This window comes from Convolutriloba macropyga, chromosome 6 (genome assembly GCF_964194025.1).
Source record: "Convolutriloba macropyga chromosome 6, txConMacr16.3, whole genome shotgun sequence".
In the NCBI taxonomy this organism is placed as follows: Eukaryota; Metazoa; Xenacoelomorpha; order Acoela; family Convolutidae; genus Convolutriloba; species Convolutriloba macropyga.
Genome location: NC_134473.1, coordinates 35,393,108 through 35,465,196, shown reverse-complemented (window position 1 = coordinate 35,465,196; position 72,089 = coordinate 35,393,108). Strand labels below are relative to the sequence as shown.

The window sequence follows — 72,089 nt, the reverse complement described above, 5'->3', positions numbered from 1 at the left end:
AAAAAAGTCGAAAGGGCGTCTAAAATTGCCGGGGAAACGTCAAAAATAGCCGAAAAAAACGCCTAAAGTAGCCGAAAAAGAAGTCTAAAATGGCCGGGGAACAACAACAACAAACCTTAAAAATTACTTCAAAAACCCTACAACCGTTTTAAAAATCAACACAACACACACACACCACACAAACACACAGACACGGACATGCACGCACACAATCGCACACACACACACAAACACGCACACACACACAAACAGACACACCACGCAAACACACACACACGCACAAACACTTAAACAGACACACACACAAACACGCACACACAGAGACAATTACACACACTTACACAAACACACAGGCACGCACACCACATACACAACTCATCACACACTCACCACACACCACACACACAAACACACACACACACTAACACACATACCCACACACGCACACACACACACACACGCACACACACACCCGTACACAAACACACACAACCGGCAGGTGTTCAAAAACGGTCCAAAAATTGACAGAAAGAGTCTTGCAAACGTCAAAAAAGGTCCTAAAAGCGTCAAAAAAATCGGGGACCTAAACTTGTGTAGATTCAAAAAAAATTTGGCGATCACATCATTGAATTCACTTTTTGAGAGCACTCACAAAGTTAAATGTAAAAAGCACAAATATGAAACTTCAACGAGATCAAGCTCTGAGTACAAATTACCAAAAGTTATCAAACTCTCTAAACACAGACAAGATAAGAGCGGCAAGATGACGGTATCCTTCGCCGTCTCGACTGAAATGAAAAGGCGTATCAACACTGAAGTCCTTTCTTTTAATAAGTTTTGTACTTCTATAGTTCAAGCCCAGTTGTTCGCTCAAAAATGTATTGTTACTGGCTACCAAATCAGAGTTAAGATCTTTCCTTCTCATGTGTCCGCAAATTTTTACTTTGGACGGCCAGACAGCATCGCTGAATTCATTGAATCGATTCAGAATAAAATCAACTGATTCCGTATTGACATCATTGTTGCCAACTATCACGACAATATGAGAAAAATCGACTGCGTAGTTTACCAAGCCACGAAGATGGTGACACCTCCGCCCACCTTGTGAGTCGAACTCAGCTCTGCAAGAAAGAAAAAAAATCTATAAGTTTCCGAATTTTCGAAAAGAAGTATTGGTAAAAAAGAGAAAATTACCCATAAGATTGCAGCACCTGGTCTCCTTTTATATAAGGCATCGAATCCCGTCGATTTGTGTTGCCGATTACCAGATATCTTCTCTGAAGCAAAACAAAAATCTTTAAAAAACTAGACACATTTGGAAAGGCAGAATTTTGGAAAAAATGAGCTCCAGATTTTATGAACTTATTAAATAAGACTCTTCTGAACTTCATCTTTTGAAGGCATAAAGAAAACTTTCCCTTGAAATGTAATTTCAGCTCTAAATATAACAAATTGAAGCAACTGCCATTATAGATTTAGTTACAAGTACAGTGGAAACATGATGAAAGCGGTGAGTATTTAAAAACTATTAATTTGTTATTGAGAAGTAAAATCACGAATGTTCAAACACATCTAGTAGTTTCACAATAAAACAGGATTCAGCAGAGGTTGCACTAGTTTCCTTGGACATTTTTACAAAGAGTACTTTCTTAAGGATTTCAATTGGAATTAGCAGCTCTTCATCGGTCGGTTGAACTTTAAAGAAGATGTTGCGAACAAGTCCAATGTCTTCAACGATCACTAATTTCGTTACAACTGCACAAATTTTCCCAAAAAATGGAGCATTTGGGAACTTAACAAAGTACTGGATTTTTCCAAAATATTCTTCGTTTCCATAAAAAAAAGACACGAAACAATTTCCTTGCTTCGACTTCTTGTATGCCGAGGAATCAAAGTAAACATTTCTATGCCATTGTCTGTTTGAGAAAACTCCTTCAGTGTAAAAGTTTCGACCCTCCAAAAGAGCTTCAGTTTCCACAAAACCATCAGGGCCTGACATTTTGTTTGGATTTCCCGACAGCTTTGAATAAATGGGACACAATCTCGCGTCATTGATCTCCACACTTTGCAACTTGTGACGCTGAAGAAGTCTACGACAAATTATCTCGCATTCCGAATTGGAGCCACTGAAAACTTCTCCGAGTGACCTATTCGAAGCTTCAAAGCCCATAGCAGACTGGCATAAAAGGGGTCCGAACCTAATGACTTGGTCGGGCAAATGTCGAAGATTGTCAACATTGATTGTTTCTTTTCTTTCGTTGTCTCCATGGATAGAAACAATTTCTTGACAAAATTGTTTTAGAAATTTTTCTGCTTCACTGACGCGGTCCGGTAAGGAAGACTCAAAGATGAGCCGAATTCCAAAAACCAAGTTTGATAGATGACTGTAGAGAGAGTCCGATATTCTTCTAAAGAACACTATTGGGCTCAAATAGAATAGCCAATTAAACATTTCGTTGGCTTTGAACTGTGACACTTCATCCAAAGACCTGACTCGTCGCGAAAAAGAAATCATTTCCCGTGGACATCATAATTCTGAGACCAGAGTCTTTTTCTTGAGTCGTTAATGATTGATCGCAAATTCTTAAAACATCTGGAAAAACACCTTGCAGAATGCAATGCATATAGTCCACTGGGGCTGTGAGAGGCAAACCATCAACCAAAATCGCGAAAGCGCTTCTGCCTTTAACGCCCACAACATTTGTAACTTGCTTCAGACGCAACGTTTCTGCCGTGCTAATATAAATATCATTTAATGAGGATTCTCTTATTGCTGGCCAAATGGATAATACGCATGAGTTCGCCCAATTGTTTTTCCTTTTGCCGTACAGTACTGGCATCCATAATAGCCGTTGAACTTGTTCATATTTAGTAGATGGTTTTTTGCTCCGAGATTTGCTATGAGCAGTCGGGTCTTGAACACAAACTTGTAGTATACTTCATCCCTAACTTCCACAATCAGGCCTGAGGAAATTTCATCGTTCACATGAGGAATTACTTCCTGCCAGGATGGATATGAATCCGAAACACTAAGCGCAGCTAGAACTATGCACTTCCGAACCGAACGTAATTTTGGAGGCAGGTCAGCAACTTGAATCCAAATCGGCCAGAGCCCTTTTTTATAAGTGGATTTCTTGATGTTTACACCATCGGTGAATATGAGCAAATTAACAACAACAACATTGTTCTCCCTTCAAACAGAGGGCAAATTGACGAATTGAAATCTTTGTCAGGATTTTTTCTTTGAACATTGGAATAATTCATTATTTCATAAAGATAACGCTTTAGAATTTGGGCTAATTGAAAGCGGAAATTAATGACACAGAAAGTATTTCCAGGTTATTTTTTATGAAACGGGTTGCGCTTTCGAAATTACGTTTAATATTATTAATTTGCGAGTAGCCTGAGGGAAATTTGTTGTCTTCAGGAAGAAGAACTTTCACGAGCTAGAACAAAGAGGTACTGCATTCATCCGACAAACTGAAGTTTGAGCAAAACAGGTTCACCAAATTCGTTGCATCATCAATGCTTGTCTTGCTACCAGTAAAGAGTTTTGCAGACTGAGCTTCTGACTCATTCTCTAGAGGCAAAATTGTTTGAACGGATTGCTCCTCTGTAATCGAGGAGACTGAACAGTTGATTATAACTTGCTGATGTACGGGAGATGAGGTTCTAAATATTTGAAAGTTTTTCGTGTTGGAGTTCTCACAAGAAGAATTATTAACATTTTCAACTGATTGAGAAACAGTTTCATCATCGTCACTCAGATTTTCTTCATCGCTAAACAATTCTCTCGGAGTTGATTCCAAAGAAAAGCGAACATCGGGAGAAGTTGAGCTAATCGGGTTTTCACATCTCGGTGTTGCTTGGTTGTCGAAGAGATCAGTGTAACTCGTATTCAGACCTTTTTCATGTAAACCATCGCAACTCAAGGGACTCCTTGTAAGATCATTAAACTGTTCAACTAGCTCGCGGCACTTTATTCTTCTTCTTTTGGTTGCTCTTACACAAGTCTCGGCATCAGCCAACTCACCCAACGTTTCAGTGCATAAGTCAAAAATTAAAGTTTCTAAAATTAAGTCAAACGCCATTTTCTGTCTCACTTCTTCCTTGGTCCTAACCTCACAAGTTCTACAGAGACAACAGTTGAATTCAAAGAATTCGGCGCCGTATTTCACAAACAGCTCATCCCCTGGTTTTAATTTTCTTTTGACTCTTAATTGCACAACACCCGAATCGCTACTGTAGTCGTATTCACAGTTTGGACTGCAATCGGAAATCACAAATCTAAGGGAGCCAAGCATTAGCAACTGCTCTCCTGTTCGCTCGGATGACATGACAGACAAATTTGTTACGACCCCGTCTGGTATAGGTCTAATAAAACCTACAGGGTTTCTTCTGAAGACAAACGGTGGTTGAACAACAGTTTTTCCAACGTACAGAAGTCGATAGCCGCCAAAAATATTGTGTCGTATCACAAAATCGGGCTCCAAATTTTCGTATGAGATGCAGATGGTTCTGTATGCTTCACACCAAATAGAGTCATTTTCCAATTTTCTATTAAAACTAGCTTCCCTCATGGGTTCAACGCATCTCATTGCCTTCCGATTCGACGTTTCTACAAATTTCTCTGCTGCAAAAAAATCGCATTGTGCCAGAACTGACCAATCAACTTTCCGCATAACATCTGGAAAAAATATTGAGTGACTTCACTTCTCTTTAACTCACGGAAAATCTTTTGCCTTTCTACACCAGCCAGGTCCACCAACCTGACTGAATATTCTGGGCAATTTGCCTTTCTACACCATCAGCAAAGGATATATCAATAAACACAGTCCAGCAACTTGATTAAAAGTGCTTTCAAAAATTCCGAAAACCAGCCAGGTCCACCAACCTGACTGATTATTCTGGGCACAATTTGCCTTTCTACACCATCAGCAAGGGATATATCAATAAACCAAGTCCAGAAACTTGATTTAAAACAGTGCTTTCAAAAATTCCGAAAACCAGCCAGGTCCACCAACCTGACTGATTATTCTGGGCAAAATTTGCCTTTTTACACTATCAGCAAGAAAACATCAATAAACCAAGTCCAGCAACTTGGTTTAAAACAGCGCTTACAAAAATTCCAAAAACCAGCCAGGTCCACCAACCTGACTAAATATTCTGTGCAATTTGCCTTTCTACACCATCAGCAAGTGAAATATCAATAAACCAAGTCCAGCAACTTGATTTAAAACAGTGCTTTCGAAAATTCCGAAAACCAGCCAGGTCTACCAACCTGACTGAATATTCTGGGCAATTTGCCTTTCTACACCATCAGCAAGTGAAATATCAATAAACCAAGTCCAGCAATTTGATTTAAAACAGTGCTTTCAAAAATTCCAAAAACCAGCCAGGTCCACCAACCTGACTGAATATTCTGGGCATTTTGCCTTTCTACACCATCAGCAAGGGATATATCAATAAACCAAGTCCAGCAACTTGATTTAAAAGTGCTTTCAAAAATTTCGATAACCAGCCAGGTTCACCAACCTGACTGATTATTCTGGGCACAATTTGCCTTTCTACATCATCAGCAAAGGATATATCAATAAACCTAGTCCAGCAACTTGATTTAAAACAGTGCTTTCGAAAATTCCGAAAACCAGCCAGGTCCACCAACCTGACTGATTATTCCGGGCACAATTTGCCTTTCTACACCATCAGCAAGGGATATATCAATAAACCAAGTCCAGCAACTTGATTTAAAAAGTGCTTTCAAAAATTCCGAAAACCAGCCAGGTCCACCAACCTGACTGATTATTCCGGGCACAATTTGCCTTTCTACACCATCAGCAAGGGATATATCAATAAACCAAGTCCAGCAACTTGATTTAAAAAGTGCTTTCAAAAATTCCAAAAACCAGCCAGGTCCACCAACCTGACTGAATATTCTGGGCATTTTGCCTTTCTACACCATCAGCAAGGGATATATCAATAAACCAAGTCCAGCAACTTGATTTAAAAGTGCTTTCAAAAATTTCGAAAACCAGCCAGGTTCACCAACCTGACTGATTATTCTGGGCACAATTTGCCTTTCTACATCATCAGCAAAGGATATATCAATAAACCAAGTCCAGCAACTTGATTTAAAACAGTGCTTTCGAAAATTCCGAAAACCAGCCAGGTCCACCAACCTGACTGATTATTCCGGGCACAATTTGCCTTTCTACACCATCAGCAAGGGATATATCAATAAACCAAGTCCAGCAACTTGATTTAAAAAGTGCTTTCAAAAACTCCGAAAACCAGCCAGGTCCACCAACCTGACTGAATATTCTGGGCAAAACTTGCCTTTCTACACTATCAGCAAGAAAAAATCAATAAACCAAGTCCAGCAACTTGATTTAAAACAGCGCTTTCAAAAATTCCAAAAACCAGACAGTTCTAACAACCTGGCTGATTATTCTGGGCAAAATTTGCCTTTCTACACTATCAGCAAGAAAACATCAATAAACCAAGTCCAGCAACTTGATTTAAAACAGCGCTTTCAAAAATTCCAAAAACCGGCCAGGTCCACCAACCTGACTGAATATTCTGGGCAATTTTCCTTTCTACACCATCAGGAAGGGATATATCAATAAACCAAGTCCAGCAACTTGATTTAAAACAGTGCTTTCAGAAATGTCAAAAACCAGCCAGGTCCACCAATCTGACTGAATATTCTGGGCAATTTGCCTTTCTACACCATCAGCAAGTAAAATATCAATAAACCAAGTCCAGTAACTTGATTTAAAACAGTGCTTTCGAAAATTCCGAAAACCAGCCAGGTCCACCAACCTGACTGATTATTCTGGGCAAAATTTACCTTTCTACACTATCAGCAAGAAAACATCAATAAACCAAGTCCAGCAACTTGATTTAAAATAGCGCTTTCAAAAATGCCAAAAACCAGCCAGTTCCACCAACCTGGCTGATTATTCTGGGCAAAATTTGCCTTTCTACACTATCAGCAAGAAAACATCAATAAACCAAGTCCAGCAACTTGATTTAAAACAGCGCTTTCAAAAATTCCAAAAACCAGCCAGGTCCACCAACCTGACTAAATATTCTGGGCAGTATGCCTTTCTACACCATCAGCAAGTGAAATATCAATAAACCAAGTCCAGCAACTTGATTTAAAATAGCGCTTTCAAAAATTCCAAAAACCAGCCAGTTCCACCAACCTGGCTGATTATTCTGGACAAAATTTGCCTTTCTACACTATCAACAAGAAAACATCAATAAACCAAGTCCAGCAACTTGATTTAAAACAACGCTTTCAAAAATTCTAAAAACCAGCCAGGTCCACCAACCTGACTGATTATTCCGGGCACAATTTGCCTTTCTACACCATCAGCAAGGGATATATCAATAAACCAAGTCCAGCAACTTGATTTAAAAAGTGCTTTCAAAAACTCCGAAAACCAGCCAGGTCCACCAACCTGACTGAATATTCTGGGCAAAACTTGCCTTTCTACACTATCAGCAAGAAAAAATCAATAAACCAAGTCCAGCAACTTGATTTAAAACAGCGCTTTCAAAAATTCCAAAAACCAGACAGTTCTAACAACCTGGCTGATTATTCTGGGCAAAATTTGCCTTTCTACACTATCAGCAAGAAAACATCAATAAACCAAGTCCAGCAACTTGATTTAAAACAGCGCTTTCAAAAATTCCAAAAACCGGCCAGGTCCACCAACCTGACTGAATATTCTGGGCAATTTGCCTTTCTACACCATCAGGAAGGGATATATCAATAAACCAAGTCCAGCAACTTGATTTAAAACAGTGCTTTCAGAAATGTCAAAAACCAGCCAGGTCCACCAATCTGACTGAATATTCTGGGCAATTTGCCTTTCTACACCATCAGCAAGTAAAATATCAATAAACCAAGTCCAGTAACTTGATTTAAAACAGTGCTTTCGAAAATTCCGAAAACCAGCCAGGTCCACCAACCTGACTGATTATTCTGGGCAAAATTTACCTTTCTACACTATCAGCAAGAAAACATCAATAAACCAAGTCCAGCAACTTGATTTAAAATAGCGCTTTCAAAAATTCCAAAAACAAGCCAGTTCCACCAACCTGGCTGATTATTCTGGGCAAAATTTGCCTTTCTACACTATCAGCAAGAAAACATCAATAAACCAAGTCCAGCAACTTGATTTAAAACAGCGCTTTCAAAAATTCCAAAAACCAGCCAGGTCCACCAACCTGACTAAATATTCTGGGCAGTATGCCTTTCTACACCATCAGCAAGTGAAATATCAATAAACCAAGTCCAGCAACTTGATTTAAAACAGTGCTTTCAAAAATTCCAAAAACCAGCCAGGTCCACCAACTTGACGGAATATTCTGCGCAATTTGCCTTTCTACACCATCAGCAAGTGAAATATCAATAAACCAAGTCCAGCAATTTGATTTAAAACAGTGCTTTCAAAAATTCCAAAAACCAGCCAGGTCCACCAACCTGACTGAATATTCTGGGCAATTTGCCTTTCTACACCATTAGCAAGGGATATATCAATAAATCAAGTCCAGCAATTTGATTTAAAAGTGCTTTCAAAAATTCCGAAAACCAGCCAGGTCCACCAACCTGACTGAATATTCTGGGCAATTTGCCTTTCTACACCATCAGCAAGGGATATATCAATAAACCAAGTCCAGCAACTTGATTTAAAAGTGCTTTCAAAAATTCGGAAAACCAGCCAGATCCACCAACCTGACTGATTATTCTGGGCACAATTTGCCTTTCTACACCATCAGCAAGGGATATATCAATAAACCAAGTCCAGCAACTTGATTTAAAACAGTGCTTTCAAAAATTCCGAAAACCAGCCACGTCCACCAACCTGACTGATTATCCTGGGCACAATTTGCCTTTCTACATCATCAGCAAGAGATATATCAATAAACCAAGTCCAGCAACTTGATTTAAAACAGCGCTTTCAAAAATTCCAAAAACCAGCCAGGTCCACCAACCTGACTGATTATCCTGGGCACAATTTGCCTTTCTACACCATCAGCAAGGGATATATCAATAAACCAAGTCCAGCAATTTGATTTAAAAGTGCTTTCAAAAATTCCGAAAACCAGCCAGGTCCACCAACCTGACTGAATATTCTGGGCAATTTGCCTTTCTACACCATCAGCAAGGGATATATCAATAAACCAAGTCCAGCAACTTGATTTAAAAGTGCTTTCAAAAATTCGGAAAACCAGCCAGGTCCACCAACCTGACTGATTATTCTGGGCACAATTTGCCTTTCTACACCATCAGCAAGGGATATATCAATAAACCAAGTCCAGCAACTTGATTTAAAACAGTGCTTTCAAAAATTCCAAAAAACAACCAGGTCCACCAACCTGACTGATTATTCTGGGCACAATTTGCCTTTTTACACCATCAGCAAGTGAAATATCAATAAAGCAAGTCCAGCAACTTGATTTAAAACAGCGCTTTCAAAAATTCCAAAAACCAGCCAGGTCCACCAACCTGACTGATTATCCTGGGCACAATTTGCCTTTCTACACCATCAGCAAGGGATATATCAATAAACCAAGTCCAGCAACTTGATTTAAAACAGTGCTTTCAAAAATTGCAAAAACCAGCCAGGTCCACCAACCTGACTGAATATTCTGGGCAACTTGCCTTTCTACACCATCAGCAAGTAAAATGTCAATAAACCAAGTCCAGCAACTTATTTACAACAGTGCTTTCAAAAATTCCGAAAACCAGCCAGGTCCAATAACCTGACTGATTATTCTGGGCAAAATTTGCCTTTCCACACTATCAGCAAGAAAACATCAAAAAACCAAGTCCAGCAACTTGATTTAAAACAGCGCTTTCCAAAATTCCAAAAACCAGCCAGTTCCACCAACCTGGCTGATTATTATGGGCAAAATTTGGCTTTCTACACTATCAGCAAGAAAACATCAATAAACCAAGTCCAGCAACTTGATTTAAGACAGCGCTTTCAAAAATTCCAAAAACCAGCCAGGTCCACCAACCTGACTAAATATTCTGGGCAATTTGCCTTTCTACACCATCAGCAAGTGAAATATCAATAAACCAAGTCCAGCAACTTGATTTAAAACAGTGCTTTCACAAATTCCGAAAACCAGCCAGGTCCACCAACCTGACTGAATATTCTGGGCAATTTGCCTTTCTACACCATCAGCAAGGGATATATCAATAAACCAAATCCAACAACTTGATTTAAAAGTGCTTTCAAAAATTCCGAAAACCAGCCAGGTCCACCAACCTGACTGATTATTCTGGGCACAATTTGCCTTTCTACACCATCAGCAAGGGATATATCAATGAGCCAAGTCCAGCAACTTGATTTAAAACAGTGCTTTCAAAAATTCCAAAAACCAGCCAGGTCCAGCAACCTGACTGATTATTTTGCGCTAAATTTGCCTTTCTACACCATCAACAAGGGATATATCAATAAAACAAGTCCAGCAACTTGATTTAAAACAGTGCTTTCAAAAAATCTGAAAAACAGCCAGGTCCACCAACCTGACTGATTATTCTGGGCAAAATTTGCCTTTCTACACTATCAGCAAGAAAACATCAATAAACCAAGTCCAGCAGCTTGATTTGAAAAAGCGCTTTCAAAACTTCCAAGAACCAGCCAGTTCCACCAACCTGGCTCACTACTCTGGGCAAAATTGGCCTTTCTACACTATCAGCAAGAAAAAATCAATAAACCAAGTCCAGCAACTTGATTTAAAACAACGCTTTCAAAAATTCCGAAAACCAGCCATGTCCACCAACCTGACTGAATATTCTGGGCAATTTGCCTTTCTACACCATCAGCAAGGGATATATCAATAAACCAAGTCCAACAACTTGATTTAAAAGTGCTTTCAAAAATTCCGAAAACCAGCCAGGTCCACCAACCTGACTGATTATTCTGGGCACAATTTGCCTTTCTACACCATCAGCAGGGGATATATCAATAAGCCAAGTCCAGCAACTTGATTTAAAACAGTGCTTTCAAAAATTTTAAAAACCAGCCAGGTCCAGAAACTTGACTGATTATTCTGGGCTAAATTTGCCTTTCTACACCATCAACAAGGGATATATCAATAAACCAAGTCCAGCAACTTGATTTAAAACAGTGCTTTCAAAAATTCCAAAAACCAGCCAGGTCCACCAACCTGACTAAATATTCTGGGCAATATGCCTTTCTACACCATCAGCAAGTGAAATATCAATAAACCAAGTCCAGCAACTTGACTTAAAACAGTGCTTTCAAAAATTCCGAAAACCAGCCAGGTCCACCAACCTGACTGATTATTCTGGGAAAAATTTGCCTTTCTACACTATCAGCAAGAAAACATCAATAAACCAAGTCCAGCAACTTGATTTAAAACAGCGCTTTCAAAAATTCCAAAAACCAGCCAGTTCCACCAACCTGACTGATTATTCTGGGAAAAATTTGCCTTTCTACACTATCAACAAGAAAACATCAATAAACCAAGTCCAGCAACTCGATTTAAAACAACGCTTTCAAAAATTCCAAAAACCAACCAGGTCCACCAACCTGACTAAATATTCTGGGCAATTTGCCTTTCTACACCATTAGCAAGTGAAATACCAATAAAACAAGTCCAGCAACTTGATTTAAAACAGTGCTTTCAAAAAATCCGAAAACCAGCCAGTTCCACCAACTTGGCTCATTATTCTGGGCAAAATTTGCCTTTCTACACTATCAACAAGAAAACATCAATAAACCAAGTCCAGCAACTTGATTTAAAACAACGCTTTCAAAAATTCTAAAAACCAGCCAGGTCCACCAACCTGACTGAATATTCTGGGAAAAATTTGCCTTTCTACACTATCAACAAGAAAACATCAATAAACCAAGTCCAGCAACTCGATTTAAAACAACGCTTTCAAAAATTCCAAAAACCAACCAGGTCCACCAACCTGACTAAATATTCTGGGCAATTTGCCTTTCTACACCATTAGCAAGTGAAATACCAATAAAACAAGTCCAGCAACTTGATTTAAAACAGTGCTTTCAAAAAATCCGAAAACCAGCCAGTTCCACCAACTTGGTTCATTATTCTGGGCAAAATTTGCCTTTCTACACTATCAACAAGAAAACATCAATAAAACAAGTCCAGCAACTTGATTTAAAACAACGCTTTCAAAAATTCTAAAAACCAGCCAGGTCCACCAACCTGACTGAATATTCTGGGCAATTTGCCTTTCTACACCATCAGCAAGGGATATATCAATAAACCAAGTCCAACAACTTGATTTAAAAGTGCTTTCAAAAATTCCGAAAACCAGCCAGGTCCACCAACCTGACTGATTATTCTGGGCACAATTTGCCTTTCTACACCATCAGCAAGGGATATATCAATAAGCCAAGTCCAGCAACTTGATTTAAAACAGTGCTTTCAAAAATTCCAAAAACCAGCCAGGTCCAGCAACCTGACTGATTATTCTGGGCTAAATTTGCCTTTCTACACCATCAACAAGGGATATATCAATAAACCAAGTCCAGCAACTTGATTTAAAACAGTGCTTTCAAAAATTCCAAAAACCAGCCAGGTCCACCAACCTGACTAAATATTCTGGGCAATATGCCTTTCTACACCATCAGCAAGTGAAATATCAATAAACCAAGTCCAGCAACTTGATTTAAAACAGTGCTTTCAAAATTTCCGAAAACCAGCCAGGTCCACCAACCTGACTGATTATTCTGGGCAAAATCTGCCTTTCTACACTATCAGCAAGAAAACATCAATAAACCAAGTCCAGCAACTTGATTTAAAACAGCGCTTTCAAAAATTCTAAAAACCAGCCAGTTCAACCAACCTGGTTGATTATTCTGGGCAAAATTTGCCTTTCTACACTATCAGCAAGAAAACATCAATAAACCAAGTCCAGCAACTCGATTTAAAACAACGCTTTCAAAAATTCCAAAAACCAACCAGGTCCACCAACCTGACTAAATATTCTGGGCAATTTGCCTTTCTACACCATTAGCAAGTGAAATATCAATAAAACAAGTCCAGCAACTTGATTTAAAACAGTGCTTTCAAAAAATCCGAAAACCAGCCAGTTTAAACAACCTGGCTCATTATTCTGGGCAAAATTTGCCTTTCTACACTATCAGCAAGAAAACATCAATAAACCAAGTCCAGCAACTTGATTTAAAACAACGCTTTCAAAAATTCTAAAAACCAGCCAGGTCCACCAACCTGACTGAATATTCTGGGCAATTTGCCTTTCTACACCATCAGCAAGGGATATATCAATAAACCAAGTCCAACAACTTGATTTAAAAGTGCTTTCAAAAATTCCGAAAACCAGCCAGGTCCACCAACCTGACTGATTATTCTGGGCACAATTTGCCTTTCTACACCATCAGCAAGGGATATATCAATAAGCCAAGTCCAGCAACTTGATTTAAAACAGTGCTTTCAAAAATTCCAAAAACCAGCCAGGTCCAGCAAACTGACTGATTATTCTGGGCTAAATTTGCCTTTCTACACCATCAACAAGGGATATATCAATAAACCAAGTCCAGCAACTTGATTTAAAACAGTGCTTTCAAAAATTCCAAAAACCAGCCAGGTCCACCAACCTGACTAAATATTCTGGGCAATATGCCTTTCTACACCATCAGCAAGTGAAATATCAATAAACCAAGTCCAGCAACTTGATTTAAAACAGTGCTTTCCAAAATTCCGAAAACCAGCCAGGTCCACCAGCCTGACTGAATATTCTGGGCAAAATTTGCCTGTCTACACTATCAGCAAGAAAACATCAATAAACCAAGTCCAGCAACTTGATTTAAAACAGTGCTTTCCAAAATTCCGAAAACCAGCCAGGTCCACCAACCTGACTAAATATTCTGGGCAATTTGCCTTTCTACACCATTAGCAAGTGAAATATCAATAAAACAAGTCCAGCAACTTGATTTAAAACATTGCTTTCAAAAAATCCGAAAAAACCGCCAGGTCCACCAACCTGACTGATTATTCTGGGCAAAATTTGCCTTTCTACACTATCAGCAAGAAAACATCAATAAACCAAGTCCAGCAACTTGATTTGAAAAAGCGCTTTCAAAGATTCCAAAAACCAGCCAGTTCCACCAACCTGGTTGATTATTCTGGGCAAAATTTGCCTTTCTACACTATCAGCAAGAAAACATCAATAAATCAAGTCCAGCAAATCGATTTAAAACAACGCTTTCAAAAGTTCCAAAAACCAACCAGGTCCACCAACCTGACTAAATATTCTGGGCATATTGCCTTTCTACACCATTAGCAAGTGAAATATCAATAAAACAAGTCCAGCAACTTGATTTAAAACAGTGCTTTCAAAAATTCCGAAAACCAGCCAGGTCCACCAACCTGACTGATTATTCTGGGCAAAATTTGGCTTTCTGCACTATCAGCAAGAAAACATCAATAAACCAAGTCCAGCAACTTGATTTGAAAAAGCGCTTTCAAAAATTCCAAAAACCAGCCAGTTCCACCAACCTGGCTCATTATTCTGGGCAAAATTTGCCTTTCTACACTATCAGCAAGAAAACATCAATAAACCAAGTCCAGCAACTTGACTTAAAACAACGCTTTCAAAAATTCTAAAAACCAGCCAGGTCCACCAACCTGATTGAATATTCTGGGCAATTTGCCTTTCTACACCATCAGCAAGGGATATATCAATAAACCAAGTCCAGCAACTTGATTTAAAACAATGCTTTCAAAAATTCCAAAAACCAGCCAGGTCCACCAACCTGACTAAATATTCTGGGCAATTTGCCTTTCTACACCATCAGCAAGGGATATATCAACAAACGAAGTCCAGCAACTTGATTTAAAACAGTGCTTTCAAAAATTGCAAAAACCAGCCAGGTCCACCAACCTGACTGAATATTCTGGGCAATTTGCATTTCTACACCATCAGCAAGTAAAATATCAATAAACCAAGTCCAGCAACTTGATTTAAAACACTGCTTTCAAAAATTCCAAAAACCAGCCAGCTCCACCAACCTGACTGATTATTCTGGGCAAAAATTGCCTTTCTACACTATCAGCAATAAAACATCAATAAACCAAGTCCAGCAACTTGAAATAATTTGCTTTAACAACGGCTCAAAGTTGAATACAACAAATTCAACAACTCCTACTCTTCAGCAATTTGAAAAGTGAAAGAGGAACGGCTCAAGTCAAAACAAGATAAAACTAAACTTGGTTGCTCAAGGAGTCTCTTGATTGCAGTATACCACTGGCTCAGTGTTTTCATCTTGTGCAATTTTTTCTTGACTTCTTCGCTCTGTTGACCGGATTTCGTTGCCCAGGTTGTTCAGACTAACTTTAGCGAGTTCATACATCGCCAGCCACTTGTTCTCATACTTCAAATGGAAGAGATCTAAAGGGAAGTCAGTTTCAACTCAAACCAAACTCTTCTTAATTAGTGGTAAAATTCTAGCTTTTCGAGTCAACAGTTAATGAGAAAACTTTCTTAGTAACTTCTATAGTAGAAAGTGGAAACCTTTGAAGAGCTGCTTACGTACGGGTGAGAAGTCAGTGCGAGACTCTTTCCCTTGCTTGTTTTTTCCTTTCGGCGACAGCATATGACACTTGATCTCTTCTTGCTCCCGCAGTTCTTTAGCGGCATTGCGACCAATTAGCTGAAGAGTTGCGCCTCCCACAAGGGCGAGATCATTCCCTTTGCCGGGTCCTTTAGGGATTGGAAGAGTTGGATTTTCTCCTTGGGACACAGGCTTTGCTGTTGGAATGAGGACCCCAAGTTTCGAAATCTCCACAGTCTGAAGACGGAAACTTGAGAGACAAATAGGTTAAAACATTCTTTTTTAGAAAAGACACTAACGAGCTGCCTAATTGCATTAGACGACATTTGGATCTCTCTGTAGTTTCTGTTAGCCAGAGCTTTTAGTTCAGGCCTGAACTCGTTCATACAGTTTGCTATCAGATTAGCAGATTCTCAGATTTTATCAGCAGCTCTTTTGATTGCCTGTGCGGCCTCCAAATCAGCTCTCCTCACCTCGAGCTCAGTTAGATCTTCTGGATTGACAAGACGTGGACGCTTAATCTTTTTGTTTCCTGGAGTGGAACTGTGCTGGGGCTGCTCCAAGACTCTAAGCCGTTTTTCACCCTATAAAACGTTATTTTATTACATATTTTTGTGTCTTGTTCGCAAGAACGATTGAAAAGGATATGAATTTTGAAAGACAAATGATAACCTTATCGCTGGGGCCACTGGCGAAACCACCATTAAGACTATTTTCCAGTGAATCTCGACCAAATCCGCTGCAATCGTGCTGACTGGTAGTAGGCTGTGAGCCCTCTGGCTGATGTATGACCAATTTATTCGAAGAATTCCTATCGACATTTTCGCACTGTATATCACTCAGACACTTTGAGACATCGTGTGGATCCAAAACGGGGCAGTCCTCTCCATCAACAAGATCATCTTCAACATTTTTGTTTAGTGCTCTTGACACAGTGCTCATTGGCTGTATTTCGTTCATCCGTCTTTTCACTCCTTGCGAACTACCTTCACCACTCAGCAGAACTTGATTTACGTTGTCGTAAAGAGTCACATCAGGGTCCACTACTGGTATCAATGGCGAGAAGCTTTTGTCTCCGATCGTTTCAACCATCTGGACCCAAGAATTTTTTGCCAATTGAGACAAAATTCCTTATGACCAACAGCAATCACAGTTGCTTTCCATGGAAAATTGTTCGTTCTCGGGTTTTTTAATTTGAATCTTACATCGAATGATCCATCCTATAAAAAATGGAACGTTAGCCGAAAAAACAATGCTGTTAGACCAAAAAATAACAAATGCGCTACATAATTTTGTTTCGAGTCGCTGTCCTTCATCCATGCAGATGCTGCCATGCAGGCTCCATATCGTGTCGCATGTCAAATCTTCATAGTAGACCAAGAAGTATTTTTTTTTCATTTGATTTCTTGCTACCTTTTTGGCCTCTTCAATACTTTTGCGATTATTTGGACCCAGACCACGAGTTGTTCTCTCCGGTAGTAGTTTCTTTTGAGATTGAGAGACCTAAAGAAAAAAGCTTATCTTACCTAACTACCTACCCAACAAGAATACTACCATACTAATTACCTAATTACAAACCGTTCTAATTTCCTGCCTACCTACCTACTCACCGACCTACCTACCTTCTCACCTACTTAACTACCTTCTTACCTACCTACCTACTTACCTGTGTTTGTATATGTGTGCGCGTGTATATGTGTGTGTATGTGTGTGTGTGCATAACTGTGTGTGTGTGTGTAAGTGTGTTTGTGTGTGTGCGTGGGTGTGTGTCTGTATGTGTGTGTGCGTGTGTGTGTATATCTGTGTGTGTGGTGTGCGTATGTGTGTGTGTAAGTGTGTGTGTGGGTGTGCGTGGGGGTGTATATGTGTGTGTGGGCGTGTGTGTGTGTGTGGGTGTGTGCGCTTGTGTGTGTGTATGTGCGCGTGTGTGTGTGCGGGGTGTGTGCGCTTGTGTGTGTGTATATGCTTGTGTGTTTGTGTGGGTGTGTGTGTGTAAGTGCGCGTGCGTGTATGGGGGGGTGTGTGTGCGCGCGTGTGTGTGTGGGTGTGTGTGTATGTGTAAGTGTGTGTGTGTGTATGTGTGTGTGTAAGTGTGTGCGTATGTGTGTGTATATGTGTGTGGTGTGTTTGTGTGTGTGTGTGGTGTGTGTGTTTGTATGTGTTTATGTGTGTATATATGTGTGTATATGTGTGTGTGTTTTTTGTGTGTGTGTGTAAGTGTGTGTGTGTGTGTGTGTGTGCGTGGGTGTGTGTATGTGTGAGTGCGTGTGTGTGTATGTGTGTGTGTAAGTGTGTGTATATGTGTGCGTGTGTATGTGTGGCTGTGTTTGTGTGTATAAGTGTGTGTGTGGTGTGTGTGTGTGTGTATGTGTGTATATGTGTGTGTGGTGTGTGTGTGTGGTGTGTGTGTGTGGTGTGTGTGGTTTGTAATTGTATGTGTTATGTGTGTATATATGTATGTGTGTTTTGTTTGTGTGTGTGTAAGTGTGTGTGTGTGTGCGTGGGTGTGTATGTGCGCAGGTGTGTGTGTATGTGTGTGTTTGTGTGTGCGTGAGTGTATGTGTGTGTATGTGTAAGTGTGTGTGTGTGTGTGGTGTGTGTGTGTGGTGTGTGTGTGTTTGTATGTGTTTATATGTGTATATATGTGTATATATGTGTGTGTGTTTTGTGTGTAAGTGTGTGTGTGTGCGTGCGTGCGTGTGTGTATGTGTGTAAGTGTTTGTTTGTATACGTGTGCGTGTGTATGTGTGTCTATAAGTGTGTGTGTGTGTGCGTGGGTGTGTGTGTGGGGGTGTGTGTGCGCAGGTGTGTGTTTGTGTGTGCGTGAGTGTATGTGTGTGTAGGTGTAAGTGTGTGTGTGTATGTGTGGCGTGTGTGTGGTGTGTGTGTGTTTGTATGTGTTTATATGTGTATATATGTGTATATATGTGTGTGTGTTTTGTTTGTAATGTGTGTGTATGTGCGTGTGTGTGTGTGGGTGGGTGTTTGTGTGTAAGTGCAGTGCGTGTGTGTGTGGGGGTGTGTGTGCGCAGGTGTGTGTGTATGTGTGTGTTTGTGTGTGCGTGAGTGTATGTGTGTGTATGTGTAAGTGTGTTTGTGTGTATGTGTGGTGTGTGTGTGGTGTGTGTGTGTTTGTATGTGTTTATATGTGTATATATGTGTATATATGTGTGTGTGTTTTGTGTGTAAGTGTGTGTGTGTGCGTGCGTGCGTGTGTGTATGTGTGTAAGTGTTTGTTTGTATACGTGTGCGTGTGTATGTGTGTCTATAAGTGTGTGTGTGTGTGTGTGCGTGGGTGTGTGGTGTGTGTGTGTGGTGTGTGTAAGTGTGTGTGTGGTGTGTGTATATGTGTGTGGTGTGTGTAAGCGTGTATGTGGTGTGTGTGTAATTTGTGTGTGTAAGTGTGTGTGTGTGGGTGCGTGGGTGTGTGTTGTGTGTATGTGTGTGTAAGTGTGTGTGTGTGTGTGTGTGGGTGTGCGTGGGTGTATATATTTGTGGGTGGGCGTGTGTGTGTGTGGGTGTGTGCGCTTGCGTGTGTGTATGTGCGCGCGTGTGTGTGTGGGGGGGGGGTGCGCTTATGTGTGTGTGTATGTGCGTGTGTGTGTGTGTGTGGGTGCGTGTGTAAGTGCTCGTGCGTGTGTGTGTGGGGGTGTGTGTGCGCGGGTGGGTGTGGGTGTGTGTGTATGTGTAAGTGTGTGTGTGCGTGTGTGTGTATGTGTGTGTGTAAGTGTGTGTGTATGTGTGTGTATATGTGTGTGTGGTGTGTGTGTGTGTGGTGTGTGTGTGTTTGTATGTGTTTATGTGTGTATAAATGTGTGTGTGTGTGTGTGTAAGTGTTTGTGCGTGGGTGTGTGTATGTGTGAGTGCGTGTGTGCGTATGTGTGTGTGTAAGTGTGTTTGTGTATATGTGTGCGTGTGTATGTGTGTGTGTATGTGTGTATAAGTGTGTGTGTGTGGTGTGTGTGTGTGGTGTGTTTGTGTGTATGTGTGTATATATGTGTGTGTGTGGTGTGTGTGGTGTGTGTTTGTATGTGTTATGTGTGTACATATGTGTGTGTGTTTTGTGTGTGTGTGTGTGTGGGTGTGTTTGCGTGGGTGTGTATGTGTGTGTGCGTGTGTATGTGTGTGTATAAGTGTTTGTGTGTGTGTGCGTGGGTGTGTGTGTGGTGTGTGTGTGTATGTGTGTACGTGTAAGTGTGTGTGGGTGTGTGTGGGTGTGTATATGTGTGTGTGGGCGTGTGTGTGTGTGCGCGCTTGTGTGTGTGTATGTGCGCGCGTGTGGGGGGTGTGGGTGTGCGCGCTTGTGTGTGTGTGTATATGTACGTGTGTGTGTGCGTGTGTGTATGTTTGTGTGTATGTGTGTGCGGTGTGTGTATGGTGTGTGTGGTGTGTGTGTTTGTATGTGTTTATGTGCGTATATATATGTGTGTGTGTGTTTTGTGTGTGTGTGTAAGTGTGTGTGTGTGTGCGTGTGTGTGTGTGTATATGTGTGCGTGTGTATGAGTGTGTGTATGTGTGTATAAGTGTGTGTGTATGTGTGTGTATATGTGTGTGTGGTGTGTGTGTGTGGTGTGTGTGTGTTTGTATGTGTTTATGTGTGTATAAATGTGTGTGTGTGTAAGTGTTTGTGCGTGGGTGTGTGTATGTGTGAGTGCGTGTGTGTGTATGTGTGTGTGTAAGTGTGTTTGTGTATATGTGTGCGTGTGTATGTGTGTGTATGTGTGTATAAGTGTGTGTGTGTGGTGTGTGTGTGTGTGGTGTGTGTGTGTGTGTATGTGTGTATATATGTGTGTGTGTGGTGTGTGTGGTGTGTGTTTGTATATGTTATGTGTGTACATATGTGTGTGTGTTTTGTGTGTGTGTGTGGGGGGGTGTGTTTGCGTGGGTGTGTATGTGTGTGTGCGTGTGTATGTGTGTGTATAAGTGTTTGTGTGTGTGTGCGTGGGTGTGTGTATGGTGTGTGTGTGTATGTGTGTATGTGTAAGTGTGTGTGGGTGTGTGTGGGTGTGTATATGTGTGTGTGGGCGTGTGTGTGTGTGCGCTCTTGTGTGTGTGTGTATGTGCGCGCGTGTGGGGGGTGTGGGTGTGCGCGCTTGTGTGTGTGTGTATATGTACGTGTGTGTGTGCGTGTGTGTATGTTTGTGTGTGTATGTGTGTGCGGTGTGTGTATGGTGTGTGTGGTGTGTGTGTGTTTGTATGTGTTTATGTGCGTATATATATGTGTGTGTGTGTTTTGTGTGTGTGTGTGTAAGTGTGTGTGTGTGTGCGTGTGTGTGTGTGTATATGTGTGCGTGTGTATGAGTGTGTGTATGTGTGTATAAGTGTGTGTGTGTGTGTGTGTGGTGTGTGTGTGGTGTGTGCGTGGTGTGTGTGTGTATGTGTGTATATGTGTGTGTGGTGTGTGTGGTGTGTGTTTGTATGTGTTATGTGTGTATATATGTGTGTGCGTTTTGTGTTTGTGTGTAAGTGTGTGTGTGTGTGTGTGTGCGTGGGTGTGTATATGTGTGTGTAAGTGTGTGTGTGTATGTATGCGTGTGTATGTGTGTGTATAAGTGTGTGTGTGTGCGTGGGTGTGTGTGGTGTGTGTGTGTATGTGTGTAAGTGTGTGTGTGTGGGTGTGAGTGGGTGTGTATATGTGTGTGTGGGCGTGCGGTTGTCTGCGCTTGTGTGTGTGTATGTGCGCGTGTGTGGGTGTGTGGTGTGTGTGTGTGTGCGTGGGTGTGTTTGCGTGGGTGTGTATGTGTGTGTGTGCGTGTGTATGTGTTAGTATAAGTGTTTGTGTGTGTGTGTGCGTGGGTGTGTGTGTATGTGTGTATGTGTAAGTGTGTGTGGGTGTGCGTGGATGTGTATATGTGTGTGTGGGCGTGTGTGTGTGTGTGGGTGTGTGCGCTTGTGTGTGTGTTTGTATGTGCGCGTGTGTGGGGGGTGTGGGTGTGTGTGTGTGTATGTGCGTGTGTGTATGTGTAAGTGTGTGTGTGCGTGTTTGTGTATGTGTGTGTAAGTGTGTGTGTGTGTGTGTGTGTGTGTTTGTGTGTGTGTATATGTGTGTGTGTGGTGTGTGTGTTTGTATGTGTCTATGTGCGTATATATGTGTATTAATGTGTGTGTGTTTTGTGTGTGTGTGTAAGTGTGTGTGTGTGCGTCTGTGTGTGTATGTGTGTGTATATGTGTGCGTGTGTATGTATGTGTGTATGTGTGTATAAGTGTGTGTGTGTGTGGTGTGTTCGTGGTGTGTGTGTGTGTATGTGTGTATATGTGTGTGTGTGGTGTGTGTGGTGTGTGTTTGTATGTGTTATGTGTGTATATATGTGTTTGTGTTTTGTGTGTGTGTGTAAGTGTGTGTGTGTGTGTGTGTGCGTGGGTGGGTGTGTATGTGTGTGTAAGTGTGTTCGTGTGTATGTATGCGTGTGTATGTGTGTGTATAAGTGTGTGTGTGTGTGCGTGGGTGTGTGTGGTGTGTGTGTATGTGTGTAAGTGTGTGTGTGTGGGTGTGAGTGGGTGTGTATATGTGTGTGTGGGCGTGTGGGTGTGCGCACTTGTGTGTGTGTATGTGCGCGTGTGTGGGTGTGTGGTGTGTGTGTGTGTGCGTGGGTGTGTTTGCGTGGGTGTGTATGTGTGTGTGCGTGTGTATGTGTGTGTATAAGTGTTTGTGTGTGTGTGTGTGTGTGCGTGGGTGTGTGTATGTGTGTATGTGTAAGTGTGTGTGGGTGTGCGTGGGTGTGTATATGTGTGTGTGGGCGTGTGTGTGTGTGGGTGGGTGCGCTTGTGTGTGTGTTTGTATGTGCGCGTGTGTGGGGGGTGTGGGTGTGTGTGTGTATGTGCGTGTGTTTATGTGTAAGTGTGTGTGTGCGTGTTTGTATATGTGTGTGTAAGTGTGTGTGTGTTTGTGTGTGTGTATGTGTGTGTGGTGTGTGTGGTGTGTGTTTGTATGTGTCTATGTGCGTATATATGTGTATTAATGTGTGTTTGTTTTGTGTGTGTGTAAGTGTGTGTGTGTGCGTGTGTGTGTGTATGTGTATGTATATGTGTGCTTGTGTATGTGTGTGTATGTGTGTATAAGTGTGTGTGTGTGTGGTGTGTGTGTGGTGTGTGCGTGGTGTGTGTGTGTATGTGTGTATATGTGTGTGTGTGGTGTGTGTGGTGTGTGTTTGTATGTGTTATGTGTGTATATATGTGTTTGTGTTTTGTGTGTGTGTGTGTAAGTGTGTGTGTGTGCGTGGGTGTGTATGTGTGTGTGTAAGTGTGTTTGTGTGTATGTATGCGTGTGTATGTTTGTGTATAAGTGTGTGTGTGTGCGTGGGTGTGTGTGGTGTGTGTGTGTATGTGTGTAAGTGTGTGTGCGTGGGTGTGTATATGTGTGCGTGGGCGTGTGGGTGTGTGCGCTTGTGTGTGTGTATGTGCGGGTGTTTGGGTGTGTGGTGTGCGTGTGTATGTGTGTGTGTAAGTGTGTGTGTATGTGTGTGTATATGTGTGTGTGGTGTGTGTGTGTGGTGTGTGTGTATGTGTGTGTAAATGTGTGTGTATGTGTGTATATGTGTGTGTGGTGTGTGTGTGGTGTGTGTGTGTGGTGTGTGTGTTTGTATGTGTTTATGTGCGTATATATGTGTATATATATGTGTGTGTGTGTTTTGTGTGTGTGTAAGTGTGTGTGTCTGTGTGTGCGTGGTTGTGTGTGTGCGTGTGTGTGTGTATGTGTGTATATGTGTGCGGATGTATGTGTATAAGTGTGTGTGTGTGTGCGTGATTGTGTGTGTGTGGTGTGTGTGTGTAAGTGTGTGTGTGTGTGTATGTGTGTGTGTGGTGTGTGTGTGTTTGTATGTATTTATGTGTGTATATATGTGTGTGTGTTGTGTGTTTGTGTAAGTGTGTGTGTGTTCGTGGGTGTGTGTGCGTGTGTGCGTGTGTGTGTGTGTGTCTAAGTGTGTGTGTATGTGTGTGTATAAGTGTGTTTGTGTGTGCGTGGGTGTGTGTGTGGTGTGTGTGTGGTGTGTGTATATGTGTGTGTAAGTGTGTGTGTGGGTGTGCGTGGGTGTGTATATGTGTGTGTGGGCGTGTGTGTGTGTGTGGGTGTGTGCGCTTGTGCGTGTGTGTGTATGTGCGCGTGTGTGTGGGTGTGTGTAAGTGCGCGTGCGTGTGTGTGTTGGGGGGTGTGTGCGCGCGTGTGTGTGAGTGTGTGTGTATTTGTGTGTCTGTGCGTGTGTGTATATGTGTGTGTGGTGTGTGTGTGTGGTGTGTGTGTGTGTATGTGTGTATGTGTGTGTATAAGTGTGTGTGTGTGTGGGTGTGTGTGTATGTATGTGCAAGTGTGCGTGTGTATGTGTGTGTGTGTGTATGTGTGTGTATAAGTGTGTGTGTTTTGTGTGTGTTTGTATGTGTGTGTGAGTGTGTGTGTGTGTGGGTGTGTGTATGTGTGTGTGCGTGTGTGTGTGTATTTATTTGTAAGTGTGCGTGTGTATGTGTGTGTGTATGTGTGTGTATAAGTGTGTGTGTGTGGGTGTGTGCGTGTGTGTGTGTGTGTGTGTGAGTGTGTGTGTGTACGTGTATGTTTGTGTATGCGTGAGTGTATGTGTGTGCGTATGTGTATATACGTGTGTGTATTTAATGGGTGTGTGTGTGGTGACCGGGCAATAGTAAAAAGACTTAACTCCTTTTAAGATAAAAATTAAGAAAACACATCGATTGTGTTTAGATCGACTGTTTAGATCGACAGATCGAAACAGAAAAATTCGGACAATAGACTGCAAATTAATCTCTATTCTCGTTGGCTGAAATTAAGTGTTGTTTGCGAACTGGCATAAAATTACCGCATCTGATCATTATCCCCAAAAAAGTACATAGTGGGGAGAAAAAGTACATTAGGGACCTCTGGAGTCCAAAAAAAATTTTCAGAAAACCATACTCATTTGGAGCCAGGTCCAGCAACCTGACTGAAATTTTTTTCACTTTAAAACTCAAGTTTTAAGCTCACAAATTCATTGCCCTCATCCGCTTGTGGCTGTTGGTTGTCGTCAACATCGTTGTTATTCTGGCTTTGATTATGTTGATACAATAAAGCAGCTGACATGTCTTGAGGCACAATTGAAACTTGTCGGAAATTAGACATCGATCATAAAATAGCAATCTGAAAAAAAAACTTTTGAAAAAGCATGTGATGGGTTACAATGTTACATGTGATGGATTGCAACTCGATGCTGTTACCACTCGTCTTCCATCTTCAACCATGTGATGGGTTACAATGTTACATGTGATGGGCTACCACTCGATGCTGTTACCACTCGTCTTCCATATTCTACCACCCCCCCTCCCCTCCCCTCCCATCCCATCCCATCCCATCCCACCCCTCCCTTTCCCTCCCCCCTCTCCTCCCCTCCCCCCTCTTTGCTTAATTTCATCGCCTTAAACTGTCCTGCATTATCTAAGAATTGCCTGCCGAGTGGACATGCGCACGTTTTAACGGACATTGTGATCTGTCTTCATCAGTTTGTTCTGGTGGACGGTTCAACCTTCTGAGGTAATAGTACACCCTTTTTCAACTAAATAGGGTGATTTAAAAAAGTTAGTTTCGGTGGTTGGAGGGGGGGTGGTTGGTTGGGGGGATGGTTGGGCGGGGGGGAGCGTAGCAGAACTCTGGTATCCATAGAGACAGTAATCTCATCATCGGCCTAGTAAACCCCCCCCCCCCCACCCCACCCCCCATGAAGTTAACGTAGATGAGAATCATAAATATGAATATGAACAAATAGAACCAAGTTTCTATTTGTTCATATTCTAGTTTCTAATAGAACCAAGTTTCTCAAAACATAATATTGCAAGCAATTGCTTGCAATAATAGGTTTCGAGAAACTATCCAAGACTCTTCAGTTTTCGATTCGAATTCTTTTTAAAACCCGGGTTGACCCCATTATTAAAAAAAATTTTAAATTTACAACTTCATAATATGAAATATGGCGTCTAGAAAAATGTACTCATAGAATTTCATAGAGCAGTTTTGTTCATTTTTTGCTGTTGAAAGTAGTAAACTCTTCCTTAAACAGACAATATGCCATTGTCTTTGATTTTTGTCGAGGAGTCAAACAACGTTTGAAGCGCATCTTGCGTTTTTAGCTGATATCAAGGGAAAGTTTACATCATCATGAAATGAATAGCCGTATCCCGCTGTTTTGACTTTCAAAATCACCCCATTCTAATTATCAAATTCTGGCACGATCTAAAACGCTTTATAGTTTTACAATTTTACAGGTCAGCTTTATAGGTCTACAATTACTTCATAACACAAAAGAGATCTGGACCTGTAAAAGCGGAGAGACAGTGAAATCAGTTCCTACGCAAAAAAAAACATTGGGGTAAGTCGGAGAACCACAATTTTGGTTAATGTGGCAATTTTTTTCATAAAGAACGCATTTAAAGCCACTGGGTTTTGATAAAGAATCCGACATTTTTTGAAGGAAGCTTTATATTTTTCAGTTGATTTTGAGGAAACGTTCTCCCCATCAAGAACAGTGAGCCTTATCTAACTTTTTGGCTTTTGAAATCACTCCATCTGATGTTTTCAATTTTTGGCACCATCTAAAACACTTTACCTGTGGTTTTCTTCTCAATTGCACCTTCAAGAAAATCTGATTAGAGCACAACACAGACAAATGAGGGAAAAGGAAGAATCGAGAGGCAATTGAATCATTTTTTACATAAGGTTTAGGGTAATTGGGACACCTAAGAGTTCAGTTACAGTAGCAAAACCCTTCATAGAAAAAACTACTTTTCATAGCCATTGGTTTTTGGTAAAACACAGAGCGTTCACCTCATCAAGAATTGAAAAAAAAACATATTCCACTGTTTTGACTTCGGAATTTGCTCAATCTCAGATTACCGATTTTGGCACCACCGAAAAAACTTTAGCTGTGATCCTCATTTCATTATCAACTTCATAAGCATTAATGTAGTAACATAAAAAAGAAAAGGGAGACTCTAAAGACAATGGAATCTGTTTTCACGTCGAACAAAAAATTTTTGACGTAAATCGGACACACACAACTTGGATTATTAAGGCACAATTGTTCATAGAAAAAAAACTGATAGCCATTGGAGTCTGCTAAGGAGTGAAATGATTTCTTAAGCACATCTTTTTCTTTCAGCTGATTTCAAGGAGAAGTTCAACTCATCAAAAAATGGGGAAAATTTATCTCAGTCGGAAAATTTTATCTCATACTAGCACTTTTTTGGAATCCTCTAGAGCGCTTTGTCATTGGCTCTCCACTCACGTTCAAATCATTTTTTGACATTGGCACCTCCAATCCCTAGCACGTCGGTAAATTCATCCAAGGCTTCTTTAAAGACTTCGTTTCACATCTTTTTGTGGGAATTCTGACTCCGCTCAATGGCCAAAAATAGGAGTGAATTTATAGAAATGACGATTTCCCCACGTCTACTGGACCAAAATTAACCAGCATGGCGTTGTGAAACAATTTAGATTGCCTATTTTTACAAGATGGTTTTTTTACTTCAATGCTGATAGATTTTTCTATTTGACTCCAACTGTGCAGAAAAAAATTTCGATCACTCTATTATTAGTGCTGTATGGAGCTAAATGTCCTCATATTTGCTAAAATTAGCCACCTAATTTTTCTGTTTTTCATCTTTTTTAATGATGAAACTCGGAATCTCATATTTAATTTTGTCTTCATTCTAATGCAAAGGTCAAACAGTCTGAATCAAGTGTCAATGTAGAAACTGTTCACCTGGTAACTTGTAACTTACAAAAGCATTGGTGTCTACTTCTTCTTAGATGCAAATTCGCTTCAATTTCAGAAACAGCTGTATGGATTTTTTTTTTAATTTTATTTATTGAAATTGTGCGAGAACAGCGTCCAATCAACAAAAAATTTGGAGTTCATTTTCATTTTTTACAGATTACAACTCAGCTACTCAACCACAAAAAACTTCCTCGGTAATATTATGCCATTAGCTGGCTAGAACAATTCCAACAAATATTTTTAATCAACATTTTTATGACGAAAATTGGAGTTCCTTAATTCAAACTAATTTTGTTTCAAGTGAACTCAAATGTTTTAACAATTGTGTTGATGTAAAAAATATAACCATGACAATTTAAGGCCTTGAAGCATACGTTTTTATCATTGCGTTCATTTAATGATAGGAAACACATGTAAAAATTTTTATAAGCTTTTTCGAACAAAATTGTGTGAGAACGGGGCCCATTCAATGGGTACTTTGGAGTTGATTTTTGTTGTTAACTAGTTCCTTCGCAATTACTCAACCATAATGAATCTATTGACATGACCTTCTTTTAGCCGTGTGAGTTGCATTTTAGTTTAAGCAATCTGGGAACTGCCTATCAGGTGTTTTGGGTGAATGTTTTGTTGACTGTGGTGACTCTCTGTATTCAGAGATCGTATTGTTGTTTTGGCAACGGACTTGGTCTTCTTGAACTTCATCAGTGGGGTTCTTTGATCCATTTGCTTCGTTAAATTTTTTCTCTTCAAGCAAAGCTTTCACCTGGACGCGTGGTGTCTCTACCTGGACGTTTGGAAAATGTGCTCTCGTTATTTGTACGCGTAGAGTTGTAGATAATTTCCAACAAATTGTCCAAACATGCCTTATGTACCAAGTGAGTGTCGTATTTTGTACGAAGGAACGTCTTAGTTTTTAGTCTGATACTGTTCGTCCCTGAAATTCTCACATCTACCTTCTGTATCCCACTCAGCCTCTCGTCTGCTTATTTGCTGGATCAAACTCTCTTTCCTCTTGTTTTTTTTATCATTGATTTCAATCAGTTTGCTGATTGGAGCTGTTCAGTTTTTGTCTGGCGTTTTTCATGCACAGTACCGATTACAAATTTACATGTTTGATTTAATTTTTCAGCAAATTTATATTACACTGTCTAAGAAGGAGCCGCTGTTTTCTGGCGGACAAGAGTATTCAGAGTTACATGCGGTTGAAAAAGCTGCTCTTTTATCTCTATTGTCTGTTAATTCTCTGGCATGCCTCATACAGTATGCAGGGTAATAATAGGGGCACTTCTTACACTCCGGCTATATGTTGTTGTGAGGCTGTTCAGACTTTTTTCGAAAGGAAAATCCTTTGCAATGTCAAAATTCCAAATGGCCAAAAATATTCTCAGAACTGAGTTAGCTTTAATTATTTGCGTTATGATGTGAATGAAGATACGGTGTGCGGTGAATTTTCCCCTTAGATGGGTCGATTTAACTTTTTATGGAGTCAGAGAAAGTCAAAACTGTTTTTTACGTTGAAATTGAATGGGAATCTATTCTTTCTTTCGTTTCTGATACTAATGGTTTAATTACTTGAATGTTAAATCTTTTTTCCGACGTACAACATAAATCGCAAATGAGTTTAGTTCTTGCGTTCTTTCTAGCAGGCGTATTTATCTGGCATCTTTAGCTTTTGCAGGCATCTTGTCCAGGCATCTTTAGTTTTTTTCAACCATTTTCATAAAGGCGAAGTTTTTTATGAGAATATGCAATGGTTTTTTATTTGTTCAGTGTAACTGCGCAATGCAACCTACTCAAGGATATTAAGGAGGTGTGCGCAGTCGTTTTGTTTATAGGTATTATAATAGGTCTAACAATAAATATGAGTAATTAGTCTGATATGGATAAAAGTTACTTCGGATTGAGACCCTTTTACGATTGTTACATGGTTCTTCCTTAGAATGATAGAACTTCAACAAAAACTGGTTGCTTCGAAAAACTTTTGGCACCGGTCAAAATTTTGGTTGTGTCAAAAATGTATATTTAGGATCATAGTCTTCTTTTCAATTTTTAAAACCATTTCTCATTTTTTTTCTGATATTTTATTTCTGCTATCTTCTGTATTCTCTTTTAAATAAATTTTCTATTAACCTTTTTTCTTATTCTTCGATGGACTGTAGCGCCCGTTCTAATTTGTTCTTAAGTACAGCAAACATCTTTGATGTATATGAATATGGAACTCTGGTTTTGAAAAAAGAACAAAGATTGCCCTTGCTTTTACTACAAATTTTTAAATATCTCTAGCTTTTTCCCTCAGAAACTGTGGAATTCGTTGTTCTAAGGTCAGAAGTGTTCAGTGACTGGCTTACAAGATTGGTTACAATTGTGAATTCTTACATTTTGGTTTCTACGGTAAAATAGTCGGGAATTATGTCAGCAAAATTTTAAAATCAAAGCATGCAAAATTCGAACGTCTAATTAAGATTCAACAAAACTAAAATTGAAGCTTGAGTTTCAACACATTTTGAAAAAAGTGGTCAAGTTCGTCGCCCTAGAGAAACCGACAACCTAAAAAATGTTTTAATGAAACGCCAATTAGCTATGGAAACAAAAATTGTGACATAACGTGAAAACCAACTGAGATTTATGGAAATAAATACTGTCGAACATTTTGAAGAACATTAAACATTTTACATTCATTCAAATGATCAAAATAAATAAAATTAGAAAACGTGGAAACTATTTCAATTAAATTAAGACTTACTGACAAGAATGTGAAGCATAATTTTATAATTCGGAACCAATTTTGATCAATATGAACCATTTTGTGATAGAACCGTTGGCAAACCACAACAAGCTTGAAATATATGATTGTATACCTTTACAAAGAACACTTGATATCTTTAAACCACTTTGCTGCAAGGCCAATTAAACAGAAAAATCAAACTGGCCTTCTATAAAAAAAACTTTTTCTGGAAAATTTTTATCTGAACAAAGGAAAGTGTCTGAAAATTAATAACGCAAACAAAAAATTCTTGTATTAATTGATTTAAACTGTAACAATAAATTCAACATAATTCAATAATTCAACATAAATCAATTACTTACATAACAGACTTACATAACTACTTACATAACATCAATCAATTACTTACAACACAATTTATCGTTGTTATGTAACTCAACAGACTTACATAACAACAATAAATTCAGAAAGCTGTGTCTGAGAGGTGAATCCTGTCAATTAGAATGCTCTAAAGAATCACCAAAAGAGCTTTAAAAAAACATAAAAAAGCAAAAGATCTGAAAGATGCTCTTAACTTTACCAAAACAAATGACTTCAGAGTTGTAAACAAAGGAATCAAAAATTTGGTTTAATTCCTCTATTAAAAGTCCTAATAAAATCTGAGAGAAAAGCAGATTTGCAAGTTGCAGTCAAACGCAGCACGTGAACAACAAAAACTCTCGCAAAAATCATTTAGCTCAATAACTGCGCGAGATGCTTTTGAGGTCCTGCAGTTTTCTAATGTTTCACATCTTTCGTGTTCCGTTATGACTAAAGTCAGAACCGCAACATTCTTTTTCAATGGACTTCAAAACTATTCAAAATGTGCGACGAGATCTTCAAAAAGTTTGACGCTCACATGAAATCGAATATCAAAGAACAGTCATCATAATGTAGAAAGAATCAGGCTTGAGCAAGAAAAAAACTTATGTTGCAGAAAATAAGATCACATTGGAAAAAATCTCAACATTTCTTGCTCAAATACTCGTTTTCTTAAAAAAAATGTCCCAATATATTTCACTTAATGAACAGACAAGTTTGTAAAAGGCTTTATAAATTTGATCAAATAAAATTCTGCAATTGTTTCAACTTAATGAAGCGCTTAAAAACTGTAGAACAAAAAATTTGCGGCCTCGCAAAATCTTATTTTTTGCTAAATCGCTGCGTAAAGCTTTGAATCAATTTGAATTACTTTATTCACAGATTAAAAATTCGGAAAATTGGTTCTTTTTACAAGACAAATAAATCGCTTGCAAAGCTGAGTTAATTTTAGTTTGAAATCTCAAGATAAAAATATATTTTGCAACTTTCATTTCACGACACTTTAATTGAAAATGGTTTTAGATCTGAAAAATAAAAATTGCAAATTTTGAGTTTGCAGAACTTTCAGGCGGGCCATATTCTATCTTAATTGTCTGCTTGCATTGCATTTGGTAGAAAACAATTTTTTCAGGAAAACTATTCCACAGAACTAATTGAGATTTTCAGAATAGAATCCATCGAATTAAAATCTTAAAAAGCTTTCTGGCAATTGATTATCAAAGAAAGATGTCAATTTGTAGAGGGAACTTTGTCCTGAAAACAATAAATAAATTTGAGCGATTATTTGATGATCATCAATCGTTTTTTCCACAAAACGCTCTTTTTCCGTATTCCTCTTTAACGCGTTTGATGATCAGCTTATTTTTGTTGATAATAAATTTCTGAGAAAACATTAGCAAGTTTTGTGCAACAAATCTAATTGAACTAAATACTACTTGATAGTTACATTATTTGGCTACTAACTTGAATACGTCGGCTACAATATCTTGTTTCTTTATATCGTTAGATTCAAAAGTTTTTTTTTAAAAATGTACTTTAAAATGGACGTTTAAAGTATTTCAAAATAATTTAATTCGATCGAGGTATGTCTGTTTACATTTTCGGGTGTACAGAAGGCAGTTAAGATAAGCCCCAAGAAGCAATGATATCATGTTGTCACTCCCATTCTTTTAAGGTTTAGTTCCTTAGAATTTCAACCAAAACTTTTTTTCCTACATAGTTCCATACCAATTTTAAGAATCCCATAAATGAGGATAAAACACTTTTATTAACCAAAAAATACCAATGTTGAGGTGTCAGTTGACCGTGGGGTGAATAAATTGATTCAAAACATCGGTAAGCTAACGTCGATTGGTAAAGTCAAATGTATAAATATTACCTCATATCTCATCTGGTAGGCCATAGATATCTCATCTGGTAGGCCAATTAAAACAAAATGAAAAGTTGCGGGACCTCTAAAACAATTCTTGCTTTATTGTATTTCAAAAACAGTAGTTTACTGCCGACATTGAGTTTACCATTCCTTTCAAAAACAAAAACAATATAGAGTAGAAGTACAAGCGTTCTATTTTTTTAAAAAAAAACAATATTAGTGGTACCACTTTTGAACGAGACAATCAAGAGATTCAAATTGTATAAAACCACATACCTTTGGTTGGAAGCCAGCAGCTCTAATCTTTTTAAAGTTATTACCAATTTATAAGAAAAAGAACGCACGTAGCAGCCCAGCCTCCGCAGTACAAACAGTCACCTTTACTCTCTCAATCCAGTTGGCGTTGCCATCGAAAACCGATTTATTGAAAATATCTAAACGTTTAGAAAGATATGTAGCAAGTGTCAAGGCATGAACAGAATAACCTGCATGTCGATATACCAGATGTGATAAAAGTGTTATTTTGATAGTGAAAAAACCGGCAGTGTATCTTACTGTTTTGTGTTCCTTATATGATATCAGTTCTCAAATGTTCTAAATCTTGGCTTGACGACATTGACGACCTCTATTATGTGTATATACTCGGTATAAATCCTGCGCGTTTGTTTTCAGTCGTTTCAAACATGCATGCCGATATACCACATATGCTCAAAGTGTTTTTTTTCAGTTTGGTAGCGAAAAAAGACCGGAAGGGTATTTGGATATTTTATGTTCCCTATATAATATAAGTTCTCAAACGCTCTACATTTTGTCTAGTCGAGGGAACTTTTAGGGTCTCACCAAAAAAACTAATCAAATACACCTTTTTAATATGTATTTTCTCGCTTAATTTCGCTTGGTTTTGAATTTGCTCCCTCGGATGACTTTCAAAAAACCATCCATATTCAATGTCATCAGGCTGCTAATTAACGCAACCACCTGTTGTGTGGAAGAATTGAAAATTAGTGTGGGAAAGCTTGCATCAGGAAAACCTGAAGTGCCCCTGATTTTTAAAATGATCCTAGTACTCGGTTTCGAAAAACTAAACTAAATTGAAATATCCGATGAGGTTTTTGTTGAATAAATAACTAACGTATTTATCTAGCATTGTTGTTGTCTTTCTTAGACTCATTTAAATAATTAATCAGCAGAATGAATCGGTAGTAAAAAAAACAGACACATTTGTTTAATAGTAACGTTTTCCTGCTTGTGGCTCCTGACTGATGATTAGCAAAAAAAAAAATAGGAAATGAGTACTTTTATTGAGCATTATACATTTGTTCAATTCTAAATAAAGGTTATCACTTTAAAACTGGAGAAAGTCATGTTAGTTTTTTGAGTCTTTATTTCAGGTACGCTAGCGCCTTTTGCAAGTCTTCCAGTTCAAAGTTATCTGATATGCGGATCACTTAGTTGGGCTATCTTTTTTAAAAAACCTGAACAAAGGCATTCAAATGCTCTTTAGGTGTTACGTTTGTTTTCGCTGAATAGATAAAATAAAATGTTGCTGATTGAAGATAAACTCCATTTCATATGGAGCTCAATTTGATTGATGGATTTCCTATACTGTCAGGTTATGTTATAATATATGAGTCAAGAATAGATAAAAAATGTAACAACAGAACATTATCTTGTCGTTAGCATTCTCGATGGAGTTAGAAACCAGTTATAGCTGAAAATTGGGATAATCCTGAGATTTTTGAACTACAAACTCGTCTATGAATAGTGCTTTTGGAATCGAATACTGGCTAATCTTTATTTTTAGGCGATCCAAAACGTCGACGTAGGCAAAACCGTAATCATTTCTTCTAATATACGACCATCTGGGTTCTGGAAATCTGAATCCGGGATGAAGTTCTCGGTTACCCGGAGATCCAGATATGAAATGAACCGGGTAAATTGGATCCAGATACAAACTGGGGTCTTTGAACGTTTGAAATGTCTTGTTGTATATGGGAAACATTCTCTCGTAGTCATGCGTATGGCCGTAAATTTGGATATCGACTCCGTATTGGTAAAAGAGATTTTCTAGGTTGTAATATTTGTGTTGGTATCCTGTTCGAATTAAATTGTCATATTTGCAATCACCATAATGAGTGCTGCTGCAGTACATGGGTCTGTGTCCAACTGCTATTATCCACGGCTGCTGTTCTCTATTTGATTTCTCATTGGCCACTTTCAGGTCCTCAATCAACCAATTGTACTGCGTCTGAAACAAGCAAACTGCAGGCTCAATTATCTACATTTGCTTATCATGGTACCACCATCACTTCCACCTTCAAAGAGCCCACGTATCAATCTTCCGTGGAGACCAAGTGGAAAAATCATAAGCTCAACTTTTCAAATTTGATCCTCTTCTATATTATTTTTACACCACCTTGCAGATATTTTTAATAAAGACAATGATCAAATCTTCAAAATTGGGAGACAGTTTTTATTTGCTTCAAAATATGACATCGACATGAGACATGCGCGAGAACGTTTTTTAAATATTAGATCTCGGCAGTGTCAGTTTCTATACCAAATTTTCCTACATACAGAGCCAGATCTTAAAACTCTAGTAATTTTAAAAAAAATCCAAGTACATGATTTAAGCAGGGTTACCTTATTCTTTGAAACTCACTCCGAAATTTTGGTTTATATCTCGAAACGCTACGCGATCTCAGTTAATGCCACTTTTTCCCAGTGACTTCAACAGAGTCACTTAACCTACACTTAAATAGTTATCTCGTCATAGATAGTCCGTCCTACCATTTTCGAAAATAAAATCAAGATACATTTACACGTCATAACACTTTTACATTTTAACGCTCTCAGGTTCCAAAAATTCTACTCTTCTAAAAAAATTTACGAATCTACAAAAAACAAAACTGTAACAAAAACTAGCAAACGCTGATTCATAAAGTTTTACAGTTTTGCTTTAGTGAAAACTAGTGGACATAAAAAAGTAACACTATACAAAAAAATGAAAATATATGTATAAAAGCAAAACTACGCAAAATTGTTTAAAAAACCATCTTTGAGTGCAAAAGTGAGTGTATCTTTGCGCGCGTGTGTGTAAGAAAAAGCTAATAATAATAAAATAAAAAATAATAAAATTTATTGACAACCAGTGGATAGAAAATTTTGACATTAACTAAACTTTAGAAACTAAAATCTAATCAAATTAAATCAAATTTGATTTAAAGTTGAGTTTTCATATTTTGTTAAGAATTTCACCGCACCGATGACTTGTCATAACCCCTGTATAACAAAATAAATATTTTTCAACCCCTCAAAAAAAGATGAGATAATCTTTTAAAAATTGATTGAATAAAAAGCTACCTTCCGAACCGTACTTCTGATCTTGATTAGAGTCCCAAATCCAAAATCTTCAGACAAGAACGCTCAAACAAAAAAAACAAATCTGCACATCAGCTTTGTCAATATGAACCTTTTTCAATAAAGTTCATCAAGAAAAGGAATCTTATTAAATTATTTGCAGTAATTTAACACGGTCAGAAATTTTACGTCACTTGATTCAAACAAAAATATGGTAACGTAGCAAACCCTAACAATATTTGAACATCCTCCAGCGAACAGAAAACTCGCTTAATTAGATAATCAGGGCAAAATTTCAGGCCAAACGATAGTTGAATTGTTTTGTTGCTAGTTTTTGATTGGATGAGTTGGATCAGTAATTGAATTTTCAAAGAGAGAACAGTTTTTTTCAATTATTTCCAAAAATAAGATTAAAACAATTTAATGCTAACTTTATCATTTGTACTCTCGTATGTTCTTTTTCAGTTTTTTAAGGCAAAATTAAGATATATAAACGTGATCAATTTCTTAGTGGCAAAATCTTTAGTTTCATTGAGACAAATAATGAGACTGCATTTCAAAGCATGCGTTAAAACAGGAACATGGAATGATTCATATCTTGTAAACTAATAATTTTCAAAAACAGTTTTCCTGTAAAAAGTGACAGAGATAGTGTTGTAAAATATTTTCCGAAATTTAAAAATTCAGTTTTGTCGGAAACTACTATAACCATCATGATTTTGAGCTGATCTCCATGCAGTTGTCTAAAAATCAGTTCCTTTTGGTAAAATATAAATCCGTCCTTGAATACCAAAATGAACGTTTTTTCATTTTATAAGAAACAAAAACAAACGATATAAACTAAATTATCAATTTTTTCAAATCACTATTTTTCAAAGCAAATGCTGTTGAAAGACAATTGATAAAAACTAAATAAAAGAACAGTGTTAAATTTTTTTATTTTTCAAAGTTGGACGACATGATTTTTATAAATATATTTTTTCATCTGTCTAGAATTTAAGGAGATTTTGAAATTTAGCTGGGTGGGAACAAATGGGTTTGACTTAGCAACCTTAGTTTTTTTCCGTGCGGTTCAGTGCCCTATATTTGTTCTCTTGTACTATACAGCTCGTCTGCTTTGTCATTGTTTTCAGCCAAAGGTTTGCATTATTCTTTGATATTAAACCAAAAGTTTTTAAAACGCTTCCGGAAACTTTATGCCATTTATTTAATGGGTATGTTGTGTTGTTTTTCACGCCGTTTTGTTGCTCCTTATTTTCTCTGTTGTTTAGTTTTGCATTCTGTTATGGCCCGAGAATTGGTTTCATCGACATGAGACATGCGCGAGAACGTTTTTTAAATATCAGATTTCAGCAGTGCCAGTTTCTATACCAAATTTTCCTAAATACAGAGCCAGACCTTAAAACTCGTAATTTTAAAAAATCCAAGTACATGTTTTAAGCAGAGTTAATTTGTTCTTTGAAACTCACTCCGAAATTTCGGTTTATATCTCGAAACGCTACGCGATCTCAGTTAATGCCACTTTTTCTAAGTGACTTCAACAGAGTCACTTAACCTACACTTAAATAGTTATCTCGTCATAGATAGTACATCCTGCCATTTTCAAAAATAAAATCAAGATACATTTACACGTCATAACACTTTTACATTTAAACACTCTCAGGTTCCAAAAATTCTACTCTTCTAAAAAAATTTACGAATCTCCAAAATACAAAAGTGTAACAAAAACTAGCAAACGCTGATTCATGAAGTTTTACAGTTTTGCTTTAGTGAAAACTAGTGGACATAAACAATTAATACTATAGAAAATTTTGACATTAACTAAACTTTAGAAACTAAAATCTAATCAAATTGAATCAAATTTGATTTAGAGTTGAGTTTTCATATTTTGTTAAGAATTTCACGCACCGATGACGTGTCATAACCCCTGTATAACAAAATAAATATTTTTCAACCCCTCAAAAAAAGATGAGATAATCTTTTAAAAAATTGATTGAATAAAAAGTTACCTTCCGAACCGTACTTCTGATCTTCATTAGAGTCCCAAATCCAAAATCTTCAAACAGGAATGCTCAAACAAAAAAAACCAAATCTGCACACAAGCTTTGTCGATATGAACCTTTTTCAATAAAGTTCCTCAAGAAAAGGAATCTTATTAAATTATTTGCAGTAATTTAACACGGTCAGAAATTTTACGTCACTTGATTCAAACAAAAATATGGTAACGTAGCAAACCCTAACAATATTTGAACATCCTCCAGCGAACAGAAAACTCGCTTAATTAGATAATCAGGGCAAAATTTCAGGCCAAACGATAGTTGAATTGTTTTGTTGCTAGTTTTTGATTGGATGAGTTGGATCCAGTAATTGAATTTTCAAAGAGAGAACAGTTTTTTTCAATTATTTCCAAAAATAAGATTAAAACAATTTAATGCTAACTTTATCATTTGTACTCCCGTATGTTCTTTTTCAGTTTTTTAAGGCAATATTAAGATATATAAACGTGATCAATTTCTTAGTGGCAAAATCTTTAGTTTCATTGAGACAAATAATGAGACTGCATTTCAAAGCATTCGTTAAAACAGGAACATGGAATGATTCATATCTTGTAAACTAATAATTTTCAAAAACAGTTTTCCTGTAAAAAGTGACAGAGATAGTGTTGTAAAATATTTTCCGAAATTTAAAAATTCAGTTTTGTCGGAAACTACTATAACCATCATGATTTTGAGCTGATCTCCATGCAGTTGTCTAAAAATCAGTTCCTTTTGGTAAAATATAAATCCGTCCTTGAATACCAAAATGAACGTTTTTTCATTTTATAAGAAACAAAAACAAACGATATAAACTAAATTATCAATTTTTTCAAATCACTATTTTTCAAAGCAAATGCTGTTGAAAGACAATTGATAAAAACTAAATAAAAGAACAGTGTTAAATTTTTTTATTTTTCAAAGTTGGACGACATGATTTTTATAAATATATTTTTTCATCTGTCTAGAATTTAAGGAGATTTTGAAATTTAGCTGGGTGGGAACAAATGGGTTTGACTTAGCAACCTTAGTTTTTTTCCGTGCGGTTCAGTGCCCTATATTTGTTCTCTTGTACTATACAGCTCGTCTGCTTTGTCATTGTTTTCAGCCAAAGGTTTGCATTATTCTTTGATATTAAACCAAAAGTTTTTAAAACGCTTCCCGAAATTTTACGCCATTTATTTAATGGGTATGTTGTGTTGTTTTTCACGCCGTTTTGTTGCTCTTTATTTTCTCTGTTGTTTAGTTTTGCTTTCTGTTATGGCCCGAGAGTTGGTTTCAACCAATCATCTACCCATCTTCAACGAGGAAAAAAAGAAAAAGTTTTGATAAAACCAAAAGATTGAAGATGGAAGGACTCCTTTTCTGATGTTTTAGATTAATATATATCTGATGTTCGTTCTATTTTTTTGTCGATGCCCTGAATATGTTTAAATCGAAATATAGTGACGTTTGGATACTTTTACTTTATGCTTTCGGGAACTTAGATGTGGATTTCACTTAAATGTGATTGCAAAAATGGAGACAAATATCTATCTTGTAAGATTCTAGCAGAAGAAACGTCCATGTTTTGAGTTTATGGCAGAAAAAACGTTATCTTGAAAAACTCCGGTGAAATCCGCCAGAACGTTGCAAGACAACCATTCGATTTCGACTGGGGTAAATCTGTTTGATGGCTGCTATAAAAAATGTCCTGCAGTAAAAAAAAAGTCAAAGATATCAGTCTGTTAAGCTATAAATTACACCCCCATTCTAGAAAAACGAAATCCGATGGGTGGTGATTGGTAAGTAAGATGCGTCTGCAGTTGAAAATTGGGTGCCTCTACCGAAGGGGTATTAAAAATATTCTGTTTTTCTGGGTGGAAATGGTGGAACATGGGAAGATCCGTCGGCAGATAACAGTGAAATTAAAAATGAAATTCAAAATATTAATTTTAGAGTTAGTAAAAGACATTGGGATCTATTTGGTTCACAGCTCTCGAATATCGTGGAGGTTACCAATTGGTTACTGACTTTGATAGAAATGCGCTGAAATTTTATTGTTTCTACGTTTTCTCAAAAGCGCTGAAATTTTTTTTACGCATGCGCTGAATTTGCACTAAAACTTTGTAGGAAATGCGCTGAAACAAGAGCTGAAACTTAGAATTTTCAGCTCCTTTTAAAAAAATTCAGCGCATTTCTTACAAAATAATGCGCTGAAACGGCGCTGACATCTCGACCCGGGAAGTAAAGTTATATGAACATAAACATTGTGAAAGAGTTCAAATAAACTTGCCTGCAGTTGAGCAGTGCCGTATTCATCCGAATAATAAAATTCAGTGTTGAACATAACCAGATGAATAGGACCAATGTTGTAACTGTGGAAAAATACATTGGGGGGAGGGGAAGTGAACCGATTGCGATACTCAGAAAAGTTGTGACGGGTCTCGTGGTTTCCAGGAATAACACTGTATGGATACCGGGCCGCGATTGGCTGAATTAAGTTCATGAACCAATCCCCTCTAGCGCCCATAACCTCGTGCATGTCATAGGCGAAGTCCCCAATGTGCCAGACAACATTGAATCTTCCCTAATTGAGATATGGACTTGCCCGCGGAACCCGGTTATTCATAATAGTATATCAGATCAGCACTGAGTAACATTATTTCAATTTTTTGTTTGCGCTATGAACTTATTCTATCCTGTCAAGGTAGAGTGATTCAACTTATTATCATGCTACTTGTTTTTTTTTTTGTTATGATGTCAAATAATAATTTCGGAGACTGAAAATTATTTGAGTTCTCCGTTCAATTCTTGGGTTTTTGTGAGTAGGCTCTCTTCAAATTCTGAGCATAACATTTTCCAGATTAAACCATCACGATCAGTAGAAGAGAGTTTTTTTGTAAAGTCGCTGCAAAGAGAACAACTTAGAAAAATTTTATGAAAAGATGATTTTCTATCTACGAGCAAAACAAACCATATTGGAACGGTGTTAAATAGTGATAAAAATGGTAATAATCCGGCATGAAAAAACACAGTTCCAGCGCCGCCCTCTGAAAATTAATTTAAAATGCTTTGGAGTTAAATTTCCGTCTCACTAAGAGGGGGCTCTTTTGCGCATGTCTGTCCAATGATTACAGCTCACGTTCTGTCCGTTTTGTGCTCCATTTTACCATTACACGTACAAATCATACACGTTAGTTTTAATAATCGCATTTATCCTATTTGTTCATAAAGTCCAGGTCTCAAAAGAAGCTGCCCTTTTGGCTGTCTTGGATTAGTTTGTCGAGAGCCACGTGGTTTTCAACACCCATGTCCCCATAGACGGCAATCGAGGGTTTGAAGTTCTCGTTGGGCGGAAATGTTCGGAATTGGAACGTCTTACTTTCTATTGGTCCGTTTCTCACGAAGTATTCTAAACAACGCCATTTATATCACGAGAACTGAAATCGAATGCTAACCAACAGAAAATACAATTATATTCAATTGATTAGATATGAAATTGCATGCATTCCCAGGATCAGGTGCTCGTACCAAAAACAGGCGTGGGTCAGACGGATTTGGGTCCCGAAAGAACAGACCGAAAGTCAGGTATCCTGATTTCGTCCTTGATTTTTTCTAAATTCTAAGAAAATGAGCAGTCTGCTAGATAAAGCTCCATAATGGATTGCAATAAAAAAATACTGAAAATATTGGAATATTACCTTTCAGTACCAAGTTAGAAATCACAAAGAATTTGAAAGCAATATGACAAAAAGAGAAAAGCTTCGCTTTTTAAATTTACTTGGTTATGAAAGTTATTATTCCCATTCATAAATTCAGGCATGACAATTTGGTTTCCTTGTAGCGAAAATGAGAACATTTTTTGATTGTGTAATTTTGATTATGTATTCTACTATTATGTATTATACTATTAATTCACATGTTTGGAAAAAAAGAATTTCCCCATATCACTTCATCTCCCGATACGATCCACTTGTTTCACTGGAGTGTATAAGTTTAACTAACATCCCAAACTGTTTATAAAGTCTTACCATAAACTGTATCCGGTTCCAGGTCCACAATGGTAGCTCTGAAGATGTAGCTGGTCCTGTAGAGCTTCTCGTTGTTCTCATCGTCATGTCTGAGGGCTGTCACAGTAGCATTAACTGTCTTCGATGACACCACAGATGACTGCTGGTTGGCCGATGAGTATTCATTGTAAGTGACAGTTCCGTTGCCAATGAATACAACTGTACTCCACGTCACAAACATGGAGCTTTGATTACCTGTACAAAGTATCAATATCATTAAACGCATCTTTATTAATCACAGGCAAAACATTCTTCTCCTTTGAAATTCGGCACCGTTTGGATTATTCGCGCTACAAAATTTGATTTAATTTTCTGTATTCGGTTCTAGTCAATTTGCGGTATTTCAACGGTGGGGGATGGCCCAGTGATAATCCAGGCAGGACATTTTTGGTATACCTGAAAATGAGTATAAAATATTGTTTTTGGCCAAAAAAGCTTTTTGGTGGAGACAAACTAGTAAATTTGTTACAAATAAAATAACCCTCCGCTACAATACCCGTGTGGTCATTTTAGGTAACCATTTAAAAAGTTGTATCACTTTTTGAAAAATTTATTTCTGGGCCTTACAAAAACCTGTAATTTGTTTTAGAAAAAATATTACATGTATGAAACGGGTGCTGCCTGCAGTTGTTGTTTTCTGTGTGTGTTAATGAGATTCTAAAAATGGAGCACGCAAACGTGATTTTTTAGAAAAATCTAAAACAAGCAGGCTTGTTTGTTCTGTGCGTGGCAGAGAATGTTCCCACATTATTTTTTGGAAGCATAAAATATATCAATATATAGAAAATGAACGCAACACACATCAATTTATAGAAAATGAATAGAAACAAGAGGGTAAATATATGAGTTTCAGAGGAACCTAAAAACATGTGTAACTTTCAATTACAAAATATTTAGTTGCATTTAGATTATGATAAATATTATCAAAAAAGTTTCCCTTAAACTTGTTGTAACTAAGCAGAGACCCCATAAGTCTGAATTATTTTAAATTATTGCCGACTAATTGATCTCGATCAGTTTTTTAAATAACGTTCTGAGAAACTAAAGAGCTTTTTACAATTCAAAAGTCAGATCAACTACCTCTGATTCCAAGTTAACCGTTTTTCATACTCTCTAATCTTCTAAGCAAGGAAGTTTTAGTCAAAAAACTTTGCTAACGGTGGCTGTAGAAGTTTTAATGAAACAATAAAATTTTTATGCTTAGCCTGGATAATCAAAAATGAAACCCGTCTCATTTCGTAGCCGTAACGTATCGTTTCAAAAACGCAAACATGAAAAAAAGAATTTTTAAAACTATTTATCATTATCTTTTCGATTATGTGGCTTATATTATCAGTGGGACAAAGTTGTTTCAATTTTTCCACATTTTTTGTTGCAATGTCCGCAAAATGGTGTTTTTGAATTTAGAAAAAGAATTGAATAGCATGTGAAAATAAAAGTGACTCTAGGACGTTGTACATTGAGCGGCAAAAGCAGGTGAAACGAACCTATGTTTTAGAAATTCGTATACATAGAAGGACAAGTCATTGAATCAATTTCAAGCAAAAAAATACAACGTGCCATTTTGACTAACGCACTGATTTCATTACTTTTGACGTGTTTTGTTAACGATGAAAAAAGAAGGGTTACACAACTGATAAGGAAAGGTTATATGTACTATTTGAAACCTGTGGTTTGAAAAAAAATCAAAAATCGTTTTAATACACAGACTGAGCTAACAACTCTAATGATGCACCGATACCTCATGATAAATTTTTTGCAACAAATGATACAATTCAGAGCTGGAGAAAGGGTAAAAATAGCACAATCAATGCGCGTTTATAAAACAATTAGGTCTCAATTATTTGAAAGCATGCTACTTTTGCTGTTTGATAACTTTAGACAGAACAAAAAAATAAATAAAGCAAAAAATGTTGATAATGTGTCAGTAAACTTTTTGATAATGTGCCAGTAAAAACGATTCAATTGAAACAATGAAGAGCTGAGGTTTCTTCTTCAAATCTTAAAAGATGTTTTTTTACGTGACAACATTCATTACCAAAAAACATTTGTTCGTATCATTGTAAAATTTAATTAAAAATCTCCACAATGCACGTGCAAAAAAGTAATAAACTTATGCAATAGGTTTCGTTTTAACACTCCAAATACAAAAAAATTACACGATCATCAGATCTAACAAAATCGCACTCTCACAACACTTCATCAAAATTGACTGAACCACAACCTACTTACAAGAAGGTTAAAAAGGACAATAATATTTAAATAGTAGCATTTCAGACAGCCTAACTGTTTTTGCTTCGGACAGGGGAACGAAATAATTTTTAATAATGAATTACAAAGTTAAAACTTTTTAAAATATATGCTTAGCCTGGATAATCAAAAATAAAACCCGTCTCCTTTCCTAGCCGTAACGTATTGTTTCAGAAACGCAAACATGAAAAAAAGAATTTTTAAAACTATTTATCGTTATCTTTTCGATTATGTGGCTTATATTATCAGTGGGACAAAGTTGTTTCAGTTTTTCCACATTTTTTGTTGCAGTGTCCGCAAAATGGTGTTTTTGAATTTAGAAAAAAAATTGAATAGCATGTGAAAATAAAAGTGACTCTAGGACGTTGTACATTGAGCGGCAAAAGCAGGCGAAACGAACCTATGTTTTAGAAATTCGTATACATAGAAGGACAAGTCATTGAATCAATTTCAAGCAAAAAAATACAACGTGCCATTTTGACTAATGCACTGTTTTCATTACTTTGACGTGTTTTGTTAACGATGAAAAAAGTAGGGTTACACAACTGATAAGGAAAGGTTATATGTACTATTTGAAACCTGTGGTTTGAAAAAAAATCAAAAATCGTTTTAATACACAGAATGAGCTAACAACTCTAATGATGCACCGATACCTCATGATAAATTTTTTGCAACAAATGATACAATTCAGAGCTGGAGAAAGGGTAAAAATAGCACAATCGATGCGCGTTTATAAAACAATTAGGTCTCAATTATTTGAAAGCATGCTACTTTTGCTGTTTGATAACTTTAGACAGAACAAAAAAATAAATAAAGCAAAAAATGTTGATAATGTGTCAGTAAACTTTTTGATAATGTGCCAGTAAAAACGATTCAATTGAAACAATGAAGAGCTGAGGTTTCTTCTTCAAATCTTAAAAGATGTTTTTTTACGTGACAACATTCATTAGCAAAAAAACATTTGTTCACTCTCACAACACTTCATCAAAATTGACTGAACCACAAGCTACTTACAAGAAGGTTAAAAAGGACAATAATATTTAAATAGTAGCATTTCAGACAGCCTAACTGTTTTTGCTTCGGACAGGGGAACGAAATAGTTTTTAATAATGAATTACAAAGTTAAAACTTTTTAAAATATTGTTGTAAAAATTATCTCCCTGAAAAACGCGTCAAACTTACTTAAAACTATAGAGAAAGGGAACAATCGAAGTGCTGATTGTTTTCAACTGCTTTAATTTAAAACTCAAAAAAACTGTCAACAAAAAGACGGAAAATAGAACATAATAGAATAAAAATATGACAGAATAAAATTAAAAATGCATATTGTTCTGTTTTGAATAAAAGGTTGAGTTTACGCAGGTATTATCCATGAGTTTAAATCAATCTAATCGCACAAAACGTGTAAAGTGTCTTTTTCGGTCTTAATGTTTATCGTTAATGATTATCAGGCATGCGGTCAACACAGAACGATGAATAGAACTAGAATTAAAAAATACACACACTTTTTCAAACTTTTTTACTCAGAGTAAAAAAATGTTTTAATCGCAAGAAACGATTCATGCAGTTCAAGCAAAGCACTTAAAGAGTTGACTAGCAAGCTTTAAAAAACAGTCGTGAAGAAATCTGATATTGAAAAGGAGATCAAATTACTAAAAGCAGCAGTCAAAACGCGGCAAGTCAAAAAATCTGATTTCTCTCTTATCCCAGAAACAGCCCTTTGTGCCCTAAAAATTAAAGAATTTTTGTTACCTAGGCTTCCTCAGTGTGAATAGCCGTTCTGTTATTTCTTGTGTAGCCCCAAAGTTGGCTTCCCATTGACCTCAAGACCACCATTGAAGAGTACTTTAGCAAAAATTGCACCCAAAACAAACAAATTTATGTGATGTGGGAATTGAATAATAGATGATTGAGTTTGTGGAATTGCTCCTAAAACTCATATTCGTTATGGTTTTAATGAATAACACTAATAACCAAACAATTTAAATAGTGGCAGAAAAGATTATTAAAACATTGAAAAGGCGAAAAAAAAATCTGATAACTTTTACAAATAACAGTGCGGTCCAATAATAAAGAAATGTGGAATAAGCCAATGTTCAATCAAATGTGCATAAGAAAAAATGCATTCTTTTTACTAAAACTCAAGTTTGATCTTAATTTTTCAGGTTCGATATAAAAAAGCTTTTTCTTTTTCTTCCATTTTTTTAACAATTAACCATCATTAGACAGATTTCAAAAGGTTTTCTACCTGTTAATCATGACTACAACAAAAATTGAAACACTGAACTCTTAATGAAAAATTAGTTTAATTCAATTGAGGGCGGTTCAAAAAGCACACAAATTGGCTAAGTATTTATAGCAAATTTTTCCACGAAAAAATAGTTTTTTTTGTAATTTTGTACTATATTGAGACCTTGACAAAATGATAAGATACTTTTTTTCAAAGATACCCCCGGGAAAACAATTAGTCGTCAAAAGATTGAATGTTGGTCACTACTTTAGCTAATGTTGATAAAAAAATTGTCTAAAATGCCTGAAATTGTGGGTAGAAAATCGTGAAATTGTGAAAAATTATAATTTTGCAGTGAAAATCTAGACGCAGAGAACTTTTAATTGATGATACATATGCTAACATGTGATGCCCTCCAAAAGAGTCAAAAATTGTTTGAACAAAAAAATTGGGGCAGCATAAAGTTCTCCCATTTTTTTCCAAAAGATGTGGGAACAAAAGAATCAATGTGGAACAAGAATCAATGGTCATCAGTTTATGGCCCTGTTTTGATCTATTTTCCGAAATCCTCAGATATTTTCATCAAAACCACACAAACGAATTTTAGTATAGCTGGCAAGTTATTCCTAACTTATTGCACTCTTCCTCTAAGGAGACCATCGTTTCGCATTTTCTTAATTGAATATGCCAGCGAGAAAAAGTTATTTATTATATTTCAACCAAATTACTCAGCTTGTGATACTAAAATTTTAGTTGGAACGAACAATTCTAAAACGTTTCAACATGCACTAATTTCATAGTCAGGCGTAGATAGTTTTGCCCTCCTATGGTTAAAAAATATTCTATTGAATAAATTTTTAGGCTGAGTTTTTTACATTTTTTCTTCCATATTTAAAATTTGATCACCATATCTCTGTCTGCCAAATTTACATTTTTGCTACCAATTTTAATGCAACTCTTTGCTGAAACGTTGTCTCTGAACTTGAATTTTATTAGGCTTCCATTTACAAGATATCGCATTTAACGCCAAACCGTAACATTTCTTTCAAAATTACATGACAACAAGCACATTTGTTTGAGTATATTTACTCGGCAGTATGACTGTTTGCTGCATACATGTATTAAGACCAGGAAAGTAAGCGAAAGAAAATACGTCCGACACGCTCAAATCCTAGTACATATGTTGGCAGATTTCGAATTTTAGAGTGTGCACAATCTAGCGACAAGTGTAATTGACTCTAATACTTTGATCAGGGGTACTAGCCTTTTGATCATCCTTTGATTGGGGGGATTAGTCGCCAATTTTTGAATTGCTGTTGTCTCTAGAATGCGTATAAGGTGACGTGACGAAATTAGCGGCGAAGTAACAGTAATTTGGTCGGTGATAGTGGTCTTTTCTCTGATCTCGGCAAATTTCGAAAAAATGTGAAGAAGCAACGTAATGATAGGAATCAAAATGGTACAAATATACGTCTAATGCTTTTTCTCGTTATTTTATACATTTATACATATTTCTGATCAAACATGTTAACCTTTGTCCTTTTCATGGCCTAAATTGTGTAAATTGACTGAAAAATAACCTAAAATTTTGATATATTTTTAAAACATTAAAAAATTTTCTCTTTACATAGCTGGCTATTACACTGTGTAAATATCATAAAAAGGGGCTGCTGATTTTCTACCGGGTGAAAAGAGACAGTTTTGAATCAATAATGACTTAACTTAGAGATCAAACACGCTACTTCAATGAATAAAATACCTGGCCGGCCCACAAAAAGACGAAGGCTGGCATTTTCTATTTTAAGTTTTGTTCCAGTTGTTTCAATCTCTTGATAATGGAAACTAAATTCACTTTTGGAAATTTCCGAAGACTTTTACCGGTATAAGAGATGTGAATTTGCTCAGGTCCATTATACACAATTGGGCTGTCAAACAGAGACCATCCTAGTAACCCATTCGCAGAGACAAAAAGCGACACCAGATTCAAAACTTGGGCTAGTTTGCGCATCATGCTGTTAGAACTCAAATGACGACAATCGTTTCACACCGCAAATTCAACATCCGATGCGCAGGAATTTTGATTATTTATTTGTAAGACGTCACAGAGATTGCAAGATGAGTTAACAATCGGAATCTTAGTTGTGACGGTATGTTTTCGAGATCAAAACTGTACAAGTTCGCTTAAAGCGTTGATTTTATTAAAGTTATTTTGATGATCATAGTTGGTTTGTGATACCAACTTGTTTGAAATGTAATTTTTAGAAATATCGAGCTATGAGAACAATGTCCGATTATGCAAAGAATAATAGCAATGAGGCATTCTCCGAAGTCCACTTTGTTTATGAGCAAGAGAGAGCAATAATAAGCAAAACAGTAGCTATCGTTGCTGTGAATGAAATCTTGAGATTACTCAAATTAGATTACTGACATAGTTCTTCATACGTCAAATATAGCATTTCAACATAATGCTATGATGTTTACTGTAGCTTGCTTTTTTGTCGTAACTTTCCAAACGCATGATGCGATGTTTACCAGTATCGCCTATGAAAGGAATTAAAAAACATTGCAAGAAAAAAACAATTTAAAATAAAAATGTTTCACTTAAGCTGTATTGCTTTTTGTACAAACTTTATACTATTTTGTATACTAACTTTTCCTCACCGTTTTTTTTTTGCAGTCAGCTCTGAAACCACATTACTTTTAGCGCCGATGAATTTAATTGCAAAGCTCCGGTATTAGTAACTAAATAGATGTAAGCGAGAGAATATTAACCAATCAGATTTGAGTATTTAAATTACGTATAGAATTGCGTCCAATTTACGTATAATGTTCGGAAAAAGTTCGTATAACCTAATTTTAAGTAAAAATAACCACGATATGTACGGATTAAGAAAGTTTTCGGCTTAATATTTTTAGGTTCTTTAGACGATTGTTGATCGAATATGAACCGATTCTGACGTCAATAACATCAATAGCATTTAGCCGAATTGTTGTGATAAATTTCTTAAATAGGGAGATACGTTGATTCAAACCACAAACATGAGCTCCTTACACAATATCATCTGGCGTTCTTACACAATGCTTATAGTATTGTCGCAGAACGATCCATAGACCGAGTCAGAGCAAAATGTTCTCTCGATTACTGAGGTATTATTCGGAAAACCAACGAAGTTTGTTGAGAACATAGATTTGTATAATTAGCTGTATTAAATACCAAATATAGATAATCGGTCACCATTAACCCCCCACAAACATTTTCTTTACACAATATCATCTGGCGTCCTTACACAATGCTTATAGTATTGTCGCAGAACGATCCATAGACCGAGTCAGAGCAAAATGTTCTCTCGATTACTGAGGTATTATTCGGAAAACCAACGAAGTTTGTTGAGAACATAGATTTGTTTAATTAGCTGTATTAAATACCAAATATAGATAATCGGTCACCATTAACCCCCCACAAACATATTCTTTGAGATGAAAAAACATCGATTTCGAAAATTTTTGGTCGTATTGTCGAAAATTTGTAAAAAGTGATCAAGTCGGTTCGTATATCAAAAAACTATCTCTGATATAGAGAAAACAGAAAAAAATATGCTAAATTGTTCAATTTTGAAAATTTTTGGTCAATTTTGATGCAATTCAAAAAAACTTTTGAAAATCAATACCGAATATTGATAAACCGTATTTTCAGGCTTAAAACCGTCCAGTTTACTGGATTACCGTTCCCTAATCAAGAATTTGCAAAAAATTGACCAAAATTTGAAAAAATTAGACAAAAGCATAAAATTTTGACAAATTGCCAAAATTTAGATTTTTCAACTAGAAAGCCAGTCAATTGAGTGAAACTCAATACACACAGAAAATCTGTGAAAAAATTCACAACCTGCGGCCTTCAAAAAAAATGATTTCCAGAAATTGGTTTCGTCGCTTGTTTAAGTAAAGTTTCGTACGCGTCTTTTTTGTCCTTTCGCTCGTCAATTTTCCGTGTTCCGTTTTTTTTCGAATAACGTCGCTCTCTCGAAACTTTGCATTTCGTTTTCTTCGTCTACTTTTCCGGATTTCGATGTAGTATGTTGTCATATATGATGAAGTATGTCTGTTTTGTTGAAGTATGTTGTTTATGCTACTATGCTGGTCTGCTGTTTCTGTCTTGTAGCTTTCTAGGGTGTGACTTAGTTGATTCACGAGTTACGGCTGGACTGTCTCTGCACTTTTTGAATCTTACTATTTTACTAGCTCCCCTGTTGTAGTATATTGATTTTCGCTGCTGTATGTTTGCGTGTAACTGTATGATTGTTAGTTGGTTTGGTCTTTCTGACTTCTAGGGTGTGACATAAGTTTGTTCTGGAGTTACGGCTAGATTGTTCTTCACTTTTCCAGCTTTCATAGACTACAAAAACGCTGCATATTATTTAAATTTTGTTGTTGTTTGTTTAATATTTTTAGTATGCTGATCGGTTGTTTAGGTTTGAATATTGCTAGGGTGTGACTGAAGTTTATTCTGGAGTAACGGCTAGTAAATTTCTTGCTCTGTTCATCCTTTTTAGTATACTACTGTTTTGCCTTCAGTTAGTCTGTTATTTGTATATATTAAGCCCCATAATGACTTGTGCTAGTTTGTTTCTTGCGGTGGCATCTCTCCTCCTTCCTAGGGTGTGACTCAAGTTTGTTCTGGAGTTACGGCTAGTTTGTTTGAGTTTGTTGCTGTGGTTTGCTAGCATAGTACTTCCCGGCCTCCCCGCTCGCTTCTCAATCGTCTCCCGCCCGTCCCTTCCCGTCTTTCCGTTTCGTTTCTCGCTACTCGTTCAACGCTTCCGTTCTAACCGTCCGTTTACCCGTCGCCCGGCGTTTTTGCCAATTCCGCTCAGTTTCCTGTTTCGTTGAGCTCCGTTCGCCCGTTCTTCCCACCCCGTCCATTTCGTTTCCCGTTTCTTCGTCTTTCGTCGTGTTTCGTTGCCTGTCTTCCTGTTTAGTCTCAAGTTGCTTAGAAGCAAGATAGACAACTTTTCCCCTTTATTACTTTTGCCGAGTAGTTCGTTAATCAGTAACTTCTTTCCTGCTCTTCAACGCCTTGATTATCAAGTCGTCGTCATTAGGGATCTGTATAACCCTCATTCCACGTTTTTGGCTGAAAGTTACTCTACATTGATAAACTAGTCATTTCAATATCATGGCCGAACAGCAAGAGAATTTGAAAAAACTCTTTGATGCAAGACCTAATCTAGAATCTGAGTTACGTAACATCCACAAAGACATCACAGATGCCATAGATCGTCAAGACAGGAGGGTTAAAGTTGAACGCTTGGTTTCTATGTTGAATGATGTTTTCAGTAAACTGGTGCAGAAGAATGAAGAACTATTTGACTTGGCCAGTAAAGCGGAGAACCCAGATTCAATTTACCCTGTCCTTGGTCATTGGTTGGATGATGTAACTAAGAACAATGATAAATTCTTGCTTGCGGCTAAAAGCTATTTTGACTCAGTTGCTCACCGAGACATCGTATGTGATGGCGTTAATCTTCACGGGCAGTCTAAGATAAGTTCGCGCCGAACAGCATCATCGATGTCTAGGCAGCGTAAACATAACTTTCTCATGGCAAAATTAAAACGCGAAGAGGCTGAGAAACAAGAACAAGCTGCCATGCGCCTTGCTAAGCACAGACACAAAATTGCCATGAGAAAAAAGGAGCTTGTTTAAGTAAAAATAACCACGATATGTACGGATTAAGAAAGTTTTCGGCTTAATATTTTTAGGTTCTTTAGACGATTGTTGATCGAATATGAACCGATTCTGACGTCAATAACATCAATAGCATTTAGCCGAATTGTTGTGATAAATTTCTTAAATAGAGAGATACGTTGATTCAAAACACAAACATGAGCTCCATACACAATATCATCTGGCGTTGATTAAATAATGCTTGTCCTATTGTCGCAGAACGATCCATAGACCGAGTCAGAGCAAAACGTTCTCTCGATTACTGAGGTATTATTCGGAAACCCAACGAAGTGCTTCAATTGTTTCTCTGCCCCATAACAGACAGCAGTTGAACAAATCAGGACAAACGCCGCTCACGTCGAAGCAGTGACTGAATTCTGCCAATTATGACGAGCAAACGAGATGTACGACTCTCGGCAATGGTTTAAGAGTTGTGCCTGTAAGTAAGTTCTGGAGCTGTCTGTGGTTGCACTGGATTATGGATAGATGCTGGCAGATACGAGACTGCTCGGAACAAAGGAGTCGCACACTTTGTCGAACAACTCATCCTCAAAGGAACCAAGCAGAAATCTCAAAACGACTCAGATACAGGTTGATTGAGTCCAGTTGACTGAATCTTGTTCTCAAGTGACACAAGGTAAAGAAGACAAAACGTTACTGATTTTGCAGTGCGATATCCTTTATTTTTGAAATTAGACGGCAAAAACCATCCCTTTAAAATGTTGAACATAGGTTTGTTTAATAGGTTTGTTTAAGTAGGAAATAGGTTTGTTGAGAACATAGATTTGTTTAATTAGCTGTATTAAATACCAAATATAGATAATCGGTCACCATTAACCCCCCACAAACATATTCTTTGAGATGAAAAAACATCGATTTCGAAAATTTTTGGTCGTATTGTCGAAAATTTGTAAAAAGTGATCAAGTCGGTTCGTATATCAAAAAACTATCTCTGATATAGAGAAAACAGAAAAAAATATGCTAAATTGTTCAATTTTGAAAATTTTTGGTCAATTTTGATGCAATTCAAAAAACTTTTGAAAATCAATACCGAATATTGATAAACCGTATTTTCAGGCTTAAAACCGTCCAGTTTACTGGATTACCGTTCCCTAATCAAGAAATTGCAAAAAATTGACCAAAATTTGAAAAAATTGGACAAAAGCATAAAATTTTGACAAATTGTCAAAATTTTGATTTTTCAACTAGAATGCCAGTCAATTGAGTGAAACTCAATACACACAGAAAATCTGTGAAAAAATTCACAACCTGCGGCCTTCAAAAAAAATGAATTTCCAGAAATTGGTTTCGTCGCTTGTTTAAGTAAAGTTTCGTACGCGTCTTTTTTGTCCTTTCGCTCGTTAATTTTCCGTGTTCCGTTTTTTCGAATAACGTCGCTCTCTCGAAACTTTGCTTTTCGTTTTCTTCGTCTACTTTTCACGATTTCGATGTAGTATGTTGTCATGTATGATGAAGTATGTCTGTTTTGTTGAAGTATGTTGTTTATGCTACTATGCTGGTCTGCTGTTTCTGTCTTGTAGCTTTCTAGGGTGTGACTTAGTTGATTCACGAGTTACGGCTGGACTGTCTCTGCACTTTTTCAATCTTACTATTTTACTAGCTCCCCTGTTGTAGTATATTGATTTTCGCTGCTGTATGTTTGCGTGTAACTGTATGATTGTTAGTTGGTTTGGTCTTTCTGACTTCTAGGGTGTGATATAAGTTTGTTCTGGAGTTACGGCTAGATTGTTCTTCACTTTTTCAGCTTTCATAGACTACAAAAACGCTGCATATTATTTAAATTTTGTTGTAATTTGTTTAATATTGTTAGTATGCTGATCGGTTGTTTAGGTTTGAATACTGCTAGGGTGTGACTGAAGTTTATTCTGGAGTAACGGCTAGTAAATTTCTTGCTCTTTTCATCCTTTTTAGTATACTACTGTTTTGCCTTCAGTTAGTCTGTTATTTGTATATATTAAGCCCCATAATGACTTGTGCTAGTTTGATTCTTGCGGTGGCATCTCTCCTCCTTCCTAGGGTGTGACTCAAGTTTGTTCTGGAGTTACGGCTAGTTTGTTTGAGTTTGTTGCTGTGGTTTGCTAGCATAGTACTTCCCGGCCTTCCCGCTCGCTTCTCAATCGTCTCCCGCCCGTCCCTTCCGGTCTTTCCGTTTCGTTGCTCGCTACTCGTTCAACGCTTCCGTTCTAACCGTCCGTTTACCCGTCGCTCGGCGTTTTTCCCAATTCCGCTCAGTTTCCTGTTTCGTTGAGCTCCCGTTCTTCCCACCCCGTCCATTTCGTTTCCCGTTTCTTCGTCTTTCGTCGTGCTTCGTTGCCTGTCTTCCTGTTTAGTCTCAAGTTGCTTAGAAGCAAGATAGACACCTTTTCCCCTTTATTACTTTCGCCGAGTAGTTCGTTACTCAGTAACTTCTTTCCTGCTCCTCAACGCCTTGATTATCAAGTCGTCGTCATTAGGGATCTGTATAACCCTCATTCCACGTTTTTGGGTGAAAGTTACTCTACACTGATAAACTAGCCATTTCAATATCATGGCCGAACAGCAAGAGAAATTGAAAAAACTCTTTAATGCAAGATATAATCTAGAATCTGAGTTACGTAACATCCACAAAGACATCACAGATGCCATAGATCGTCAAGACAGGAGGGTTAAAATTGAACGCTTGGTTTCTATGTTGAATGATGTTTTCAGTAAACTGGTGCAGAAGAATGAAGAACTATTTGATTTGGCCAGTAAAGCGGAGAACCCAGATTCAATTTACCCTGTCCTTAGTCATTGGTTGGATGATGTAACTAAGAACAATGATAAATTCTTGCTTGCGGCTAGAAGCTATTTTGACTCAGTTGCTCACCGAGACATCGTATGTGATGGCGTTAATCTTCACGGGCAGTCTAAGATAAGTTCGCGCCGAACAGCATCATCGATGTCTAGCCAACGTAAACATGACTTTCTCATGGCAAAATTAAAACGCGAAGAGGCTGAGAAACAAGAACAAGCTGCCATGCGCCTTGCTAAGCACAGGCACAAAATTGCCATGAGAAAAAAGGAGCTTGAAATACAAATGGAGCAGATGGCACTTCATGAATTAGAGGAAGACCACCGTCAGCGTGTTGCCGCAGCTAAACTAAATGAGGCCGAATTAATGGATAATCATTCATTGTTTAGTCACCACTCAAGTGAACTGATTTTGCTTAAAGATAGGGGATCAGATAGAAGTCAGAGATTTGTTCAGGATTGGGTAAATTCTTTCCCAGCAGGTAATTCATTGACTGCTGCAAATGAGTTAAACTTTTCTCGTCCTGGTTCAGCCACCGCTGACCCTCCTGTTCAAGATACTACCCCTAGTAACCCTCCAGAAAACACAAGTAATGTTGCCGATAACTTAAATCATCTTGAAATGCTTTCTCAGTGCACACGGCCAGGAGCTGCAATTTCTGTTGTCCAGCAAGAAGCGTTGTATCGGGAATATCTCCAGGCTCAACTGAAGCAATCACTCAGTAATCAAAGGGTCGAGCAGGCACACAGTCCATCAGGAAGTGGTAAGGTGAACCCAGTGAACCAAGTACCAGTCGACGAACAAAATGTCGCACTCCCACCACTTCAGCCACCTACGCAACATCTCCGGCAACCGACACCCGTTATCGCACCAACGAACTCCATTTTTGTACCTAATTTTTCAACAAACCCACAGGTAAATCAGTTCTTGGGTCTGAAAAGCTCCAGTGTGCCTGGTCAATTACATATGTCGATCCCTCATGTTCCGCAACAGCAGAATCCATTTCAAAGTAACCTTCCACACCAAACACAAGTCCCTATTGCCCACTCCCCGCATAATGTCCCTGCACCTCTAAACCCACTCGTGAAACCGCCTCCCGCATTCCCGCTTCAATATTTATTTAATCCTCAGCCTCCCGTGATTCCATCGCCCATTCCAGCGAGCACAGCAACATACTTACCTGTCCCCAACGTTCCACAACAAAACATTGTCCATTCACCTCAAGCCCGACTGGTACCAAGTCCTACCGCACCCAAACGTCCCCTTAATCGTAACCCCGATTTAAATTTGTGGCGTTTTCCTCAGAATACTCCCCCAACGTAAACCGGGCGAAAAATAATGCAACTGTCTTCAACAACGTTCAACTAAACCTACTTCCAAGCACTGCTAACCCCGCCATCAGCCATCCCATCTTGCAATTGAATACACAACAAAATCCTAATAGCAACCACGCAGCAAACTGTAGCATCCCTGTTAACCCATTTAGTACAACTACTAGAATAGTGCCACCTTTTGTCACGCCGGTTATGCATCCAACATACGGGCATACCGCTCCGATACCATTGTGCTGGGGTCGCCCAACGCATCCCACGCCTCCAGCGCCAGCATCTGAAAATTCAAGCTTGATTAAGGCGTTCACTGACGCCTTAACTAGCAAGAGGAGTGATCCGCTACCCAAATGAAAGTTGTCCCAATACAATGGGGATCCATTACAGTGGCACGAATGGTATGGTCATTTTAAAAGCGCAATTGACTCTCAGTCCCTAACTGATGATGTAAAAATGACATACCTTAAGACACTCGTAACAAGTAGAGTTAAAACAGCTATAGCTGAGTTCGCTTACTGCGGCGCAATGTACAAAGACGCACTGAGGACCTTAGAAGGCAAAATTGACCAAACAAAGGCGGTCGTAAGTGCCCATTTGGACAAACTCAACAGCTTTCCACCATTGAAGATGCACAATAGCGATAACATCATTAACTACTCGGGATGCATTTCAACTCTTGTTGGGGTATTTAAATCGCTGTCATATGATTCGGATTTAAAGAGTGCTGCGCTTCTCAACACTGCCGTACAGAAGCTACCAACAAATATGAAGGAGTCATGGTGACTCTTCACAGTCAAAAAGCATTGGATGGAACCTACTCTTCTGGATTTCAACGATTGAATAAAAAAGGCCGAAGCGCACGATTTAATGAAGAATACCGCAATTAAAGCAAAGACTGAGGATACCAACAACTCAGTAACAAGATCAAAAGTTGCTTCGAAGGCATTTGCTGCAAATACGCAACACAAGAGTAATCTTAAGCCGCAACAGAGTTCTCCGTCAAAATCAATCTCTAGTTGCATTGTATGCAAAGGCAGCCACTGGCTGTTGGAATGCCGTCTCTTTAAAGAAAAGACTCCCACGCAGAGAACCAAGGTCGTGGCTGAGGCAAAGCTATTTTTCTCTTGTTTGCAAGATAAACATATTTTCAGGCAGTGCAAAAGTCCCCGTAAATGTAGAAAAGATGGTTGCAACAGCTCCCATAACACCTTACTTCACGGAGCTGAAAGGGTTTTTCCAGCTAAACCCTCAACAAATAACAACTTCAACACTTCGAAGTCGAACGCCGGTACTAGTAGGCTATATACCGGTCAACAGCAACCAAGCAAAACAACCACTTTGTCTTCCGTGACGGATGTCAAAGGCCTCCTTCAGGTACTGAAACTTACTAATTCTTCTGTTACTAGTACTACGGCGTTCGTTTTATGCGATACCGCTTGCAGTAACTCTTGGGTGTCCGACAGTCTCGCAGATAGGCTCGGTTTGCAGGGTACCGCATTAAAACTGAACGTCAAAGGTATAAACACGGAAGAACTCATCGACACAAAAGTGGTTCAATTGACTGTGACACCTCATAAAAATCAAGACTTCGAAGCATTCACTGTGCGTCTCTATGTGAGGGAAACATTAAACGTAGGTTCCGACATCATTGTCGTTAAGTCCATGCAAGAAACTTTCCCACATCTAGCCGTCCTACATCCAGTAAAGTATAGCTATGGGAACATTAAGATGATACTTGGACAGGATGTGTACCATGCCATCCGCCCGTTAGAGTACATTGCAGCCGACGAAAAGTGCTCACCGTTCGCTGTTCGCTTGCCCATAGGTTGGGTTTTAAGCGGCCCACTTCCGTCAAGTTCAAGATTAGTCTCAACTGTTTCAAAGCCAATGTCGAACAAGATTATGAATTAGCTTGTCAGGTTAAGTCTTGGTATGATATGGAATCGTACGGCGCCAACAAGCAGGTTGACCAATAATCCGCAGCGGATGGTCGAGCGCAGGAAATACTTGAAACAAAAACTTTTCATAACGGCCGAAGAAACGATGTTGGTATGTTATGGGTTGAGGACATCCAGCTCCCGAATAACTACTTTTCGTCACTGGTACAGCTCAAGTCTCTCGAAAAGCGGCTCTCGAGAGACACAACATTGAACGAAATATATGCTAATTTCATCCGTGAAGACTTGGAAAACGGTCACTTAATTACAGTCCTTGATGCTTACAAGGTCGAGCAGCGGTCGGACAAAGAATGTCACCTACCACATCATACCGTAATCAACCTGAACAAACCGGGGAAAGTGCGTAGGATATTAAATGGTGCAGCAAAATTCCATGGTAGTTCTTTGAATAATACTTTGCTCACGGGCCCCGACATGCTCCAAAACCTAATCCATGTACTACTTAGGTTCCGTCAACATCAATTCGCCCTGTCCGCAGATATCGAGGGTATGTTCCTCCAAGTGTGTGTCCCTGAGTGTGACCAGCCATCATTGCGTTTAGTGTGGCGGGAGGACCCCACAACAAATGTTGTAGTGTATCAATACACGCGCCATATATTCGGGGCTAAAGAGTCGCCCACATGCGCTAACTATGCATTGCAACGCACTGCCCGAGACAATGTTAGTCAGTACACGGAAGCAACCAAAGCCGTCCTAGAAAACTTCTAAGGAGGATTCTCCGCACGTGCTTGGTTTGAAATGGGATCACAACAATTATACTCTAGTTGTGAGTTGGGTTATCTCAAGTACAGTAACCAAGTCTTTAACGCAACGCTTGGTATTGAGCCTAGTGTCAAAGGTATTCGATCCCATCGGCCTAGTGGCACCATTTACGGTTGGTGCCCGATTGTTACTAAAGGACATCTGGCGTGTCAGCGGGCAGCAATGGGATGAAGAATTACCAAAAGACACTGTTGAAAGGTTCCTCGAGTGAAGTGTAGAACTACCCAAGCTTACAGAAATCACTATGTCGAAGAGCTACTTTTTGGGGAAAATTTGAACACCTGGAACTACACATGTTTGGCGATAGTTTCCAAGAGGTCTTCAGCGCTGTTGCATTTCTCCGAGCTCAAGTAAACACCTCTAGTGGGCCAAAAACAGATCTTGCATTTGTCCTGGGCAAAACTCGCGTAGCACCTATGAAGGTGATGGCATTTCCAAAGCTAGAGCTGCAAGCTGCTTTACGGGCCGCTCGGTTGAAACAAGACGTCTGTCGAGTCCTTACTGTGCATGTTAACAAAGTTTATATGTGGACCGACAGCACTACTGTCTTGCAGTGGCTCAACTCCACAAGCAAGCAGCCAAAATTTGTTGCAAACCGCGTATGCGAGATTTAAGAACACAATAGCGTTGACGAATGGAACCACGTTGCCTCAAGCGATAATCCGGCAGATGCCGGTACTCGTGGTATGTCCGCTGAGGTTTTGCAATCAAGTAGCTGGGTGAGGGGTCAAGATTTCTTAACAACCAAGGAATTACCGTTCGAACAAAGCATCGAAGTAGTTAATAACATCAATTTTGGTATAGTAACTAAGGAAACCATTACATCATTGGCCGCATCCCTAACCAAGTCAACTAAGGAACCGCTCCCGCAACTAATTCCCTTCGATAAGTACAGTTCTTATCAGAAGTTGCTACGGATAACAGCGTACGCGCTCCGCTTGTTACCTTCTCACGAACGTTACAGTAATGCCGATAGTAGCATCATAGACCCTACAGAGCTTGACGAAGCCGAGCGTCATCTCCAGTATCTTGTCCAAGGAGACTCATTTAATGCAGAGAGAACTGATCTTCTCGAAAACAAACCCGTTAAACGGAGTAACCGTATTGCTGCGTTTTCTCCCTTTATTGGGCCAAATCTTCTAATCCGATCGGCCGGCCGCATCAAACCGTTGGTCGAAGTTGACTTTGATGTAAAGCATCCTATCGTTCTCGACGCACGCCATGCATTTGTGCAGTTGTTTATTAGGCACAATAACGTTAAACATCATCATCAGGGTTTTGCCTACCTGCGGGCTAAACTACAAGAACGTTATACTATCCTCAAACTACGGTCCTCACTGCGTTCAATTAAATCCAACTGCGTCACGTGCAGAAAGTTCCGAGCTGCCACTATCCAACCAATCATGGCTAACCTCCCAGTAGAAAGACTCGCATACCAGTCTCCTCCCTTCACGAACACCGGAGTCGACTACTTTGGCCCGTTTTACGTTACTGTACGTAGGACTACCGAGAAGAGGTGGGGTTTCTTCTTCACATGCTTAACTACTCGTGCCGTTCATGTTGAAATCGTTCCGTCCAAGGACGCCAGTTCTTGTATAATGGGAGTGGAGCGGTTCGTCTCCCGTCGGGGTACACCTGCCATTATTTGGTCAGACAATGGCACTAACTTTGTTGGCGCGGAAAAAAAAACTACGCGAGAACATCGAAGGGTGAAACGCCATCAACTTCGCCGTGGAACTTGCCCACAAAGACCTTAAGTGGAGGTTCAATCCGCCCAGTGCGCCACACCAAGGTGGAATCTGGGAGAGGCTGGTACGTAGTTTTAAGCGAATACTTTACATCAACCTTGGTACTCGTCGTCTCACGGACGAATTTTTGAACTCTACTTTTTGTCTCGTCGAACGCGCGCTTAACGCACGCCCGTTAACGCCCGTAAGCGCCGACCCATCCGACCTAGGCGCGATAACACCTAATCATTTCCTAATCGGTAACCAAGCAACAGCAATTCCGTCAATCGTTGGCGTGGACGAGTTTGATCATCGTAAACGGTACGCCGCGCACAGTCGTATGCTAACACTATTTGGTCACGTTGGATCAAAGAGTACGTGCCGGCGCTGAACCGACGTTCCAAACGGCAGACGCCCGCCGAGCATCACCTTAAGACCGGTGACTTGGTTTCGGTAGTTGAAGAGACCAAACCAAAGGGTTACTACCCTACTGCTCGGATCACTGAACTTCGTTACGGTTCTGACAGCGTCGCACGCTCCGCCGTATTGCGCACGTCCACCGGATCGCTCGTCCGCCCGCTTGTAAAATTTATACCCATTCCCCCAGCATCTTCTTCTGGGCCGGAGGATGTTAGTAACTAAATAGATGTAAGCGAGAAAATATTAACCAATCAGATTCGAGTATTTAAATTACGTATAGAATTGCGTCCAATTTACGTATAATGTTCGGAAAAAGTTCGTATAACCTAATTTTAAGTAAATATAACCAAGATATGTACGGATTGAGGTGATTTTCGGCTTAATATTTTTAGGTTCTTTAGACGATTGTTGATCGAATATGAACCAATTCTGACGTCAATAACATCAGACTAAAAACCAGTAAAAGAGCATCAAAAAAACTTGCCGTCTAAACTCTCTCTTTTTGCTATGATCGTGCCAATACTAATGCGCAATGATAAGTTGCTTTGTTGATAAAACGTTGCTATATAAAGCGAAAAAAGATTGAATTTAACATATACGAAAGAGTGGTTTTACACCTTTATATATGGTGTTGAGTGTTTAGCGGTTGAGGGTTCACCGTTTTTTTGCAGTCAGCTCTGAACCCCCATTACTTTTAGCGCCGATGAATTTAATTGCAAAGCTCTGGATAATGAAATATGTGGTTTAAAACGTTTCTGCCATGAGAAATAATGATGTTCTTTTTCAAGCAGTTTTAGACGAAAGAAATTGATAGATGCGTGTTGGTGTTATACAGGGACATCTTTCTTGTACTATGCTGCTAAAAAAAAGATTAAAACCTACGTTTAGTTCAGAAAATAGGCGGATATAATGGGTTTCGAAAACAATAAATGCACTTGCGGACTTCATAGGCAGTCTATTTTAGTGCTATCTTTTAGACATAGAGTAACGTTTAAAAAGCAGTGCTCAAAGTTATGAATAATCTGATCTGCTCGCAAAATCGGCACGTCTCGGAAGAACCATCATTAAATTGATTTCGAATAATATCGGTTAACTGCCAAAACGCAATGAAAAAGAAACGTTTTTGCCAATTATTTGAAGTATCCTGAAAATAATCGGCATGTGAATAATTATTTCGATTCAAGCCTTAATTTTCATTAATCAATTACTTGTGATATTTGTTACTTTTTGACCCTAATGAAAGCCGACTTTGAACATGTTCTCCCGACTATTTTTTTTGTTATTCGCTATAATCACCACAAGCTGCTTCTGCCTCTCTTAGCAGCAGTGATCCAATAGATCCAATAGAAAAAAAAGGCTCGGGCAGTCGGAAGTTCAGAAAAGCGTTCACTCATAATCAGCGCAAAACCAGTCTAAATTCTGAACACTGGATAAATGCTGACAAATACCACTGACCTTTGTATACTGACCTGATCATAATCTGTTTCAGTAGAAAAATGTCAAAAACGAGTTCTGCATTTACTGCTTCACTGGTGAAAAACAATTTGGTGTATCTCTGGTGTATTAAAAAAACTGAAAACTTTGTTATAAAATTAAAGTATTTTTTCACGCAAAACTTCTTAAACGCCGTAGCCCTTCATCGCGATTATTCAAATTGCAGAAGTTTTTAAAAATTATTTACCAAAATCACAAACTGCATTTGGCAAAAACTTCGACAAATTAAAAGTGAAACCACAGATTCCATCGGTGCTAACCCATTATTAACCCATCAAAAAGAAAGACTGAAATTTTTAATAGGTTTAGGTCAAACACTAAAAATTGATTAAATAAACCTTTTGAAATATGTAAAATATTAAATAACTTCAATTTTTTGAAAAAAGTGGAAATCATTTTTTGAACGCTTGAGTGCATTGCTAAAGTAATGAAACAATCAAAGCTTTTTTAAAACTTTGAAAAATTGAAAAAACAATGGTGTGTTCCTATATTGGTTTTCAAAAATTAACAGAGGAAGCTCGGTAATGTGCGATGTCACATAATGTTCCATCCGCACTCATCCACAATATCCTATCAACTGTCTACCAAATGAAGCAGTGATAGAGTGCCTCTAAGGGAAAAAAATTGCTGTAACTTTGATACATTCTTAAAAGTAGTTTTAGACAAGAAGTAGACAAATCTGTATAAAAAAGTGTTTAAACCAGTGGAAATAGTTTTCTTTGTTTCACTAAGGGCGAACACTTGCAAAAAACACAATAGCACATCAACCAAGCAGGAAAGATAACAATTTAATCGAGTAAGCAAATAATTTTCCGAAAAAAAACGAAAAGTGAGACCCAAAACTCAACATCTATGTCGACTTCAAACCAAATCCAAACTGGTCTCTATGAATTTTGATTGAGATTACAAATTTTCAGTTTAGACTAGCAGGTGAGCAAAGAATTTGAAAAATTGACTTTTGCACGCACTTGTTAATCTGAAATGAGAACAAAAAATCACATCAAATTTTGATAGAGACCACCACAGCTATATAATCAAGAAGCAAATTATGACTTAAGTAACTCATGTTTTCCCGTGGAAATTATCATAAAACTTCTCCAGCAAATTGGTTATCAATTCAATCCATATATACAAACGAATGCGAAATCAAGAAACAAAAAAAAAATCCTGAAACAAACTGCAATTTCGTTGACAATTTTGATGCTAAGCAAATACAACTTCACATTGATCTCCAAAATTTCAATTCACTGAGCATAAACACTTTGTTTTGAAAATAAAAAATAGGACATCTTTTTAAGGAGACTAGCTTACGAGTTGACAAAACAAAAACGAAGGACATTTTTTTCCAAATTCCTTTTTTAAAACAAACTTTAAAGACCATTCGCTATCAAAGGACTTGTTCCTAAAGTTTAGTTATACTTCATCAATAATGAAATTGTCGGTAAAACTAATAGAACTAATAGATGAGTACAACTGAAAACAACCAATTTTAACCAGAGACCGAAACTTAAAAACCAAATATTAAAAAAACAGTTTCTCATAAATTTTACTTTGGAAATGGCAAATCTAAGGCTAGCGGGCTAAACGTTAATAATTAAATCTAAATTCAGTTTCGTTATAGTCTTATGAAAACTCAGTGCAAAAGAAAAATGTCGAAACAATGATTAAAAAACCAAAATGGTCAGAACTCTTTTTATTTTTGAAGAGAAGGGTGTCTGTCATAGCAAGAACTATTAATTGCAGTAATTCATAACCTTTTTTAAACGGTTGCAACCAAAGAACCACCTCCTCAATGCGAAGTAACGCCCTTGTAATAAAGCCGAAGGAAAAAACAAACATCTGAAGTCAAAAAATTTCACAACATTTCATCAAAGAATAAATAGCTTCAAAAATATTCAAAATAAGTTTTAAAAGATGAAAAGTATTTTGGGTTGATAAATTGCGTAAGAAAACCATTAGAACTTCCCATTATTGGGACTTATTATCAATACATTAAGAGAAAATATTGACAAATTTACAAAAATTTCAATGAGAACACGTGGTGTCAGTGAACAAAATCATTAGTTGGCCAGAGACCAATTCAATCAAAAGCAGCTCAACGCTATTCAGAGAAAAACGTCACGTTCACTAGGCTAGGTATTTCTCATTCTGTAAATGAGAAAATAATATTTTAAAAAGTATATACGTGTATACAAAAGGGGGTTTATAACTGAGATAATTTTTTTCACTTTATTAGAATAATCACGTGAACAAATGGAGCGGCAGACATTAAACCAATGCGGAAACCACCGAAAAATAGAGACTAAAAAACACCTCACGCGTTTCAGTTTCAGGAATTTAGAAAATCAATTTTAATGAGAAAAAATTGTTTAATAAGAAAACATTGTCTGTAAAAATTGTATGTTAGTGTCAACCATCCAAAGAAGTTGTACGAGAGTAATTTGACGGTTTGAGACCAGCCTCTCCCAGCTTCCACTAAAGTGTTGTGTTTCAAGGTGTTGAAATAAATTTGTTTTTACTCTGTGTTTTATTGCTCAACAAATCATCAATATCACGAGGGGTGCCTTAAAGGACAAGAAATTTCTCATTTTTTGGTTCAGCGTCTCCTGATAGCAATATGGTTTTAAGATTTACGGAAAATAAACTGCTCTATAGTTAGAGTTTAATGTTGTGGAATTGAATCATCCGTTCGCCACTTGTTAATATAATTGTTAAGCAAATGAAAAAAATAGGCAGACGCAGCGTACATTGGCATCCCGGGCCCGACAGAACAGACCCAAGCCAAATCCTGGGTCAGAATAAAAGACTCGGACCCTGGAGCAGACCAAACGTACTCAAGCTATACCCCGGGCCAGACCAAACAGAACTAGGCCAGACCGAACAGACTTTGGTTACCCTGGACTCCATATTAAGGTTACAGGAATGGGTGCTTAGTGTTAGTTTGCATTCTAAAAATTGTTGTGCATTTGATCGAAAATATGAGCAAACAACTAAATAGGTTGAGGCGAGCACAAAACTACTTGAAGCACTGATCACATTCAGCTGACTAAGACTATGGTTAGCTCAATCAATGGTCGAGTTTTGTGCGTGTTGAGGTTTTCCCCGAAAATTGAAATAGGCCATCAGAGTGGGGATAAGCGTTATTTCATTCGGCTAAAAGAGGGCTCGGCTTGAGGGATTCGTAGGGCCAAAAAAGTCATATGAGGTTACCAGATTTTTTCTCTATGTAAACTCTTGTGACGATTGCGAAGGCCTTGGAAAAGCACTCAATTTCAAATATGAACAGTCACCTCTTGCGACAAGTTCATAATCTTATCAGCGTGTTTGCACGGTACCTAACTGACTCTCGTCCTAAAAAGAAGTGATTGTAAAAATGCGGAAGTCGAATTTTAAATTCACTGGCAAAATTTGTCAATGGTCCGAACTCCATCGTTAAATCGGGTGTCTGAAAAAAATGTTTTTAAGGAAATGTTTTAGTGTCAAAGTGGCCAATTTCATTAGCTTCCACTGACCATTTCAGATAACAGCGTGGTTTTCACTAAAAGGAACGCATTGCATTTATTAAACTTCGCTAGAAAGTCTACAGAAAAAACAAAAATAGACGTCAAAGGGCCGCAAAAAAAAACAAAAATGGATTTAAAACCTTAGAAATCTAGATCCAAACCCAAACTTGTTTTATTCTAAGAAGCCCTGATGAGAGAAAAAATATCTTAAATATCTCTTCTGGGTGAGTAAAACCCATAAAAACCCATTGGCCACCCAGGCCAGACAGAGCACACCCGAACCAAATAATGGGCCAGACCAAACAGACTCGCACCTTGGAGCAGACCAAACAAATCCAAGCTAGACCCCGAACCAGACCAAACAGACCCTAGCCGGTCCATGAGCCAGACCAAAAAGACACTGGATAGACCAGAAACTAGATAGACCGAACAGACTTTGGTTACCTTGGGCTACTGTATTGAGCTTACAGGACTGGGTGCTCAAAATTATTGATTTGTGTTCTTTTGCATTTGAAAAAATTGAGCCAACAACTAGATAAGCTGAGGCGTACGAAACTGCATGAAGCACTCATCACCTTTAGCTGACTAAGACTTTGATTAGCTCAATTACTGGTCCAATTTTTCGCCCAAGTTGAGGTTTTCCTCTGAAAGTGATCTGCGTCATCATTGATAACCATTTGACTAACGGCAAAAAATCTCTTGGCCTGAAGGATTCGAGGGGTCAAACCAAGTCATATGACTTTAGGTTGCAGATTTTTTCTCTATTTCACCTATTGTGATGAAGTAGTGGATAAAACAAGGGATTCAACCACCAGTAAAATTTGTCCCTTTCTCCTAACGCTAATCGCGCATGTCGAATCGGGCCAAATTTTACTGTTTGTTGAATCCCTTGTTTTATCCACTACTATATTCACCACTATAAATACATACTACACGCACAATTTTGTGTACAAAAATGTACATAGCTAGTATAATTTATGCAATTCATACACTAATATCCAAAAGTTCTCAAAGTTAGATTTAAGCCTAATTTCATATCTAATATGCCAAACTATACTGAAATAAATCAGGTTAATCATCTCACAAAGTTTTTTTTCAATAGAATCGGATGGACTGAAAATAACTCAAAATTGCTTAGAATTGGATAATAAGAAACAAGTTTCTTTAAAATTTTTGACTTTAACCAGGAGACGATTGATCTATGATGTTTAACTGAGTGATTCTATGTACCTGGTTACATTTTTGAGCCGAGTCTTGGGAGGTCTTGATAAAAGGTTGACTCGCCTTTACCACGCTACGGCAGTACTGATCGACCTTTCTTAATGGCAACTGTGGGGGAGGGTGCAACTACAGAATGCTTGAACACTTTTAATTTTAATTATTAGGCTGACTGAAGTCTAATATTAAGCTGACTGAACAATATTAATGTATCATTATGTATCATTTTACAGTTTTTGTAGTGAAGTGAAACTCATGATGAATAGCCAAAAAAATGCCGTGGAGAATAAAGGTCCCCACGTGGAGAATTATTCTAGAACATTCTTTTTTCTAGAATATTCTCACATGATTTTTAAGTTAAAATTAGTTATCATTTCCCAAGTAATTACATGTTTTAAAGTAAAATAATAATTAAATCCTTCTATTAAATTGAATGATTTGTATAATCTATTAAAAATTAAATAAAGATTTTAATAAATACGCACTTTACTAGCTATTTTTTAAGGGTTTCTTATATTCGAATTTTTCACTTGTTTGCATTCTGTTAGTGGTGGTGGCTTTCTTTGTCAATGGCGGCGGCCATTTTAGCATGACATTCACTTTTCATTCGATCTGCTAAGCAGTCTAATGCGATGTTAAACCAAGCTTGTTGACTTCTTGTACTATTAGTGGTTGCTAAATATGAAAGAAAGCGAACAATAATACCACAGTCAAAAAGACTGAGATCGGTGGAAACACAGTGATTAGTGTTTTTCTATGTCTTCTTGAATATTATACTTACAAACATGCTCTCTAAATTGATTTCCAGTATGACCATATCTATATCTATGAAGATAAATACATAGTCTACATTTCTTATTTCTAAATCTATATAATGATATATGTTTATAAACATTACACATACTACACGTTAGATATTGATCAGGATCAGAATAATGATATCCCAAATGTTCTATATAATTTTTAACCTTAACCATATTTTTACATACATAACAAGAATATTCTAATTCTTTACAATTATTACAACATTCTTTCCAAGGTTTATTTATACACTTATCGCATTTCATTTTCATTTTTCGAAAAATTATTTTTTGATTATTTCCCTAAAAAAATACATCATGTCTCAATCAACTAACACTAGTGTCATAAACTTCTGCGATATCTGTAATCTATCCTTTGAATCAAAGAAGGCTTTATACAGGCATCAATCATACGATCTCAAACATAAGGAACTATTGGAGAAAATGTTTGAGTCTGAAGAAGAGGAAATCTCGGAGAGGGTGTATAATTTGGATGAAGATGATTATATTATTAAAACTAAACCAGCCACCAAACCTAAAACTAAAACTGAAGAGGATATCTACACCAGGATTAAGTATGAATGTAAAGAATGTCATGAAGAATTTGGAAGTAAAGTAGCTCTAACTAATCATTCATATAGTCACAATCGCATGTATCTAGAAAACACAGAGGACTTCGATATAAACTCAAGTCAGAACATGAGAGAATTTTATATTACAGATAAAGGTGGGAATTACATTGAAGATATAGATGAAGTAACTAATTGCTCTTTAGAAGAAATTAAAAACTGTTACCAGTTTCGTAAAGTTAAGAGTTTTAAATATAAGATCACGGCTGAATGTGATTATAAGAAGAGAACCAAAGAAGAAGTTAAAACTACTAAAATATTTTTCAATACTGATTATATTAATAATAATCCAATATATGAATATGGTGACTTCAATCAAGATTTCGAAAAGGAAATATATGAAGGTTATGGTTATGATTTTGGGTTTCTTGGATCAAGAAGTATTCAGTTAAACATTGAACCAACTAAAGCATCTACTGGTAGTTATATAGATTTACCTCCAGATCTCAAAAACTCTAAATCGATATTAAATATACGTAGTTATAAATGCAACTGCTTACAACTAACTATTACTGCTTGGCTACATCCCGCCCCACACCATGCAACTCGAGAAAGTAAATATGTAGATAAACTAATTGAACCAAGACAACAACATGAAGATGATTTTGCTTATATAATAAGAATACAGAAATTGTATAATATTAATATTTGGATATACACACCTTGTGGTAATGGTAAAATAGAATTGTTTAAACAAGTGGATGATTTTAAAAAAGATAGAAAAGATGTAAGAATACTAGTTTGGAGTAATGGTCAAATAGAACACTGTGCCCTAATAAAAAATATAGAAACCCTGTTAGAACGACCAAATAAAAATAACATAAAATATTATTATTGCGATAGGTGTACCTATTGGTTTAACTCACAAATTAAATATGATAAACATGAATGCAACAACTCATTCAAACCAGAGATTGTTTGTCCTAAGAAAAACATATTACTTTTATAAATGAACACAAACGTCAGAATATAAAAAATATTTTAACTGCAGATATAGAATGTTGCATTACCGATGTCACAACTAATGACTGTAAATATGTAATAGCTGAACATATTCCAATAGCTGTGGGTTACACCTGGCAAGGTAACTTCAAACACTACTTCGGTCTAGGCTGCATCAAAAGTTTTGCTAGAGATCTATTAGAAATAGAAACTGAGAATAACTTCAAGCGCAACAAACAAATGATATTCACAGAAGAAGATAAATTATATAATGAAACCAATAACACCTATCATATCTGCAGCAAAACATGTAATAATAAAGTAAGAGATCACTGTCATCAAACTGGTAAATATAGAGGACCGGCATGTAAAATATGTAATCTAAGATACAAAGAACAAAACTTCATTCCAGTAATATTCCATAATGGCTCTGGCTATGACTTCAACCTACTATACAGTGAACTCTTCAAACAGAATAATGATAAAAGAAAAGTAGATAACATACCCCTAGCTGCTGGTAAGTCTAACATGTTTAGCATTGGTTGTCTCCAATTCTTAGATAGCTATAACTTCTTAGCTATGCCTCTAGATCAAATGGCAAAGATATATGGATGTAAAACTAAAACATTATATCCATATGGATACTTTGGTTTGGATGATTGGGGAACCACGACAAAGTCGTATGACAGCGAAGCTGCCAATGGTAGCAAAGCTACCTACCAAGAAGTTATAGGTAATCTAAAAATAGAAGACTTTAAACCCTCTCTACTTAATAAATTACCAACACAAGAAGAAGTAGATAACTTTAATAATGAAAACAGTAATAAAACTGGTAAAGATCTAACTATAGAGTATTTACAAAATGATGTGGAAATATTAGACTATTGCATGAACGAATATGTTAAACTAAGTATGAAAGAATTCAAGCTCAATCTACTACATTACGTTAGTCTCCCGGGTTATAGTTTCGATTGTTGGTTAATGTCAAGCGGTGTAACATTAGATACATTACAAGATAAACAAATGCTAGATGATTTTGTTGGAGCAAAGAGAGGTGGTATATGTGGAATAATGGGTGATAGATATATAGATAACAGTGATGGTAAGACCATATGGTACATAGACGCAAACAACCTATATGGTTATGCAATGATGCAAAAGTTACCTTATATGGACTTCCATTTTACTACTACTACTACTCTTGATACAAGAGGGTACCTCGATGTAATATTGAATACTCCAGATGATAGTGATCATGGTTACTATATAGTTTGTGATATTGATTATACTAATGAATGTAAAGAGAGAACAGAACAGTTAGCACTAATGCCTAATAAGAGAAAGATAAATGATACTGAATTAGGTTACAGAGAAAGAGATGGGGGCAAGGCAATATCAGGGAAACTGCTTCACAGATCAGAGAAATTAATCTTAGACCAAAACAACAAAACAGAATATATGGTTCATTATTGGATGTTAAAGTTCTATGTTAAGATGGGAGTAAAAGTAACAAAAATATATAGAGTAATTAAATCTAAACAAGATTATATATGTAGCGATTATATTCAAAACAATACAAACAAAAGAGCAACAGCTAAAACTGAAGCAGAAAAGGATGTAAGGAAATTAATGAATAACTCATTATATGGAAGAATGTGCATGAATCCTCTACACTTCTTTCAAAGCAAGTTCTTGCATGATGAAGAAAAGATAATGAAAAGTGTAAGTAAACCAACATTTAAAAAAATAACTAGATATAGAGATTATAGCCAAATAGAATATACAAAGAAAAAAATAGAATATGATTCTCCAATATATGTAGGTGTTACTATCTTAGAATTAAGTAAATTACACATGAATGATGTATTCTATAATATTCTACAACCATCCCTCAAAGATCTAACACTTCACTATATGGATACGGACAGTTTCGTATTAAGTTATAGTGAAGGTAAAGTTAGTGATGAGCATATGGACTTAAGTAATCTAGACATAGCTATAAAAACTAATAATAAAGTCCCCGGCAAGTTTAAGCACGAGCTGGGAAGTAGGATTATTGTGGAATTTATAGCATTGTCCCCCAAAACATATAGCTTCAAAAATTATTCTAAAAACACTAAAGAAAAAGGAATAAAGAAGCATAATAATGCTAGGCACATAGATTATTATGATGCATTAATGAATAATACACAGAGAACAGTAGATGAATGTAGAATACAAAAAGTTGGTGATAACATGACAACAACAAAAACAAGTAAGATTAGTCTAAACACATTTGATGATAAAAGATTTTATGTAAATAATATTTAAAGCTATCCTCATAATGAGAATCTATATCTATTCAAAAGAGATTTAATAAAAATGATCCGCCAAGCATCATTAGATGGAGACAAAGACCTACTGGTTAATAATATTCTAGAACTAACCATTAATGATGATAGAAAGTTATTTGAAGTTGCTATTATATTATATAACGAGCTTTGCTAATTTTTATAACAAATAATTATAGACCTAATTCATTCATTACATCCATATGGTTGGTAGTTAGTATATTATAAAATCATTA

General features: G+C 37.5%; 1 protein-coding gene across 2 annotated transcripts; it reads right to left on the bottom strand.

Moving 5' to 3' along the window:
- Positions 1-33,583: 33,583 nt before the first annotated feature.
- On the bottom strand, positions 33,584-48,533 carry LOC142340948 (acid phosphatase type 7-like). Of its 2 annotated transcripts, none has more exons than XM_075391729.1 (5): positions 48,105-48,533; positions 41,708-41,941; positions 40,936-41,088; positions 39,970-40,265; positions 33,584-34,549 (listed from the first exon to the last, which is right to left on the bottom strand). In XM_075391729.1, exons 1-5 carry the CDS (start codon positions 48,235-48,237, stop codon positions 34,007-34,009), a joined length of 1,359 nt encoding a protein of 452 aa, XP_075247844.1. In that variant the 5' UTR covers positions 48,238-48,533; the 3' UTR covers positions 33,584-34,006. The 2 variants fall into 2 exon arrangements, with proteins under 2 accessions (XP_075247844.1, XP_075247846.1); XM_075391731.1 differs by lacking the exon at positions 48,105-48,533 and adding an exon at positions 47,491-47,615.
- Positions 48,534-72,089: the final 23,556 nt, after the last annotated feature.

Bases quoted from the DNA above. Each gene is read 5' to 3' on its own strand.
- LOC142340948 (XM_075391729.1), bottom strand. From the start codon at position 48,237: ATGATGCGCAAACTAGCCCAAGTTTTGAATCTGGTGTCGCTTTTTGTC. The intron at 41,942-48,104 runs GTAAAAGTCTTC...TACTTTGTACAG, and splicing joins AATTCACATCTCTTATACCG to GTAATCAAAGCTCCATGTTT. The intron at 40,266-40,935 runs AGGGCAGCTTCT...CATATCTCAATT, and splicing joins ACTAATCCAAGACAGCCAAA to AGGGAAGATTCAATGTTGTC.